Source organism: Mixophyes fleayi, chromosome 3 (genome assembly GCF_038048845.1).
Source record: "Mixophyes fleayi isolate aMixFle1 chromosome 3, aMixFle1.hap1, whole genome shotgun sequence".
Classification (NCBI taxonomy): Eukaryota; Metazoa; Chordata; class Amphibia; order Anura; family Limnodynastidae; genus Mixophyes; species Mixophyes fleayi.
Window position 1 is genome coordinate 40,389,557 of NC_134404.1, and position 72,089 is coordinate 40,461,645.

General features: G+C 40.6%; 1 long non-coding RNA gene across 4 annotated transcripts; it reads left to right on the forward strand.

Moving 5' to 3' along the window:
• Window positions 1–5,651: 5,651 nt before the first annotated feature.
• Window positions 5,652–50,399, forward strand: LOC142143511 (uncharacterized). 4 transcript variants are annotated; one of them, XR_012689543.1, is made up of 6 exons: window positions 5,652–5,799; window positions 6,648–6,681; window positions 7,230–7,287; window positions 12,413–12,529; window positions 48,789–49,108; window positions 49,375–50,399. It is a non-coding gene; the product is annotated as an uncharacterized LOC142143511 (long non-coding RNA). The 4 variants fall into 4 exon arrangements; XR_012689540.1 differs by having other exon boundaries at window positions 48,789–50,399; XR_012689542.1 differs by lacking the exon at window positions 12,413–12,529 and adding an exon at window positions 26,780–26,846 and having other exon boundaries at window positions 48,789–50,399.
• Window positions 50,400–72,089: the final 21,690 nt, after the last annotated feature.

Genomic DNA, 72,089 nt, shown 5'->3' on the forward strand with positions numbered 1-72,089 from the left:
GGGCATCGACAAGCTGGATTTTTCCTTTACTCCAAAGATACTTCCTTCTGGGCTGGCTTTTAAATCTGGAACTTTAGCTGCAAACATCCCTCAGAACAACAGTTCAACAACAGCATTCAATGGCTCCTTACAGCTAGATCTTGCACAAACCAAGGCAGCAGTCACAGCACACCTCACAGCAGCCTGCATCCTTCCACAAGCCCCTAGCAGTCTGTTTTTGTGTCTTCCCCCTTTTCCCCAAGAGTCTCTGGGAGCCTTCTAGTACATTCTGGCACCAAAATGTCCATTTTCACTGGATTTTTGTACCTTTGTGCGGTGTTTAACTGTCTCTGCATGCTTCTAGTGCAGTCTGTGGCTCTAGTGTGCAGCCTGGGGCTGTAGTTTGCAGTTTGTCCACCCCAAAATGGCCAATGCAATTTGCAATGAACCTCCCCAGAGGCACTCTGGGATATATAGTTTTCTGAATAAGTGCATGCAGTAATATTCCAGTGATTTGCACGGTATTACACATATTTAATCCCCTGATTGGTATGACTTCAGGTCCCTCATCTCTGGTTTAGAATCTGTACCACATGATCTCATAATCCTGACCACAACACTAGTTGTCAATGAATCTAAAATATATGAATTCAACTAAGGATCCTAGAGTACCATATAAATGGGCCTGTACCAATGTAAATACTATGCACAGGTGGAATTATAGATGGACCTTTGAGAAAGAGCTGCATCAAGCTTGAAACAAAGAGGAAATAATAAAAGTGATACAAGCGCTTCTGGGGACACCCTAATCCAAAGGTGATATATTCAAATATCAATAAATTCTTATTTCTTATTACTTGATGTGTCAAATTGTTTCTCATTTCATGAAGAAATCCAACAAAAACATGTAAAAAAAAAATAAAACATTCCAACACCTAAAGATACATCTATAACACACACATAGAGATGAAACATCGAATCAGTTCATCGATAAAGACATTCCAATCTGTGTTCCAATAAGTGAAAATGTGACCCTAGTGGAATCAAACTCACCAGAGTTAGAACTTATTTGAGCCTTAATAGTAGATCTTGAGTCCTTTTGATATAAAGACCTCTCCAAGGGGATACAATACTTTCTCCCAGTGGTCATCCATATTCATACATATTCATAGGAAGAAAATGAAACTAAAAGAGATCTTTCACTTTCCACCATTTGTAGGGACCACTATGTATGTTTTTACTGGATTACTGGAATACTATTCGGTTTTACTATAGTACTGAACAGTTTAACTTAAAAAAATATAAAAGTGAAATGATGGACTGGTTGACTATGAATTTTGGTTCAACTAACAAAGTAGCTTCCTCCCCATGGCCTCATTTCTGAAGCACACTGATGCACACTGCAAAGGGCATTGATATTGCAGCTGTGAGCACATCAAGGTGCAAAGCTTCACAACGCTCTCGGGAGACGCCTCCGTAGACTAGAATTGTGCCTTGATGTGCAGGGAGCCTGAAAATTCCACAGAGGCATCAGCCTCATCCCACTTTAGAGCCATACCTTTCATTAAATAAAATGAGAGCTGGGGGACATCAGGAATGTTTACTACATGTTACTTTGATGAAGCTTTTTATACACATTTCTCGGCGTGCACCTAAAAATGTGATCCTCCACTGGGCCAGCACGGTGGCTAAGTGGTTAGCACTTCTGCCTCACAGCGCTGGGGTCATGAGTTCAATTCCCGACCATGGCCTTATCTGTGTGGAGTTTGTATGTTCTCCCCATGTTTGCGTGGGTTTCCTCCGGGTGCTCCGGTTTCCGCTCACACTCCAAAAACATACTGGTAGGTTAATTGGCTGCTATCAAAATTGCCCCTAGTCTCACTCTGTCTGTCTGTGTGTGTGTGTTAGGGAATTTAGACTGTAAGCTCCAATGGGTCAGGGACTGATGTGAATGAGTTCTCTGTACAGCGCTGCGGAATCAGTGGCGCTATATAAATAAATGGTGATGATGATGAAGTGCAATATGCTCATGATGAAATCAAACTTGACTTTGTACCTAACATTGGGCAATTTAGATCTCAGAAATTACCTTAACACTGTGTAAACTTTAAGGGGTAGATTTATCAAATCTTTTAAAAAGTAAAACTGGATGTGTTGCCTACAGCAACCAATGAGATCCTAGATATCATGTTCTAGAATGTACAAAATATATGATAGCTAGAATCTAATTGGTTGCTATGAGCAACACCTCCACTTTTCCTGCTTAAAAGGTTTGATAAATCTACCCCTATGTGTTCCTAGGAAATAATTAAGCAAATAATTCCCAGAGAGTATGGATATGCTGAATATTGTGGTTATTCATGTCTTGTACTCACAATTGACTCAGTCAGTCCATGGTATTTTGAAACTCTAATAATTCAAAGCTGTAGAATATAAATATCATGACTTTATAAGAGGGGATTTCAGGATAAATGGATTTTGGACTAAAATTATAATATCATATTCGCGTCTACATAAAATAACCCAAAATGATAGGCCATTTTTCAATTTGTTGACTCAATTGATAAATAAAACAGCAAACACTGAATTAAGTCAGTGGTTAATTATCTCTGCTTAATCACCAAATAAATGCCAAGAAAAAACAATCTCGTTGCTATTTGTCTATCTGTTCCTATTGGCAGCCAGCTCTACAAATGATACAAATTTTGCAAACGACAATGAAATCTGATCTACGGTGACTCATGGACGGCTTTGTCCACTAGATGTTAATCTTGCCAATGCTGTGTTATTCCTGTGGATAATGTTGAGCATTGGTCCCTTGTGTTGCTATTTCATGCACCTTGTACAACCACAATGCTCAGTCAAATGTGAAAAGATAGCTATGGATGACTAATAGACCAACAGTATTAAAGGTAACGGAATTCCCACAGCACATATATATCCAAAACATAATTTACCCCATAAGAGTTACATTTGCAACTTATATTTTAATAGACTTGGGAATGCTCACCATTATGAAAGAATAATTTCCTTTTCGAAAGAACATTGCCTAATAAAGATAAATTGTTTTGAGCTGGGAAGTCAAATGATATTGGGTGGTGCTATGAGTAATACATTCTAAAAAACAAATTTGAGAATAATAGACATAAAAAATTATTTTTACCATTGTTTTTGGAGGTGGACAACTTATATTTTGTGATGCATTGGGTCCAAAGCCAAGTGAGTTGTCTGAGCATATAACCTGTACCAGAAAATCGCAAAGTAATTTCACGTATATACAGTTTTCACAGATGAACAGGACAAAGTTCCGGAGGTACAATCTTTAAGTATCACTTATGTTTCGCCGTTCTGTGGAATTGTATTCCGCACTGTCTTTCTAAATTTACATAATGTATTTCCAGCAATTTATGGTGTATACATTAAAGAAATTATTTCTCGGTGGAACACATTTTGTCCGGCTAATTGACACAAGCCGGTAACCCGAAAAGTACAGTGACAAGTTAGATTTTATCACAATAAACCCATATACTTTATCGTATTGTAATAATAACATGGCAAGACAGATTGTGATCAGTTTGAATGACATGCAATATGACAGGTGTTTGATAAAGCAGTTTGCCATAAAGACATGTGCTCCAACTGCATCTACAATTGCCAGAGATAAGTTGCAAAGAATTATTCCCACTGCCAGCTATGTAATATTTTGCAAAGATTTGCCCCATTGCCAACCAAATGTTGGACAGAAACCCGTAATTCCCAGCCATTTGCCTGAACTACTCCCAATTGTCAATTGTTGCAAAAACTCCACCCCAACATGCCATTGTTATGTTGCAGTTACTGGCTCCAGCCATTTATTTTTTGACAGTCTCCTGACTCCTCCCCATCATGGTGCCCATAAGTTCCCAATTACGCCACGACTATCAGGCCTGTGACGTGAAGGCACCAGATGTGCCGCTATTATAATAATTCAGTCGACTGAACAATTAATGCTCTGGTCTGGATGACATTGGTGCAGTGACAACGCAGGTGACTGTAAGTTGATCTGCCAAAGTCTGCTATCAGCAGACTTTTATTATTCATTGAAAATAAGCAGAACTACATCATGTGATCGGGTGCAGTGAGTCCTACCCTTTTAATGTTCTTTGAATCTACTGCATCAAATGTTTTACTTTAAAAAGAATCCTGTTTAATTCCATTATTCTAAGTAAGTTTTTATTAAGCCTATACTCTTAATTGACCAATACTTGCATATGTTTGCAATATATTTTGTATTACACTCAATTTTTTAATGTCTGCTTTCCGAATCTTAGATTTTTACACACTGTAGATATCTTTTGCTGTATCACACTAGTAGATTATTAAACATCTATATCTCTCACATTTCATTCTGTTAGTCTTAAGAGTGATTATATGGGGGCGGGGTCATGCAAGGTTAAAAACATAGCACTAGTTTCTAAATTCTCAAAGGGACATTTAAAGTAAGCTTTTATACATCATTTTCTATTAAATAACCCAGTTGAATTTTATGTCAGAAATTCACCCATGGTTAAAATATACAACGGTCTATTAAATTTAACAATATGAGCTATTGTGGCTGAAATAATGTACTTTTTCCCATTTGGTAGTTCCAAAATACCAAGATTTTTTTTCTGCAATCATGCTTATGTCTCTTATTTTACATGTGGTCTGGTGAATTCCCATACACACCTTTACGTTGCTCACTGCAGTCTATAAAGTTGTTTTTGATGCGTTGACTGTCAGTCATTCAAATAAATATTGCTAAATTGTTAATCTCTATACATTCCATGGTTGTAAACCTCATATAGAGCCTGACTCTTTAAGGAGCGTAAATGCCGATATGTGCTGTATCTTGCATAAAAACTCTGCGCATGCCCAGAACCATCATACGCCAGTGAACGAAGCAAAATCCAATTTATCTTCGAGTGCAGAGACCCTTACTACAGCCAATGATATCAGGTGCAGAATGGGGAAGGAAATGAGTGCATACATGTAGTCAATGTACAGCAAGGGGGTGCCAAGCTTAAGCACACGCAACTACATCCAATTCAAGCTCTGGGTATCTTAATGATACATCGCTCTCTGTTGTATCAATTGCACCAGATGCAGGTCGGGTGTAAGTGTCAATTACTAGTAATGATGGTGGCGTATGCATTGTATGTGCAATAGACATTCGTAACATCCTAAATAAATGTATTTTATGGGGCAAGGGGAATGAATTAAACAAACTTTTTTTTTTAGTATTTTATCATTAATGACTACGGGCCTGATTCATTAGCGATCGGCAGGGCCGCCATCATAAATCATGGGTCCAAGTATGGGCCAGGCGTCCCCGATGAGCCACCCTCCCCCGATGAGCGCCCCCCCAGACAGAAAAACCTGAAAATTAAAATGTTTAAAATATACTTACAGTTAGAGGTGTTGCAGCTGTTGCTCCGCTGCTCCTTCTGCTGCTGCTGCTTCTTCTTCTTCTGCTTCTTCTTCTTCATCTTCCTCTGCTGCTTCTTCTTCTTCTTTCTCTGCGGCGGCGGGAACAGTGGTGTGACGTCAGGTCACATCACACCATCAGCGACAAGGGAGGATCACATGATCGCAGGGGCGGAGCAATGATTCCCCTGCAATCATGATTGGCAGCTGCCTGGCTGTCACAGGCAGATCACATGATCGCAGGGAAATGATTCCTCCACCGCTGCGATCGCATTCTGGTGCCTGGCTGTCACGCTGACAGCCAGGCTGAAGACATCAGCGGAGAGCAGAGGAGACCAGCGGAGACCAGTGGACTGCAAGACAGCGGGCCCCCAGGTAAGTTTGTGTTGCACTGTTGTACCGGGCCCCCTGGTGAGCCCGGGCCCGGTACAACAGTACCCTCCGTACCCCCCTGATGGCAGCCCTGGCGATCGGATCTGCCAATATTTTCATTGATTCCATTGATTCTAGATCGTCATGAAGGATAAGAACACTATATCCACTACTGAAAATGGTTTTATATTGATCAATACTCCATGATTGAACTCTGTTCATCTGCTCCCGTGGTTTATTATCAAGTACACATAGAGCTGTGACAAACGTAAGCTCCACGATTGGAGTCCGCATTACTGTTGTACATCTGACAGTCCAGCTGATGCACACTAAGCTGGGCTCCTACTGTCTATTACTGTCATATTCATAGACACTGTAAACGGGAGCCCTTTGTTCTGTAGCTTATAGTACTGATACTCATCTGGGTTCTTGTTGATAGATATATGGATGCACAATAGCTGTGCTTATGAAGGAGCAAATTGAACATTCCATTCTACTCACTGCTAATTACGGCATTGGTACACGTGGATTGAATCTGCATTGTTGGACTCTGTCAGTATGCTACTAATTGCCAACGAGCCACATAATAGTTATAGATGAATTATTATTGGGGCACCTTATTATTGAAATCTGACAGCATTAGCCATTTATTGGGGTAATCACTGTGCACAGTAATCTACTTTTCTACCCCTCAGAATAACAACCCGGGTTGTATGATAGTTATTTTTGCATGTAGTAATCAACCTCTTGGTTCTTTAATTTATTAATAATTTTTAATATGTTTTATTAACTTTAATAAATCTGTATTCATACAAGCTTAGCTCTCTCCTTCTTCTTTATCTCTTTTCTAGTTATCTGCATATTCGGGTTCCAGTACCCGTACAGGTGAGCTGCAGCTTGCTATATTACTGTTCATACACTGTTTTTTAAGTCATTTAGCGCCTGTCTTGTTTTTTGTTTTTTGCAATCAAGCAATCCTGAATTGTAACTGGTCTGGGCTCCATATCTATTGATATAGAAAGTGATGTATTTTAGATGAAAAACACTGTTATTTGCCTTAAAAATGATTCATATTGGTATATTGTAGTCCTATTGTCACTATTAAACTAAGGTGTATGTTATGACTACCGTCGGTTAATTGACCACTAGAAATCACTATTCAACCAGTCACATGACCAGGTACTATACGGCAATCATGTGACCTTTAGCCAGCCAATTGCAGGATATAAAAGACACACTTGTATGAATGGAATTCCACCTCTGATGACACCGCCTACCTAAGGCGCGGAGAAATGCGTCAGGTAAAAATGTAGACGAGCTTGGATGCACCTCTTTCTTTATTATTCGTGTATACACTTTTTTTGTTGGTAATTGCAGAGATTGTGTTCTTTGAAACCTAGTCCCAGCGGCTAAACAGCTATTTATTCCCACAGTAGCCTTACTGGAGGACCTGCTAAAAGGAGATCTGAATTTGATGTCAGTCCCTGTAAGGTACACCAATCATTTGGCTGTTGACTAGGAGACTTTCTGTTTGCACTGAGGAGTGCTAGAGTTCCATATTTGAATTGGGATACTAACAACTGTGTTTTTGGATGCTATACATCTGGGACTAATTGCTGGATATTCCGCTTTTATGCCAATAGAATACGTGCACTTGCAGCTGACCATTTGTGCCTATAAGAATTTTCATGCAATATGTGGTCCTTCGTTTCCAGCTCGTTTAACGTGATTATTGACTGATTTATTTTAACTTTACCCTCATCACTAGATCACAGTTCTGCAAAAGAGTCGTACAAATACTCTTCAGGTCTCCCCTCCTGTTCCCTACCTGACTAGTAACAAAAATACTCAAAGTAGATTAATATAAAGGTAAACATGGGCTACTTAACCCTCTTGGTTTCCAGCATCTGTGTTCAAGATGACGTCTCTCTGCTCAGGTATCTGGCAAACGCTTCCACTCTCCCCTGTAAAATCTTCTCCACTCTCTCAGGTTCTCTCTCTCTCTTCAATTCCCTGCCTCCCAGGCCTCTTAGACTCCCGTTACTCTCTCTCTCGCTGACAGGCTGCAGGGGACTCTCTCAGGAAATCTGTCTCCCTGAACGCCTCCCAGAGTCTCTTGTAGCCCCGACTCATTTCATAAGCTATAAATTCAATGAAATGCAAATGTACAAATACTAATGTAGGCCAAAGACAGTAAGGACGTGGTTGCAGAACTGCGAACAGATGCAGATCCACACAGAGACATAAATACGCCTATCAGTAGCCGTATCAATTGCGGGCAGCTGAGAGTAGATACAAATACACACCCATGATTGTGACAGTCTCTAGGACTAGCTAACCCCTTCTAATTGGATGATTACTGATTCACCTCTGAAGCTGATAGATGCTTTCTTCATTATTCATGTATTTATTGTATGATTTTGTGACCGTATTTAAGCAAGTTTTTTTTTATACATACACAAGAAGAACAGTTATATCTGCTTTATTATAGTTTTTTTTATTGTATTACTACCTAATAGCGAATTCTCTATCAAAACAAAAGTTTTAAAAAAATGCATGTAAGTGTATCTAATGTACACCTGACATAAACCTGCCACAAATGCAACTGGCGCAGCGCTCCACGCATCTTGCGATTCATCCAACGTTGCATCCTCGCTCAATTTCTGTTTTTTTATGAACGCTTTTTGCCTCTGCAACTTTTTAGGCAATTGCGTTGAAACTCCATCAGCACCATAGTGCTCTCTGTGTGCGCGATGCCAATTGTTATTTTCTAGTGATGTTATCTGAGCCATGGCATTGTTTTATAAACATCACATGTTGTTCAATTTGTAAATATCTAAGTGAATATACTGTATGTGCAAACATAAGTATGCATTCACCACATATATGCAGTGCCGTAACTAGACATTTTAGTGCCCTGGACGAGACAGGGAACTGATGCCCTCCATCTAAGTGGGAGTGACATTTGCCGAGTGGGTGTGGCCAACCTAATGTGGGGGTGTGGCTAGCACTTTACTGAAAGAATTCTGTTACACATATTTGCAAATGCATGATATATATATATACACAGTGGTGGGATTCAAATAAATGAACAACCGGTTCTCTGCCCTAATGACCATTTAAAGTATGGAGAGAGTGGAGAGAGTGGAGAGAGTGAGAGAGAGAGAAATTCAATTTATCTGCCCATTGCTATATATTGGTACATCAATTTTAATGTTACACTCCCACAGATAGCTCTGTGTCCCATCTACAGCAACAGCATGAGTTGGTCACATTTCCTACTGCAGGAATTATTTTCCTAACACCATCTTGGCAAGTTAGACAGAACCATGCTGTGGGCATCATTTACTGGGCAAGAGAGGAGGGACTGTATTCGTAAATTAAATTTTTAATCATTTTAACTAGACAATTATCTAACTACTACTATTAATAAGTAAACTTACTTTTTAAGCCAATTCTCCTCAATCTTAAAAAGTGTCACTTGCAAATAAAATAAATCCAGCAAATCCCATGTCTGCTGACAACCGGCACTTATACTCAATTTTTTTTTTAAATGAAAAAGTTAATTTCTGGCGCGCATATATATAAAAAAAATATTCAGGGTCGGACTGGCCTAATGGGATACCAAGGTAATCCTGGGAGGGTCCCACGACCTGGCTTTTCTGCCCTTGCCAAAGGAGGGTAGGGCTCCTCCCAAGGCCCCCCCTCTGCTTCTCACCATGGACACAAGTAATTATTCCCCCAGCACTAAGAAACTACGTGAAGGTCTGAAGAGATTCTTCACCCCTTCAGTTCCGCAGTGGAACACATGTGCGTTCCACAGACAGAAAGTTCAGCATTTGGAAAGCAAGTTTGCGTTCCAAATGCCGAACTTCCTGTCAGTGGAACGCACATGCGTTTCACTGCAGAACTGAAGGGGTGAAGATACAGAGGCAGTTAGTGGGCGGCTGCTGCGCTTCCTTGGCCTTGCACCCTGGGCGACGGCACCGCCCGCACCTGCCTCGTTACGGCTATGCATATATGCGTTAAAGAACCCTTGAATAATTGTATTAGGTTGTGAAATCCACAGCCGGCCAATTATATTTAAAACATCTTGATTCTGAAAAAGAAAAACTACAGTATTGTCTAATACAATTAAAAATATTAACTAATAATTTTACAACTACATTATGACATTGGGTTCCGAGCTATCAAGTAGCAGAAACTACCAAGAAAAATTTGTTCCAATACAAAGTCAGGTTGTGAATTTCCCTTGGAATGGATGATTAAATCACTTCTACGCGTTTCACAGGTTTCCCACCAGCTTCATCACAAGAAAAGAATTTCAGGCACAGCAATATCACATTGTAATGGACAGCAACCAGCAGTAAGTAATTTTAAAGAGAAGGAGACCTGTGATAGGCTACCGACAACGCTGGTCTACCATGTTCTCCTGACATTAGGACATAACTATAGTCATAGCAGTCCATATGACTACTATGGGGCCCAGCGGCATAGGGGTCCCTGCCCCAGAGGAAAAGTGTGCTTTAAAGTACAAATTTAATATAGCTTCTCAATGAATTTATCCAGGGAGTCAAATGATTTGGAAAATAATGACGATACAACGTATAATATAAATCATACTTATGTGCCAGATTGCAACTAATGCAATTAGTGCTCTGCCCAATTGGATACCGACTGGGGACGGAGCAGACATTGTGGTAGGTATGACGTTATGACCCACACATTTTTAGTTACACCCCTGTCCTGATATGTCTCGTCTCCCATAGCCGATCACTGCCAAACACAGTGCTACAAAGAGTGGGAGGAGAAGCTCTTAAATTATCTTGGCTTAATTATTTGACATTTCTCCAGTGTTTGTAACTCTTTTTTTTTTATAGCCATTTAAAACCTCTCTTTAATTTATTTTGTGATAGACAGCTTTACCACTTAAGTAACCGTTCTTTTTTTTTTGCTGTTTTTTAATGTTTCCAATGGTCAATGCCAGTAAATTCACTTTAAAGACATTTCTTTCTGATTTTAATCACATTTTTGGAAGGTTTAAGGATATAAATTCTTGAGAATTGTCTACTACCAATGACATTAGTTCATATCTTCTTGCAGTTGCATTTCTTTTGAAAAGAAGATATTTATATGTTAATGTGACAGTGTGGTGGCTCAGTGGTTAGCACTTTTGCCTAACAGCACTGGGGTCATGAGTTCAATTCCCGAACATGGCCTTATCTGTATAGAGTTTGTATGTTCTGCCCGTGATTGCGTTTCCTCCCACACTCCATAAACATACTAGTAGGTTAATTGACTGCTATTAAGTTGACCTTAGTCTCTCTCGGGGTGAATATGTGCATTTTAGGGAATTTAGATTGTAAGCTCCAATGGGGCAGGGACTGATGTGAGTGAGTTCTCTGTACAGCGCTGTGGAATTAGTGGTGCTATATAAATAGCTGATGATGATGATTTGTGATATAAGACAACTTAAAAAAAAAATCTTAACATTGTGTGTGACTAGTTTAACAACAAATCGAACATCAGCATTTGTGGCCACTTCATCTCAAAGACAATTTCTAAAATGAATGGTACAATTATATGGTGTAGCAGTACCTGTGGGTAATCTGGGATCACATAGGGCGGCCCTCTACCCTTCAAAAAGGTCGAACATCCCCCTTAATCGCAGTCATAATATAAAACAATACATTTATTAAAAGAAAGAGACATCTATATCAGTTAGATAAACAAGTGTTGCAAGTTAGCAAAAACAAATCTGACCCCAAAGAAAGAAGAAGCTGGTGAAGGTCCAGAGGGACGAACGCAGACCATCATCATCAGCTACTGACGGGGAGAATATACAGATCATGGTTGGGAATTGAACTCATGAGCCCACCACTGTGAGGCAGAAGTGCTAACTGAGCCACCACGCAGTCCATCACTTATTGATAGTCTATGAATAGAGATTGGACAACAACAGGGAATTCACTGCTGTATGATGTGGTTGGAGTAGGACAAGGAATATCCTGCCAGCGAAATGTGCTAAATTTTGCAGCCAAATGGGGAATGGGGCAAATATTTAATGGAATTGTTTTGAAAAATTTTCACTTATTTTCCCCACCATTTAACATCCAAGATGTATGTAGCTGGGTGCCAAAGTTACTAATCTGAAATCTATTAATGAAATGCCAATATATATTATGTCTATTCTAAAAGCTGATTGCTAGCTTAAATGAATATTATCTAATATTGGATACTAGCAAATGGTTCATGAAGATACTACGGACGATATAACAAATATGTTCCTTGCTATGTATAAACATCGAAACAGACAAATTCACAAATTGATTATAGTAATGATGGGAATACAACCTTATTATTATCATAATATTTAGAAAAATATTTAGACCTCTAAAATTGCAGAGTTAAAATATTTTTTCTAAAGTAAAGTAAACATTCTAATCCAAACAAAACAACAATAGCAAATGATAGTTCTACTACTACAACCACTAATAATAATATTAGCAATGTTACTACTAATAATAAAGAAATAAGATGAAAAAAAGAAAAGAAATAAAAAATACAGAATTTGCTTCACCATTCCGCATTGTATTGTAAATTTCTATTTTGCTAGGAAGACGACAGTGAATTTTTTCTGCTGTGCTGGGTGGTTGTAGTGGGTCCAGGAAAACGTAAGGCAAATTTTCACCAGCAAAACGGGGCAACATTTCTAAGCTAAATACAGAACAAGGTGAAAATTTAGCGGAACAGTTTTGAAAACTTTTGCTCATGTTTAAATATATTTTGTTTTTAGCATGATGACAGATCACCTGAAACAAAAATGATTGAAAGCACATTTTTGAAAAAAATGTTGAAGAAATTGGTTGGGCATGCCAATTTAAGAATTGGCATCATGTACAGTTGACAAGACTGAGCTTAGTGCCCAGCAAGAGATGTTTACACACACAATTCCTTGCGTAGTTCGAGAAGCAGCTGCCTCCCACTGAAATGAAGATACTTGGCAGGTTTGTTGTGTAAGTGAGATGTTACAAAATGTTAACATAAATTCTGCTTGTAATCCTCAGTAATTTAGATGTCAATGTTCTGAGTTTACAAAGGGATTCATAGAATGTTGCAGTATACCTCTATTTAGAAATAAATGTAAGCAGAACAAATACTTATTCAGGGAAAAAAAAATTCAGACCCATATCTTACAAAAACATATGGCAACAGTAAATTAAGAAAATGCACCCTACTCTCCTTGCTTTTTACTCTGGAAGTGTAATATACGTATATATCAATTGGGTATTTTTAAGATTTAAACAACCTTCATATGTTGCTTTGTTTGTTAGTTTTGATATAATACTTCAGATATTGGACATCAGTATCATCATCATCATCACCATTTCTTTATATAGCGCCACTGATTCCGCAGCGCTGTACAGAGAACTCACTCACATCAGTCCCTGCCCCAATGGAGCTTACAGTCTAAATTCCCTAACACGCACACAGTATGTTGCCTCTTTAAAAGTGAATGGGGATAGCACAACATGCTGGCACTGCCAAAATTAAGGCACATAGATCAAGTACAGTCTTTTTATATTTAGTAAAATAAAATCAGTTGGACCTACACCAGCTAAGTAGCTCAAATGAGCAAAATAACTGACGTCACAGTCAGAATTAAGTGTGAGCCAAGTTAACCGGGGTCTGTGTTTAAGCTTTGTGTACCCCTAGCTTGTTGTCTCCCCTTTTATAGTGGAAATTGTCCCAGGCTGTACCAGGTTGGTGAAGGATTTGTGAGAGTACCCATATTTTTTTACATTAATTTATTTCCACGTATTTATTTAATGCACTTTAAACAGTGCTGGTACTGTGAAAAAATTATAAAATTTGAAATTTATTGGGTGAGAGGGGCTGGTCAATTAATCACTGCCAGAGCAGCCATAATAGAAAATAATTGCATACTTGCCAACTTTTCCTCTTTGGCTTCAGGGAGATCCTGGGGGAGGTGGGCGTGCGGGGGCTGGCCTTGACTAATCGCATAATTTTGGCCCCGCCCCCAAAACGTTTGTCACAATTTTGGCAAATTACAGCAGGGGACAGGGCTAAGATGACACAATATTTGCGTCACTAAGCCCTGTCCCCACCACTTATCTATTGCAGGGGCGAGAACCGGGAGGTTGACCTGCTCTGTCGGGAGGTCTCCCAAAAATGCGGGAGTCTCCCGGACACTCCGAGGAAACTAGGCAACTATGCATTAAAGAAAAGCAGCTAATGAATCTCTAGAGACTGAAGTGTCTTTTACATTTGTGTCTCCATTACTGAAGTCATGTTGTCTTACCTGTCAGTCTTTGATTAAATCTTGGTCTCCATGAAAATGGCCAACCACGTCTTGTACTGGCTCAGCATCAGGGAGAATGCCAGACTCTTCAGGGAGTGAGGGAGATCACCCCTATTTCAGGGAGTCCTCCTGACATTCAGGGAGAGCTGGCAAGTATGAATAATTGTAGAGCAGTGCTCCAGGAATAGATGATCATTCATCAATGCTGCTTTGTAAATGTGTTTTTTTTTATACTACAGGGATGCGTAAATTATTCTGCAACTCTTTGGCAAATCATGTCCAATTCATGAAATCAATTGCCGAAAGCAAATCTCTAAAGTTTTGACAGATTTCTGATTCGACCAAAGACAGAGGCAGTATTGTGATGTGAGGAAGAATGTGGGGTGAGCAGAAAGCTACAGTATGGGAGTTAGATATTGGAATAAGCATTGTCCTCCAACAGCACAGAGTAGTTATGTGTGGCTCCTGTCTATCTGAAGCTGGAGATTTGTTATGTAGCATATAGCTAGGTTCCTACAAATGGCATCTTTCCAATGTAGCCATATTCCCTAAAAACAAATCAGATTCCAAACAAGATCTCCCATCTTGTCTCGGTAGATGGGCATCAAAATCTGACCAATATGTACAATAGGTACCTCTTTTTTATTATAAATGTTATATTACAAAACAAAGTTGTACAGTTAATTATACTGTAGAAATGATTATCATTGTGCTTAGTATGTTATTAGTGCTTTAGATGTGTTCCTACACCTTGATTTGTAGCTTCCGATGTTGGTTCTCTCAGTATGATGTCATTCTGCTCCACATTACCCTAACTGTTCTCCACCATTCCCATAGCCTTTTCTCATTTTTCAGCACATCATCTCACTTAGATAGTGTAGGACAGGCCTGGACAACCTGTGACTCTCCAGGGGTTGTGAAACTACAAGCCCCAGCATGCCCTGCAAGCAGATAGCCAGATGATAGCTGGCAAGGTGTGCTGGGACTTGTAGTTTTGAAACACCTCTGAGAGTCACTGGTTGCCCAGGCTGATGTAGGGTGTCTGATTCCAAGCTTCTGGGAACCCTGGACCTTGATATAGTGTGACAGTAGACAAGAAAATGCCATCATTAAATCAACTGTACACTAAAACATCTCCGAATTCATGATTTGATTGTACTGTATATATTGTGTTCCCAGCTTTGAAACTGAGCTTGATATTTATTAGAGCTACATTGTCTACATAAAAAGGGGGCATCTGATATGTTTATATAAAATATTTTTATTAAAAAAAAAAATTAAGTGTAGCCAATAATTAAAACAGATTATAGAACAGAAGTATGCAAGACACATTCAACTAGTACAATACAGTACATGGAAATCATAGTTAAAGCATGATGTGGCTGCAGTGTATCACTTGCTACATTTCACTTATAATAATATAGATAGTTATTTTGTTCTGGATATGGAATTAGATATGGTGGGCATGGGTTCATGTGGGTAATCCATGGGAATGCAGGTACAAAATGTATGTTTTGTTATTTTTTACTTTTTTCACTGCATGTTGTGCCTTACTTTGTATGGTATACCAAGTATATCTTTTATTAAGTATGTTTTATACAAAGTATAAATGTATATGTTGACAGCAGGTATTGGACTTTATAAGTTGACACATTTCCAATATTGAAGACAACAGTAGAAATTGTTCATAGTTTTTCTCAAGTAGTCTTTCCCTTAAGCGTTTCCCATCTTTGTGAGGTTCCTACTTGGAATATATTCCTGGGAGGATATTTACACTGACGTATAATATTTCTTAATTCTTTTTGTTATTTTTTTTATCTCTAATACTAATTTAAACACGTTCAACAAAAGGTTTATTGATTGTGAGACGAGACAACCATCCAATCTAATATCATGTAAACAATCAAAACATTGGTTGTCAGTCTCTTTGCTATGTGTAATGAAACCAGGTGCTCATAGCCCCAAGCCAAATTTTACTGAGAACCAGCACGCATTTCAGTTCTCAGCTAGATACATTAGATGGTGGTAAGTATATCCAATGGGTCACGATAGTGCTTTTATTGTTTATTATTACAGAAAAAATCGTACTTACATTTTATAGATATACAATATTTGCATTTTAGTCCAAAACGAGAAGTCTACCAGCCATAGAAGACAGATGGGTTGTTATCTCCTGGCATTTTCCAATAATCACCACATATTTATAGCCATAACTACGTTACATAACATTAAAGTACACTCCTTATTTTACTTCTTCAAGTAGTCTTTGGTGATTTTAAATGACAGCATATTTCTGCTATTTAAATCATATTAGCAAAAAGTATTATTGCTCTCAGATTAGAACCCCAAGTAGCAAATTACATGTTGTAGCGAAGTGACATCTGACACAATTTGTTATAGTTTATTTATATAGCCGCGCTGCCCCTAATCTTTGGAACTCCCTACCCTGTCTGACTCGACTCTCCCCCAATCTTCAGTCCTTCAAACGCTCACTCAAAACTCACCTGTTCAAGCTCGCCTATCCTACCACCTCCTATCCATTCTATCCATCACCTCCTCTTCCTCGTCTGCCATCTCCATTTATCTCCCAGTTGGTCCTACTGTCTCTCACCACCCCTCCCTTTAGAATGTAAGCCCTCGTGGGCTGGGTCCTCTCTACCTATTGTCCCATGTCTGTCTATGTCCCACATACGTCCTGTCACGCCTTTTGCTGCGCTCTGTGTGAGTCCCCATAGTATTACTCACACTCATCTGTGCTACTTATGTGCATTACTTCATCTATTAGATACTTGCTTCTGCATCCAGAGCTACGGAATCTGTGGCTCCTTATAAATAAATAAATAATAATAATAATTATAATAATAGCGCCAATCATAGTACCCAGAAATGTACAGAGAACATTCAGTTATTCACATCATCCTGCCCTATTGGAGCTCACAATCTAAATTCGCTTACACACACACACACGCACTAGGGTCCAGTTAGTCAAAGGCCAATTAACCTACCAGCATGTTTTTGGACTGTGGAAGGGAATCATAGCACCCGGAGGAAACTTACAGCGCTGAGTAATCAGTGGAGAATGTCACAAGACATCCAATAAAAAATACATCCATGGACAAGAGATATGATTTGAAAGTAAAAACACCTTTAATAAAATCCGAAACTATGTCATCATACAAATTCACTCAACTCCAGACAGATGCAAAAATTTTTACTCTCACTAGTAATAATGGACATATTCTGGTCAAATGGCATTAGGCTCCTCAGACCTAACTAAATATTTAATTTCCAGAAGACAAAACAAATTAAATGTTGCAAATCCAAATGGGGTTCTAGTGTCCCTTCTAGTGTCACTGATAGAACAGAGAGGTAGGCACTTCAATGATGTTCACCCACTTTAGCAACAAACACTCGCCCTTTCTTTCTGTATCCTCCTTGTGACTGAGCAAGAGTAAACCTTACTCCCAATTCCCAGGGGAAACTTGGGGTACTTTTAGATGCTTTTAAGGACAAAGTCATTTCAAGGGAAGAATGGAAGTTTATGCTAAGAACTTATCCTGTCACTGCTATCTACTAACATTTTACAGAAATGCCCCAAATTTTCGCTATACCTCATGGGGTTCTATCATCTCTAGGTTGGAGTCCCTTATACACTTACTTTTGTTTAAAATTTGTACATTTTTACAACTTTGGGAGTGTACTCTGAGATCACCCATCCGTGGTTCCACCAATTTACTTAAATTTATTACAGAAGATTCAATGAAAGGATCATTATGCCTTCCTGATCTTTGACTTTGAATACAGTAGTATTAAAGCCATAGAAAAGTTGCTGGTCACCGATGGTGCTATCTCGGAAAGTCTCTGGAGAGTCATGGCTCACAGTTGGCCATTTGAATTTTGCAATGCGGCGAGCCAATCGCGGCTCGCCAAGTTGCTAAGTCCCACCACCTGCACTGGTCTAGTCAGACCGTTGCAGAAGGCTCAAGGGAGAACACAAGAAGAGAGATGCAGGAGCGCAAAGAAAGAAGAGAGATGCCAGCACAAGCAACAGGAGAAGACCATACAGCACCAAATAAGAGAAGAGGTGCTGCCGGCTAGAAGAATTGGAGAAGAGGGAAATGATGGGGAAGAGGTCTGTTTCCTGCACTGAGCAGGTAAGTATGCTTCACATACATGTTCTTATTTCAGCCACTGACCCCATGTCACGCTTCAATGCATAAAATCACAACTAAGGAGCCCGGAATATGGTGAAATACACAATATTTATTGCAGATATATTTCCAGAAAATACAGTATGGTACAAGCTGGATGGTGGAGATATAGAACAGGGATTGCAGGGAGATGAAGAAAGCAAATAACAGGAACACAGCTGATGCTGGTGAACAGGTAGTTTGTAGAACTTCCAGGGAACAGGTGAACCAGGAGCACAACAAGGAAGAGCACTGCAACACATAACAACAATGACCAGCACAGGAAAGAGAGAGAGGCAGGTATAAAAAGGGAACACCCAGGTGCAGGAGATAATTGGTGCAAAAATTAACTCCTAAAAGACAGAAGCAAAGCACAATAGTAGCACCTCTGGTGGATCAGAGGTACTGCCGGATAATACATTCAGTGAAACACAATAATAAAATCCAATCCAATCCCAGAGGCAGGAACTGCCGACATTAAGCAGCATCCTGACAAGATGCTGCAGAAGAAGCGAGGCAGATACTGACACCCCAATGTCGGACACAAGGCCCATGTACATAATTTTAGTCACTAGACGTGTGCCTCTGATAGATGGGCACAAGGCATGGGCATCCCATTATTTAAAGTGTAGGCTTTATTACATTTATTTTTGCCACTGTACTCTCAGGCTTGAAAGTCTGCCTTGCAATTCAATCAAAATTAGAAGCCTGTGGACATAGTAACTAGCCTCATAGCCTGCAAAAGTGGGCACTAATTCCGCTGTGTTAACAATTCCAGTGCTGAGCTTGCAAGGAGTAGGAGATCAGTCCCAGTTAGACAGACTGGTCCCCAAAATCCCCAGCGTCCATTTTTGTAAAATGGTCAATTGGTCCTGGTAAATTCTCCTGGTGCCATGTGTTTCTGCACCCTGTGGTCAGGACCCCATTAAAGGTAGACCAGTGTGGTTGAATTTTGTTAGTGTATCATGTGTATCAGTGGTGTATTGTTTTGTTATTGTTTGCATTGTCTTGTAATTACTGTGTACTGCTGTCCCCTATCCACTCAATGGTGCATTACAGTGAGTAAGGTATGTTCAGGGATAGCGCACGATACCTAGTTGGCTGCAATGTTACATATGGACCCAGTGCAGTCGTTAGCAGCCTGCTAGTTTGATGTACTATTCCATTTCTGATCTCCTGTGGCCTCTGGAATTCCATTTCTGCGGCCGCTCTCTACCTTTGGTTGTCTCTGCCTTGACCATTGCCTCTCTAGTTATTCTCATGTGTACTGTCAGCTTTACTGTTCCTCAGTCAGCCAATGCACTTCAAAGTCTCTACTCTTTTATTACCTGGCACTCAAAATAAATCCCTACTCTGAGCTCAAGTCCTGGGGGCACCTGAGTACCTGTGAGTATATAGCACTCTATGGGAAAGGTGGCTTGCTAAAGATGAAGACTTCTTACACACTTATTGGTTCTAGGGCTTCATCTACTGTCCAGCAGCTGCCCTTACATTATCACCTGTCTTTGGGAAAAGAAGTTCCCATGGAGACTGGACAACCTACTCTTGCTCACGTTGTGGTGAAGGAAATCCTGACGCTGTCACAAGTGTTCAAGAGGTTTCAGTTAACTTATCTGCCCAGGAAGAGGATTCCAGAACATCCCAGGCTACAAGAGAACCTGTGTTGGAACCCAAATTGAACCTCCCAGACTGCTTTGCAGTGTGAGACATTGCAAGCAGCGCTGTAGCCAAAGGCGGAACTAGCTAGCTGTTGGCCCCTGCGCAGGGAAGTGGGGAGGAGGGAACCGGGGCCAACAGCTCACTAGTTCCCCATTATCCTCATGGGCCCCGGTGCACCGCAGCTGCACCAATGGTAGTTCCGCCACTGGCTGCAGCTCATAACAGCTAGAGATGGAGGAAATCTGATATGATTTGATATTTGTGCTCAGACCACATGTGGTGTCCATAAGGAATTTTGTGCTTGAAAGACATACAACTCTACATGAGCCCCATTGTATTTTGGGGATCCAGCACGGAGTGTAGAAAGTGTCTGGTGTGTGGCAGGTTGCACATATTTAAGTATGCTGTGTGGGGTGTCCGGAAGACAATTAGCAGCTGGGGCAGATCATGGAGCTGGATACAGATAGAGTTTGGGACATTTAGTGGTGAGAGAAAACAGTTAATCAAAATTAAGTGATAAATGGTAAATGAAAATGAGAGTTAAGGCTATTTATATACAGAGTTTTATTTATGTAAAAAGATGAACAACAGAAGCCCCCAATTTGATTCCAACCAGGACACCTTCTGTGTGGAGCTGTATGTTCTTCCTGTGTTTGTGTTGATTTCCTCTGGGTGCTCCAGTTTCCTCCCACAGTCCAAAAACATACTGGTAGGTTAATTGGCTGCTAACTAAAATGGACCCTAGTGTGTGTTTCTGTGTAGACTGTAAGCTCCTGTGGGTCAGAGACTGTTGTGAATGATAAATATTTTCTGTACATTGCTGTGTAATATGGTGGCGCTATATAAAGAAACAGTAATAATAATATTAGATTGAGTCCACATTATAAAAACCACCCACACAGCTACTGGGGGCTATATTATATTTTGGGTGGGGGGGCTACAGAGCATGTTATTCGTCAGAGCAGTATTACATTTTGGAACATTATAATTTTATTATAACATGGTGGTCATTAATTTTAATGCAGTGCTGGCTGGAAGGGGCATACTTACAGTGTATTTGGAGTAAGTATTCACAGTCTAGTGACAATTTGAGCTGCAAGCACTTGCTGACTGTCGTGCCATTATTTACATTGCCACACCCACTATGTTACATAATCACACCCCCATTAGTTAAAGTTTTGGGGGTACAGGAATATTGTCAAGCATTGCCCTGGAATCTAGTTGAGCTAGAAAATGTCCAACCTGCAGATATCTTCTATCCTTATTAAAATGCTTAATATATCAGATTACCATGCCATGTCTGAAACATTTCCACACTACAATTTTAACCTAACTGACTGCAATCAAATCTGCTGCAGTAAATGAAATGGACATTTTTAGTTCTTGAATTTAAGCCATACATTTATATGAAATCGCTATCAAGAAAAGAATAGATTTTCATGTGGGAGATTACTTGTTGCTTGTAAAAGCAAGATATTCCTTTCCTGTGTAGCAGAGCTATGGCCGGACTCCAGCAGATCACAGCAATGCAGCTTTCGGTATGATCAGCAGCCAAGTACAGCAAAATAAAGGGGAGCATCTATGCTGATCAGCAAAATACAGTGTGTTATAGCCAGCAGGGATATGTCACAGCTTCAGGCAGATTCCACTATCTTTATTTTATTGCATTGACCACATTGTGAGATACTGTGGGTCATACCAAGGTCATTGAAAAAATCCCCACTAAAAATGTTTTACTGTGTGTGCTGTGATAATATTACTTTTCAAAGTGTATTTACCTATCTAAATAATTTACTGGTATATCATAAAGCCCCCCTCGTTTATGCTTACTGAGTATGATATTATTATTTATGGATATTTTAATACATGTACTTACAATTTTTAAATGATATAATTAAGGTGTACATGTAGCCTACAGGAGGCAGTCATTTGGTGGACTGAACCAATATTTAGCTTATCGATTCATTATGAGCTAGTAACATTAGGCGCCATATTGATGCATAGTTGCCAACATTGGCAACTTGTGTCCCAGGAGGTCCGGGAGGCAGGTGGGTGTGTGGAGGTGGGGCTCGAAGAATTGCGTTCTTAGCCCCACCCCCAAAGCAGTCAACACTTATTTTGGCCAATAAAAATAGGGGGTGGGGCCACAATGATGTTTACACTGCACCAGTAAGCCCCGACCCCTACGTTTAATTTGTAGAGCCGCCCGGGAATCGGGAGAATTAACTGCTCTCCCAGGAGTCCGGGAGACCGTCCCGGATTTCGGGAGTCTCCCGGACATTCCGGGAAAGTTGGCAAGTATGCATTGATGTCGTTAGGTCTCAGTTAAACTGGCCCGTGGCGGTGAAGAGTTAACTTGCTGCTTTGCCGGGCAAGTCAGATGGGATATGTGCATTTGTGTTCTAGCAAGATCACGCATGTACAGTTATACTGATGGCTCAGAATCAGGTTTTCAGTTCAACTTAGTAAATAAAATGTAATTGTAAAAAAAAAAAAAAATCTAAATGTTTTCAAAAAAAGTATTGCTCATTGAAAAACAAATATTTATTCACAGAATAAAGCATGTTTTCATTCATTTTCTTTTATTATTAGAACAAGGATTGCGACAGTGAAGCCGTCCCGGGCAATAGGGGTTTCACCCTATGATAAATATATTCCTATATCATCATCTTTATCACCATTTATTTATATAGGAGGTTATACACCAAAAATTAATGATGCACATAAATAACATACATTGTAGTGGTGCTAGATGCATGGTACATTGACAACCAGAGTACATTGTTAAAAGAAAAAATAGCTTTTACTATTGGTACAGTGGTTTTATCTGCAGCTTAATGAATGCTATAATCAACCCAACTACTTTATTGCTGATTGTTAGAAACACCAGTTGATTTTTAGAAAAGTTTAATCTTAAAAACTCAACAATATAACATAACTGTGAGTCTATTACGGCTGGAAAAAGTCACATTTGTTTAATACATTCCTACTCACAATAAGTGGTCAAGACATTTATTTGTTGACCTTTACAAAATCTAAACAATAAGCTTTCAGCGGGATCCTATGAAAGGAGAAGCTGGTATTGTGCACACAACACAAACTAGAAGCTATTTTTACGTTTGTTTCTCAGACTCGGATTTCACATCACATTCCAGGTTTTTACAGCAGTATTTTACTTCCAAATATTTGCTAATGAAGAATATTTGTGGGCTGCGCACAGGATGAAATAAAATTTTATCAGTACAGTTTTGAGTTAGTGTAAGGTCATGAAATTTGGCAAACCACCCCCCCCCCCAAAAAAAAAAAATCCCCTGAACTTGAAAACATTATATATAAAAACGGTGTTTGCTTGTGGCAGCTAAACATGACTACAGATTGTGAATGCAACTAGCCACTTGTAACCAAAACCAGTCCTATGAGGTCTTGCAAACTTTAACCTCATTACACAATGATCTGGGAATAAAAGGACCCCAATCTTTATTGAGAAAAATTTTATGCATCAGATTTTTATCAGTCAGATGTTTCCTACAGGGTTACAGCTTTGCTTAAGCTAAATACCACAGTTATTAGGGCTGAGTGGTCAACAAAGAGGTTAACGTCCCACCAGAAGAAGAGCTTATTATTATTATTATCGTTTATTTGTTAGGCGCCACAAGATTTCCACAGCGCCGTACACAGTACAAACAGTAGACTATACAGGGTGAAACAGTACAGAACAATAAACATAAAGTACCAATACTTTAGAAACTCCAGGCAGGCAAATGCAGTAAAGACGAAGTGGAAGAACAGGTATGAAGACAGGAGGGAAGAGCGCCCTGCTCATATGAGCTTAAATCCTAAGGGAGGGTAAACAAAATCAGGCACAAAGGGAGCCAGTGAAGCATAGGGGAGAGGAAAGAGGGGCCGGGGGGAAAGCCGCATTGAGAACAGAGCAGAGCGGGGCAAGATGGGAGAGGGGGCGGCCAGTAAGGAGGAGGTTGCAGTAGTCTAGGCGACAGATGATGAGCATGTGGATGATTGTTTTGGTGGCATCCTGAGAGAGTGTCACGATGTGAGAATACGGCTACCTGCGGATATTGGCGTGCAGGTCGCGGCCCTCCCAGGTGGCTATCCGAGAGGTGGCGATGAGAATCGTGGTCGTACAGGCTGTGGTCTGGCAACGTGCGGGCAAACGAGGTACAAAATCAAGATCCAAAGAGTAGTCAGCAAGCCAAGGGTCAATCCAGAGAGTGTGGTACAAGACAAGAGGGTAATCCAATACAAGGTCAATGGGAGCCGGGTCTGTACACAGGAAATTAGACTGAATGCAATAGAACATGGAAATGCTGAAAGTTAGATAAACTAGTTGCTCTGGCACCATAATTGTGTCAGAGCCATCTTTAAATAGAGGGAAGAAGCAGTTCATTGGTGGACAGTGGGCGGCGGTCAGACCGCTGACAGGAAGCCGTTGCTGCGGCAACGGGCGCGCATGCGCCTGGCGATCTCCGGAAGAAGCGTCTCCTTTGCCAAGCAACGTAGCGCTTTGCAAGGGGAAGACGTTTGTCCCCGGCAAGCGGGGACGCGCGGGGATGGTGTCTGACAGAGAGGAAGGGCCGGATGCAGGTGATGTTGCACAATTGGAAGCTACAGGCTTGGGCAAGGGATTGAATGTGGGGGGCAAAAGAGAGAAAGGAGTCGAGGGTGACACTGAGGCAGCGGAGTTGAGTGACAGAGGAAATGGTTGTGTTGTTAACAAAGATAGAGAGGTCATGGTGGGAGGAGAGTCTAGAGGGAGGAAAGACACTGAGCTCAGTTTTAGAGATGTTAATTTTGAGTAAGCGCAAGGACATCCATGAGGAGATGGCAGAGAGACAGTCAGATACACGAGAGAGGAGGGTGGAGAGAGATTAGGAGAAGAGATGTAGAGTTGCCTGTCGTCAGCATAAAGGTTATACTGAAGACCGAAGGAGGAAATGAGAGCACCAAGAGATGAAGTATAGAGCAAAAAGAGTAGGAGGCCAAGAACAGAGTGCTGAGGGACTCCTACAGGGAGAGAGGAGGGGGTGGAGGAAGAACCAGACGTGGAGACAGAGAAGGAGCAGTTGGCAAGGTATGAGGTGAACCAGGCGTGGACAGAACCAGAGAGGCCAAGAGAGAGAACAGTCCACATTGTGAGGTGCTGACATCATGTATGCAAGACACAACCATCAACCCCCCCAACCATAAGCGCAACACAGTACCTTATGTACAGTTGGATGCAACTTCATCTCCCGTCTTGACTACTGCAACCTCCTGCTATCTGACATTCCCCTTACCCATGTTTCTTAACTTCAATCCTTCCTAAATGTTGCTTTAAAGCTACACCATTTTGCAAATCCCTAAACTGGATCCCTGTGCCCTTCAGAATCCAATTCAAATTACTCATCCTTACCTACAAAGACCTCAACAACACTACTCTTTCATATATTTTAAATCTCGTCTCAAAATACTTTGATCTACGACTGACTCGTGACTCGATTAGTCTCTGTTAACCACATTTCACTCCCGCCTACGACTTCTCCACACTTATGAAATTTCTTACCATGCCCGATCAAGCTGTCCCACAGCCTTCCAATTTTTAGCCACCAGCCTTACCCACACTGATATTACACACACTAATGCACCCTCACAACAGTCCCAGTCTCCACTCTGAACCACATTCGTTCCTCGCTCCAGCTGTGCCCTCTTCAACTTGAAAGTAAGCTTAAAATCTACTATATTAATAATAATAATTTATTTAGAAAACATAAGCGTAAATTGCGTCCATTTAAAAGATGCAATTTACTTGGTATTAATCACCACTATCGCCAGTGGTAGCCATCTTAAAATGAGTGCTACTCTGCATAGTACGCAAAATGCATCCATAACAGTAAGTTACACTTAAAGCGTATTATACATTAAAAGCCATAAGCATCGTAAATAAATAAATTAAAACAGTGAGCAGTATGTATTCACCTAGCCCCTTTTCACTAAAACCAACTCCATGAGCACCATCACCCCCAAATAGAACTATATAACACAGTTATGTAAGAAGAATATTGCCCCAGCCATTATAGTGCAACATTTTAAGAAAAGGGGTATACAAGGTGTAATGCCCCTCTAGTGTTGTTATTTACACTACCTGGAAAATGAATGTGTGGATCGGCACTAAGACCCAGAGGAGACACACCAGAAATTGTTGCTTAGCAACAAATGGCTGGTATGAGCTGATGAGAACCATAGTTGCCAATTCCACTTATAACAAGCATAATTGGGCTTGTTTTTTTTCCAGAGTTGCAGGGTTTTTCTGGTGGTCGCGGGTTGCGGGTTTTTGGGCTTCACAACATTTTTATTTTTTTTCAAAAAACTTTATTGCCTTGTGTATAACAACGCTTTAGTCAGTGTAAGGACGCTGCTGGTCTCTTACGTGGGCGTGACCTCAGGTGTTGGTAGGTAGACTTCAGCTTTGGCTGATCTAGGGGGAGCCTCTCTGTGTTGTATGCAGTAGATATGGAGAGTATATATGTGACCAGACAGAACATGATGTGTGTAATTATAGTGTAAAGCTCGGGATATATTGTAGTGTACAGGGAAAACAAACCCCTAAAGTGCAGCTATAACTCCTGAATCTTCATCTTTAGTTACTGTAACTGCAGAAACTGCTGCAGATCCCATTACTATTAATATTATCTTGATAGTTGTATCATAAATAAAAACAATAATACATTTTTTGCTTTTTTTTGGCTCTTTTTATGATTATTTGGCTTGTTTTGGGCTTGTTCTTCACTTAGCGGTTGCTTGTTTTTCATTTCAGAGTTGGCAACCCTGATGAGAACCTCTGCAATAGGAGAGTGCCAGGGACCTAGGACAGAGGAGATGAGGTACTGGGATTCCCCTTGCATTTTGGGGAGTGGGTCCATGGCCTGCTTCCACAAGGGCATAAGTACGTCTCGACAGAGAGAATATGAGTTAAATGAGACAGACTTTACCTCAGAATACAGCTATATGAGCTCAGTCAGGGAGAATGTACAGCATTACTTCAGAAAATAAAGGTATGACTGAGAGATACAGCATCTGACTGAGTGCCCCAGAGATATCCTGTTGGGAGTAGAGATGCTGCGTTATGTACATTGAAGGCATTGAGAGAACAGTAGCAAGTAAATTTCAGAGCATATAACCACTTCTCTGTGTCACCCCCACAGAGCAGTGATGGAAAGGGCTGAGAGAACACTCATACACTCTTCTCCCCGTGTTTGCGTGGTTTTCCTCCGTGTAAACCGGTTTCCTCCCACACTCTAAAAACATACTGGTAGGTTAATTGGCTGCTAACAAATTGACCCTAGTCTGTGTCTGTCTGTCTGTGTGTGTTAGGGAATTTAGACTGTAAGCCCCAATGGTGCAGGAGCTGATGTGAGTTCTCTGTACAGCGCTGTGGAATTAGTGGCGTTATATAAATAAATGGTGATGATGATGATGATATTTCCTGGTGAGTTATAAAAAATGGTTAGTTCTGTACATTTAACCTAAGAGGCATCAATGAGGCATCTGCAAAACACTCAACCCATGGGTATAACTCACTCAGCAAGTCCCAAATACCTGAAACTGTTGTGGGTATCCTTAGTAACTGAAAACAAGGAAACATTCAATGCCCTCAAATCCAGTAGTTTCTGTTTTGTGTAGTGGAACACCCAGAGTGTTGTGTCAACCACAATGCCTAAAAAGGTTAAGAAGTTTTAGGGTTGTCTAGTTCACTTGATGTTAAGAGAAGCCCAAACTTGGAATCCAAGGGTAGAAAACAAGTAAGGGCATCCCTGGAGATATAACACTTTGCAGACAACCAATAAAAACCCATCCAATTAATTATTCCTTTCTAGACACCTACACAAAACAATTTAAATATAGCACTATGAAGTGAGGATTTTTCCTTTACAGAATCACATTTTAGCCATGAACCATGACTCTACTATCTGTCACAGAAAGTGTTTGATCGAATAGAATTGAGGCGATAAGAATATAGATTAACATTATTATTTTTAAAAGTTCCCAATGCAGTTTTATAGCACATGGAAGCTTGGTGGGAGATTTAAAAATGTGTTTTTTCCAAAATGCATGGTTTTTGGCGCTTTGATGTGCAGTTTGTAAACCATGCTATTATATTAACAATCAAGCTGCACATGAAAACCTATTATTTAATACTTTGAAGGTATACATTATATAAATGACATTGAAAAAGGACATATCATATATAGACTCATTACTCTTACTGTATTTCTAAAAAAATCTCTAATTAATCACCAAAAGTACCACTGGTCTTGTTTGGTACAAGTGTGTGTGCATCCCACCGCTATTGGCCAGTATTCCGTCGAAATGCATAGCAGGAGAAGGAGCAGGAAACGGAAGTGACTACATCCTGCCGGCAATTTGTACACCAAGCGGGTAAAGACACAGCTAAATCCGTCTGCTGCTGAAGATAAAGCGGGGACAGTGAAGCATGACAGAGCCCACCAGTAGCTCCGACTACAGCCCAGAGAGCAGTGGAGATGAGTATGCCCCTGACACTTCGGAGGAGAGCGGTTCAGACATCAGCTGTGATGCCCCGTTGCCCACCAGCGCAGCAGAGTGCAGGTATGCAGAGATTAGTTCTATCTACGACCATTCTCGAGCTTCTGCTAGCCCTGTTTTAAACACAGAAGGTCAGAGAGACGACGCAGTGTCTGTCCAAGTGCTATAAAGAAATAGTGATGGCATCAGGGCGTATAACAAAAAGAAGTACTGCCTTTACTGTGAGAAGCCCCTGCTACAAATTGCCCAGCACATGGAGCATGTTCACCGCAATGAGACTGAACTAGCCTGGGCCCTGAAATTCCCCAAGCACTCGAAAGAAAGGTGCATGCAGATGGCACATTTTCACAATAGGGGTTTTCAGGCACCGTCTCCGCACTGATATTTGGTGCAGGAGACGGACAGCTGCACCTTCTCGTCAGCCGCATCAAGTTGCCTAGCAGCGGGACACTATCTCCGCTCACTTGTCGGCAGTCAGCGTGCCAAATCTCCCTTACCCAATCAGGATGCACCTTATGGTATATAGAGCACCCTCTGACACATGTTGGCTGCCAAAGAGTTGGTTCACTCTTGCTCCAGCGCTTCCTGAACTTCTGATCCAGGGTTTTTAGGTTCTGACTCGGCTTCCTGTTACTATTCTACTGTGTTTCGTTTTGGTACCTCGCTGCCCGGCTGGTTTGACTATTTGGCTTGACCTGACTTCTCTTTTGAACCTCCCTGTGTACCGTACCGTTCGTTTAGCTTTGACCTGGACTGCCTGACTACGCCTGTCTACTACTGTCGCCACAATGGTGACTGTCTTGGAGAACCGCGACCTGCGTACCCTCTGCAGCTGAGCCTAAACTCCCTTGGTTGAATACCGGGGATACGTTATACTCCGCACCTCTCTGTTCAGTTGCGCTAATACCGGTTAGACAGCCATCTCTGAAATTCCATGACAAGGGGCAACTTTGCACACAATACTGAGGCAATGATGGCAGGCCATGGCGTTCTGGTCCCATGCAAACTTCCAGACAAAAAGATGGATGCTGAAGGCTTCATGCACTGTGTAGCCTGCCAGGGCTTGTTTGCAAGGAAATACCTGTGGCGACACATGAAGAGATGTAAGCTATACCGAATGGGCAACAAGCTCACACCTGGCAAGAACAAAGTCCAGTCACTGTGCGCCTTTGCTCAGCCTGTTCCACCTGACATCAGTGATGGCTTTTGGAAGCTCTTGAATGACATGACCCAGGATGAAGTCTTACTGGCAGTCAAAAATTATCGATGCATCATGCAGATGGGACAGCATCTATTCAACCGGGTCAGATCAGATGTTGGTAGGCACGAGTATATCCGTCAGAAGCTTAGAGAAATGGACAGGCTACTGCTACAGGCCGGAAGAGCTACCTCTTTGGAGAGGATGGATGAATTTACCACCCCTTCAACTTTCTGCACATAGTAGACGCTGTGAAGCTTGTAGCTGGCTATAACGAGGAGACAGGCACATTTAAGATGCCCTCGCTGGCACTCAATATCGGGCACTGGCTGCAAAAGATAGCGAGCATTGTGGAGTGCTGAGCCATGATGAAGGGCTGCACTGCTGTGGCTGAAAACACACAAAATTTCAGGAAGATATATGGGCGAGATGGAACGAGTTGATCTCATCGGCTGCCTTCAAAACTCTTAAGAAGTCCAAGTGGAACATGCCTCAGATCTCACCTTGCACGGAAGATGTGAAAAAGATGCACTTGTACCTCGATGAGAAGCAGCAAGTCTACCGAAGTGGGCCATTCACCAAGCCTATGGTTAACCACTGGGCACTACTTGCAAAACTCACCTTGGCACAGATAATCTTGTTCAATCGAATAAGCGAAGGGGTAGTTTCAAAAATGTTGCTGACTACCTTCTCCTCAATAGATACTTTGGATCTCCACTAAGATGTGTCCCTAGCGCTTTCAGAGGTTGAGATGTAGCTCTGCCGGCACTCCATTCGCATTGAAATCCGAGGAAAACGAGGGAGAAAAGTCCCCATCCTGCTGACACCAGCCATGCAAGATGCAATGGAACTTCTCGCAGAAAAGCGTGACAAATGGGGAGTGGATAGCTAAAATGTCTACATGTTCACCAGACCAGCTGCCTTGTCACACTTTATAGGCTCCCATTGCATACGACTGTTTGCCTCGAGAGTGTGAGGCCAAGCATTCCCACAAGCTGTCTTCCACGAAGCTTCGAAAGCACATTGCCACTCTCTCGAAGGTCCTCAAACTAAACAACACAGAACTGGATCAGTTGGCATACTTTCTTGGGCAAGACATCAGGGTACACCAGCAGTATTGTTGCCTACCAGAAGGTACCCTCCAACTTGCCAAGATCAGCAAACTGTTAATGGCTCTCGAGAATGGCAGACTGGCCGAATTCAAAGGCAAAAATTTGGACAATATGCACATTGATCCGGACGGTAAGTGGAAAATCTGGTGTCTGATGTATGCTTTTGACTTTTACCTCGGTCATTTACATATCTGTTACTTTTCAGAACCGGTCCAGGTGCAGAGCGACATGTCGGATGATGAGCAATCCCCCGTGACAGAGGGACAAGTGGCCAAGCATTTACTCGACACTTCCAGGTCAGAAGAGAGGCGGTGTATGGACCTGGCAACATGGGACCAGTGCCCAGCCATGGCTTCCACAGGTAGGTGTAGCACACAGTTTTGCTAGGCAGAAGAACTTTGCCTTCTCTGTATTTTGCGGAGCCATAATGAGCCACTCTACTTTGTTTCAGGTTGCAAAGAAGTGCAATGGAAATCCTGGGACAGAGAGGAGGTCCAGGCTGTGGAGTAACACCTGATGAGGTTTATACAGACATGCCGGGTGCCCGGAAAGCGAGATTATGTTGTGTGCCTCATGGCTGAACCATCCGTATTCAAAGATCGGAACTGGTCCGGAGTGAAATTTTACAAAAAGAACCGCATAACAGCTTTAAAAAAGGGATCAAACTTGTCAGCCGATCTTAGTGGTGGCAGAACTTTGAGGTTAACAGGAAGTGTGAGATATAATTATGGGGAATTTTAGTAATTTTTAGACCAACCAGGTGGTATTGTTTTGATTAACCCTTTCACATCCACACATCACACATGACCTTATTCTTATTCTTTAGAATGCATCTGGCTAAATGTGGAATCCTTGTTTTTGCATTTCCATACAACATTATATAATCAAGGCTAAACTATATGCTTGAGAAATGAATACAGCAGTGAATAGGTTAAACATTTTTTTGCAAACTTATTACATCTGCCATTATATCATATTAAGGGGAAAATATTTGTGGTTTACTTTAAAAATATCTTTTAACACAGTATCTCTATAACATTTATACATATATCTCCATAACATTTTTATCTGAAGACAAGCTTTATTAAATTTTGTAATATAAATATAATAATATATAATTATATGACTGTTCATTTTTCTTTCATTTTTATTAAATATGTTTCCATTTGCTCCCATTTATTTATATGGGCTCTTATAGTTTTACGTACAGTCTCTTTATTGTTTCTAGAATTAAAACTGCAATTGACTCAATAGGATTAAAATAACTGCAGCAACCAACAGGAGATGTAGAGTAATAATTATAGCTAGAGGGTCAAGCTGTTTTGAAATTCATTTAATATCAGTTCTAAAATTAAGCAAGCCTAAAATTTTGTAAAATAAAAAACAACCAGTCGCAATGCAGGCACTATTCACATGAGCTTTCAGAAACTCCTTCCCCTAGGTACAGGCCCGGCGCTCCCATTAGGCAAGGTTAGGCACTTGCCTAGGGCGCCGGGCTCTGGAGGGCGCCTGGAGGGCGCCACAAGAATGTAAATTGCTTTAAAACTGTGCGGCGACCTCTGACCATACCTGTCACGGCCGCCGCACAGTATTCAGATGTACAGGGGAGGGGGGAGAGGCTATTGCTCACCACCGCCGCCTCTCTGCTCCGTCTCCTCCCCTCCACTCACTAGTGTCAGTGAGTGGAGGGGAGGAGACGGAGCAGAGAGGCGGCGGTGGTGTGACAAGGTAAGGAAAGACCGGGTGAGGGGGGCACCGATTTTTGCGGGGGGGGGGGGGGCTCCGACTTTTCAAAATGCCTAGGGCGCCATTGACCCTAGCACCGGCCCTGCCTAGGTAGCACAAGTACACAAACTAAATGCATACTGGTGGCCAACCTGCCGATCTTGGGCCTCATGCGGCTCTTTGAACTTTAAAATGTAAAACAAAAAAAAATAGTGCTGAGATGTAACTAATTGAGCGTAAGGTTAATTAAATTTTAATATTAAATAGTATAATCTACATATGGCAGGATGCAAATAATGCCCTCAGGAACAGCTCAAATCAGCAATTCTATTTATTGGCTAAAACTGTCCATAAAAAATGCATTATTCGGCAACACTTGTATCAGTTACTAAAAAACAGAATAAGTAGCCGGTCTGACAACTATAATGCAGATACTTTTAACATCCCCGTTGAAAGCAAAATACTAAAATAATAGAGTAGTAGTGTGCACACAGTCCGATGGAGAGGAACAATCCTCCTAAGTAATTAAATATTGAAGGTAATACTAATGTCTCAGTGGTACATTACTGTATAAGCAGGTTCCACATTGAATGCTCTGCACAGGTGCTCGGTAAAAGCAGCTGACCGGAGTTACCAAATAGATCAATTCAGCATACCCCATCACCGTAAATGTCGGAATCCTTCACATCAGTAGTTCCACAGATATGTTTAGAGAAAATAATTCTGCCTCCTTCCTCTGTGTGGATGGTGTGACAGGTAAGTAAGGTTTCATGTGGGAAGGCTGATGGGCATCTGGGGAGATCTAATAGCATGTGAGAGGTCTGATGGCATTGAGGTTCATATAGGAAGGTCTGATAAGGCACGTGGAGAGGTCTTATGGCATATAAGGGGCATGTCGGGGGATTATGTGGCATGTGGGGATGCTGATGGGCTTGTAAAGGGCATTTGGTGACATCTAATGGCATGTGGAGAGGTCTGATGGGCATGCAAGGGGCATCTGGGGAGGCTGGTTGCATGTTTGAAGTTCTGATGGGCATGTAAGGGGCATGTTGGGAGACTTGATGACATTTGGGGAGATCTGATGGAATATGGGAACGCTAATGGGCATGTGGGGAGGTCTAGTGGCTTGTGGGGAGGTTTGATGGGCATGTGCAGTGGTCTGATGGCATGTGGGGATGTCGGAGATCATATAAGGGATAAGTGGGGTGATCTTCTGGCATGTGGGGATGCTTATGGACGTATTAGGGGCATGTGGGAAAATCTGATGGGCATGTAAGGGGCATGTTGGAATATTTGATAACATTTGGGGAGATCGGATGGAATATGGGAAGACTGCTGGGCATCTGGGGATGTCTGATGGAATATGGGGAGGTCTGATATCATATAAGGAGCATGTATCTTGTGGCATGTGGGAATGCTGATGGACATATGAGGGGCATGTGGTGAAATATGATGACATGTGTGGATGTGTGATGGACATGTAAGGGGCATCTGGGGATGCTGATGGCATGCTTGGAGGTCTGATGGGCATATAAAAAGATTGTGAAATGATCATGTGGCATGTGGGGAGCTGATGGGCTTATAAAGAGCATGTAGGGAGGTCTGATGGCATGTGGGGAAATCTGATGGGCATGTAAGGGGCATGTGGGGAGGTCTGATGGCATGTTGGGAGGTCTCATTGGCATGCAAGGGCCATTTGGTTGCATTATTTGGCTGTGTAATTAGTGGCTCTATATAAATAAATGGTGATGATGATTTGGTTAGGTTTAATGGCAGAAAGATGTGATTGCAACTGGGGAGATCTGGGTATGTAAAGGGCATGTGAAGAGGTCTGAAGGGCTTGTTGGCCATTTATGAGTTTTTATGTGCTACTTCAATAGTTCTCTCCACAGCGAATGTGGATGCAGTAGCAGCATGAGCTAATATGAATAGACTATAAGTCACCCATGGAATCTTCCCTCACTGGATACAGCAGAGAGGTAAGAGCTGCGCAGTGTATAGCTATGCAGATTTGGTAATTATTTTATATTTTCACTGTATGTGTGTACTTATACTATGTATATGTATATACACACATATACAAGTAAAGTTGGCTCTTTACGGTATCTATAGGTAGTTTTTGGCTCTTAGTCTCTGATTGGTTGGCCACCCCTGACATATATGAAAAACATCAAATGGTAATGAGAGTCCTGCTCATGTGAGAACTTTTAATAACAAATTAATAGAAAAAGTATACAAATGAGACAAAAGGAGGGAGTGGGTCAGAGTGGAGATTGTGATGGTGCATTAGTGTGAGCAGTATAGGTGGGAGTAGGGTAAGCTCTAATTAAGAAAGTGATTTCCAGGAGTGTTTAAAGATTTGAAGGCTGTGAGGCTGTGGGAGAGTGTGATCGGGAGAGGTAGGTAATTCCGTAAGTGGGTAGCAGAGCGGGAGTACTCTTGTAAGCATGAGTAATTGGTGTTTTGTTAGAGATGAGATGCAAATCAGAGATTGATTGAAGAGGGCCAGAGCATTTCAAAATAAGATTTGAGATATATGAATGGGTGTTGTTGAGGGCTTTGGAATGGATTTGAGGGCTTTGAAGGGATTTAGATTAAATCATTCTTTTATCATATGGGAACAAAGGGAGATGCTAAAGCTATTATTTACATGATTTTTTCTGGTGTGTAAGTAATAGTCTTTGGGCTAATGCTAATTTGTTTTATTGCCCTTTGTTAAAAAAACACTTTTAGTAAGGAGTTATATTTAATAGTATAACTTTTTTATAAAATATAGCAAAGATTGGACCCTGTATACAATAATTGGTGTATGATTTTCTGCACATATGTATAGGAAACATGATAATGTTATATAGATTCCTTGGGAAGATAATGTCATGGAAACAAAAGATTAGGTACCTGGTATTTGTTAGTTGGATCCCAATGGCTGGTAGCTGGTTCTGAGCGCTGTTTCTAAACTAAAACAGTCACAAGGGTCTGGATGTATCCTTGTGTTAAATCTAGGAAAATAGCACAGTATGTAATACAAGATTCAAGAGTAGTGCAGCCAAGCTGCTATCTGTAACTCAGAGAGGTTGGGCGTAAATCAGAGTGCCAGGGGGTAATCAGGAGGACATAGTCAAGAAAGGACAGGCAGAGTTAGTACATAGAGAGACTGGACGTAACAAACAGGGTGCCAGAGTGTTAATCCAATAGACATTGTTAAAAGTCACGTACGGTCAATGCACAAAATAGCTGGATGCAATAAGCAGGGTGCCAGAAGGTTAATCCAATAGACTTGATCACAAATCAGGCAGGGTCTATACACAGGATGACTGAAACAAAGTAGTATACCTGTAGGCAGGAAACTGAGAACACAATTACCTTGCAAAGGTTGTAGTGAAGAGGAGTCCCCTTAAAAGTACCGCTGTCCTGTCAGATGCTCTTTGATTATGTTAGTGAGCTGTCAATGAGAGCCTGGAAATGTTCGCTTGCGCAAAGTGCTAGGAAGTGATCCCCAGGAATCCGAACATATGTTAGTACAAGTTAACCCGTGCATGATACTCATGCATTCTAGTCAAATCAAGCTACTTAAGGTGTTAAAAAGGTTCTTGTCATGCATTTGGGCCATAGCCCAGGCCTCCTCAGGGGAAGAGCGTTACTTCCCGACGTAAGCGCCCTTTTTTAACGTGGTTTTGTCCACATGTCACCACCTCATCATTCTTCTCCCTCACCTCATCCTTCATTTTCATCGCCACATCTATCCAGATGTCTATCCAGACACAGGGATCTCTCTCAGCGGTCCTGAGTATCACACTCCTCTCACTCTGTCACCCCCGGCAACCACTAACCACTCCCCACTGTCACCCCCGGCAACCACCAACCACTCCCAACTGTCACTTCTCCTTCAAGAAATATATATATATATTTTTAAAATCTTTATAAACACTTTTAACAATTAACAAATTAAATTAACAAATTAAAAACATCTTAGTATACCAAATTTCAGCCCTTTCTGAATCTTGTTTTCCACACACACTAAGAATTTAGTAGGTCAGTGTATAACTCCGCCCAGCAGGTGGCGCTGCAGCTTGGTTTTATTTTTTCCACACACACACACACACAGACAGACTAACACACGCCACTAGGCATTTATATTATAACTTGTTTTTCTCTCAAGTGTTGGCCTATAGTGGCAAAATGTTGTGAACTGTACATGCAGGAAAACTGTAATAAAAAGCTTGCCTGAACAGTGTTAATGTAGCATGTCTGTGGAGAAGGAAGTCATGTCACTGCTGCTACCACTCATAACAGATATGCTATCTCTATAGCTTCCTTATGGGGCTAGTAACTATAGATAACACATTTTAAGTGGCCCATTCAACTGGTTACAAATTGGTACAGCAGTCTCCCCAATGATGGATTATGAAAAGTACTGTTTTGATGCTTTCTTTTCCTATTCAGTGTACCATAAATAGTGTGCACAAATCATAGCCCTATTTTAATTTTGTGTTTGACTAGGGTCTGAGCCAGAGGCATAACTATCAGTTGGATAGAGCAACATTTGGCCAATCAGATGGCTGGACTGTTCACAGGATATCTAATCAGATTGTCTCAGCAGACAGAGTATTGTCAGAGATTAATGATCTTCTCTTGTGGGAGTCATTAACCTTTTCAATCTTGTGCATTATTGTAAACAGAGTGATTATGTGAGGGATGGTGGAATCAGTGGGATCCATCAACAGTAATATAGAGGTGTGAGACCACAGATGCTGGAAGATTTTTTCTATTCGAAAAGAAGTTGACATATTCAACTTGTATATCTCATACAAACATACATAGATTATTACATTCTGGGTGCAATTTACAAGACCAGGGGGTAAATGTATCAAACTGCGAGTTTGCAACTCCAGCGATTTTCTCGGGAGAGTTGAAACTCGCCGATGTATGAAGCTGAGTTTTCATACAAAATCGTCAGAGTTCTGCTTCTGTCAAAATCGCTACTTGCAAAATCGCCAGAGATCAAACTCACCACTGTTTGCCACTGCAGCTATACAAGTCTCCAATGTATGAAGCTGCGAGTTAGCAAACTCAGGAGAGTTTGCTTCTAAACACGCCAGATACAACACGCTGCTTGATAGCAGCGTGTTGTATCAACACATCACTGTTACACTGCCCTGGGAGTGTTAAAAAGTTAAAGAATAGATAAAAGTTTTTTTTAAAAAAAAAGCGTGAGGTCCCCCCACTATTTATGCTTAACCCTAGTGCTGCCTGACTAGTGCGGGAAAATCACATAATACTGTACTTTGAACTTACGCAAACAACGTAAGCCCATTGCGATACGGACCTCCTACTAGGTAGGAGGTGTTTGCGGCGTCTCAAGACTTTTTTTATTTTTCTGCAAGCAAGTACACAGAGTCGGGATCTTACAAATATGGGCCCCTTCTGGGCGAAGTGTTCCTGCTTTTCAACAATCGTTTATGGAGGTATAAAATGGCTGGGACTGGGGCAAGCCGTCAAGATGGAAGTATAAATATTAAGGGACTGGGGCAAGCCAGGACCTTGGTAAGAAGAAAGAAGACAGCATTGGTAAGTATTTGGTTTTTTTTATTTTTATTAAATAGATGTGGTAAAAAAGAGGGTGGGTAGTGTATTTATTGTGGGGTTTTATTTTTAATAAATATATGTGGTGTTTATGAGGGACTTGTGGTTTTGTAAACTTTTTTCTTTGTGGAACTACAGGGCCCAGCAAGCCAAGGATGTCAGGGCATGTTGGCACTTGTGGTTCTTCAAGTGCCAACATGCCCTGGCTGCCGTGGGTATGCTGGTGCTTGTAGTTATACAAGCAACAGCATGGTCACACTGTTTTTGGCAACCTGGCTGGCTGGGACTTGTAGTTCCACAAAAAAAATTGGTGTCAGTTTGTTTTTTTTATACTTTCTCGCCGTATTACCCTACTACCCACAGCCCAGGGGTAGTAGTAAGAGCCCTAGTGCTATCAGCACTGGGCTGGTTCTTTCTAGGGGGGGGCCCCGCTCATTTTTTTCGGCGGACCCCACTCCCTAGGGAATCCAGCCCAGCGCTGAACAGCCTAGGGTTGGTTAGTCATTATGGCAGGGGGACCCCTGCCGCGCGTCCCACTGCTATAGTGCCGCCAACCCTGGCTAGTTTGCCTAGTGCTGGTAAAGTGAAAATCGGGGGGACCCCACGCAAAATTTTTCCCCAATTTTCACGGGACCAGCACTAGTCAGGCAGCACTAGGGTTAAGCATAAATAGCAGGGGGACCCCACGCTTTTTTTTAAAAAAACTTTTATCTATTCTTTAACTTTTTAACACTGCCAGGGCAGTGTAACAGTGATGTGTTGACAACTCACTGTTACAACACAGGCGAGTTTGCCAAACACAGGAGAGTTAGCTAAACTCATGAGTGTTTACATCGCTCAAAATCGCCAGAGATGACCAGCGATTTTGAACATGACTCTCAAAATCGCAGCTTGATACATTTCCATTTTTTTTTCCAAAAATCACGGGTAAACACCCGCGACTTGCCGCGATTTAAACACGCTGGCAAACTCGCACTTTGATACATTTACCCCCAGGTGGTGATACCTACATCTATAGGTATCCAGGCAGTGATGCTTACAATATGGGATATACAGAGCGCGGGCTTATTGCCAAGCGGCTGGTACCATATATAATCTGGGATATACCGAGCGCGGGCTTGTTTTTCTCTGGTTTTGATTCAAAATATTGCCTTTTTGTCATAGCAGCTGTCCATTAAGCCTATATAAGGCACATTTGGGTGTGGCTCACAAGCCAGCCTTTGCTAGATGTAAACCCCTATATCTGGGAGGTGAGTGCATCTGATTTTATCTGCATTTTAATGGTGTTTAAAGCATATAGGTCAGTGTAGGACCTGCATATAATGAGGTGCCCTTGACGTTTGGATGCAGGCTTAAATCTTTTGGTCAAAATATGAACTAATACCTCATGTTTTCATTTTGCTAGACACAGACAGGTATGCAGTGTAAAGGATAAGCGCAGACAACTGTCTTTTTGGTGATACTTACATCTATAGAGAACTCTTTCATCTTTATCTGGACTCCTCAGTGTAGGATACAATCTTCTGATTGAGAAGTGCTATTGAAATAGCTTCACTTAAATAATTAAAAGAGTGACACTCTTTAGAGACAATATTCCAATAAACTACTACTAAAGGAGAACTGACTTATGGGTAATCCAGAAGAAGAAGAAGAAGAAGAAAACTAAAAAGAAGAAATTACTGCATCACATCATACAACATTTGACAAGTTCAATATTGTCCACTTAAAATAAGACTTAATATACCATCAAAGCTGCTTCTCACAGACCATTTTCCACACTGGCTACCGTAAAAACTCTACCGCAAGGAATGTTCACTAAACCAGATGTCTTCATTTTAATCCATCAAAAAGGTATTGCAGTAAGTTGCATCACTTGCCAATCTTCAGTGCCACCCACATTGCGGAGTTGTCAGTAATTTTTTTATTTCTATCAATACAATACATACAATATATTGCATTATTACAGATACAGCACATTTTCCACTCTAGAATATAGATGCAGGTGCTCTTGGAGAGGATCCAGCAACTCCTGAAAGGCGCCTCGGCTTTTGAATTACTGTCTTTTACGCTATAATAATAAGCTCTGGAACTTTACAGACTCTGTATTATTTTTAGGTAAGAAAACATTGTTAAGTTCATGTTTTATTGTCCCTTGCAGTTGTATAAATTGCGTTTGGCTCAAAAGAAGTGATTCCCACTGTGTGAACCACGATTGGAGAATGTTGATTTTCTTTCAGTTATAAACAATGGGAAGATATGTTATACAGGGTCATAGTTTTCCACTGCAGATCAGAATATATAACTCAAGTTTAATAACACCACTGTATAGATCATGAAAGCTCCTTACTGCATGAAGCACAGATTAAGTTACACCACACAGCAAGAGATATCCTTTAATATACCACAAGCACTAATATAGAGTTTATTCAAAGGTATAATTGTAGGTGCTTATTAGTAATGGAGCTGCTACTGTACAATGTCATCGACATGATGCTATTTCCAACTGGTGTAAAAAAGCATTCATCTTGACTAAGGAAAATGTGCTTTTGCTGCAACGAAGGTATAAAACACAAGACAGCGTAAAACCACTGTAAAACGAAACCATGTTAATGTAATAAATTTTTGGTAAGATCAATCAGTTTAGAACACACAAAAGTTGCTGGGAAATGGTGGTTGAAACCCAAATTAGAGAACAATGAATGTCACACGTGGTTCAGCTATATAAAATCTAAAATACATTTTTAATGAATGCTAGCCAATGACCTTTGTTCATGGCGGTAAAGTAAGCAAAAACAAATCTGGCCAGTGACTACGCAATGCATGCAAACTACACGTGTTACTAGGAAAAAAAATCATAAACTCATGTGCTTGAAAAGCAATACAGTGTTTAACTGGAATTATATATATGGTGTGTAGGCCACCTTTGACAAGATTAATGACCAGGGCCGGATTAAGGGAAGGGAGGCCCCCGGGCTAAGGGTACTGTGAGGGCCCCCCCCCATAAGGCCTCCCCAGTCATGAGGTCCCCCTTCCCCGTGAGCTCACCTCCTTCCGTTGTTCCACTCCCTGTAGGACTTAAGCGGCACAGTCGCGTAAGTCCTACAGTGACAGCAGGCAGCTAACAGCATAACATTTGCTGTAAGCTGCCTGCCATATCCCTTGAACAGGTGACAGTCGGAGCCGGGGGCGGGGACGCCCCCGACCCAATGAGTGCCGGCGGGCCCCCCAGCTGCCCGAGGCCCCTGGACTGTAGCCCCTTTAGCCCTATTGTTAATCCGACTCTGTTAATGACATGACCATCTCAAAACAATCTTATATCTTTGATTATTTAGACTTATTTAGACATACCCAACAAACTGTTGCCTAGAGACCTTTGGCATTTGCACAAATCCATATAGAAACACTAACATGATTGAATTATCAAAAATTAACATGACTCAAGAAGGTGAAAAGCAGTCCCATCGGAAGCTGATATACAAATAATAGATGTAAAACATGAGAGTGTTATAAGAACCATAAATTATATATATTATCATGGCTTGATTTAGTTGCAACTAAACAGCTAGGGTACTTTAGTTTAAGGGGTATATTTACTAAGCTGCGGGTTTGAAAAAGTGGAGCTGTTGCCTATAGCAACCAATCAGATTCTAGCTATCATTTTGTAGAATGCACCAAATATATGATAACTAGAATCTGATTGGTTGCTATAGGCAACATCTCCACTTTTTCAAACAGGCAGTTTAGCAAATCTAGCCCTAAGTGTCTATACCATAAGAGAGTTTAATTAACTGTGGCAAAGATGGGCAGCACTCCTTTCGGTGGCTGATTATTACAAGACCTGTGCGTACGTGCTGTTTTGCTGTTTATTGGCTGGCAAAGCATGCTAGGGCATGTAGTTTCACAAAACCTGGAGAGCAACAGGTTGTCCAGGCATGGCTTATTGCATATAGCTTCTTGAAGGGCTGTAAAGGGGTCATTTGTTGGATGGAGATTTCTCCTTACCTGCTTGGTGGTTATACATGCAAATTGGAACTCTTTTATAAATATATGCTAATGGAAGCTGTCATATTGCTTGCTTAATAAGAATATAAACAGTCACAGAAGGCTCTCAGAGGGAGTTCAGTATATAAATGTGCAGAAATACTTCAATAATATTTTGAATTGAGTGATCTCTAAGATGTCTCTTTTAGTGGCTAATGATACTAAGTCTACTATACATCGCACTCTCCTTCTTTCTTCCTTCAACAGAAGAAAGTTAGACTTTTGGAGTAACCCAGTCAGAGTCGTGACCTCAACCTTTTTGAGATGTTGTGGCATGAGCTTAAGAAAGAGCTTCACACCAGACATCCCAAGAATATTGCTAAACTGAAATAGTTTTGTAATGAGGAATGATCCGAAATTCCTCCAGCTGCAGGAAATGCTTAGGTGATGTTATTGATGCCAAATATGGGTCAACCAGTTTTCAAATCCAAGGGTTCATATACTTGCGCTGGGAAAGTTTACACGGTGCGCTCAATAATGACATCAAAATGTATAATTGATGGTGTGTTATTAGTTTAAGCAGATTGTGTTTGTCTATTCCTGATCAGATCACATTTTATGATCAATTTATGATCAATTTATGAACAAGTAATTCCAAAGGGTTCACATACTTTTTCTTGCCACGGTATAATAAATAATAATATATATAAATATATATATATATATATATATATATATATATATATATATATATATATATAAATATGAATAACAAACACATTCCAAAGAGTCTGTGCAGCATAAGTACTTTAATTTAATCAGATTGTGGCATACAAGTATACCTTTTTTAACCTACCAGTATGCCTTTCAAGTGTGGGAGGTAACCGGAGCACCCAGAGGAAACCCAAGCAAACATTGGAAGAGCATAAAAACTCACACAGAGAGGGCTCTGGTTGGAATCAAACCCATGGCCCCAGGGCTGTGTGCTTCTGTGAACTAGGTGTGACCTGTTTATTGTCAATATGTACATTGACTTATATGTACAGACAGTATTGGTAAAAGCGGAACTTGATGCATCATCATACAAGATACATACATCTTAACAAACAGAAAAATGAACATAAAAAATGACTGTCACGCAAATCGAGTCTGGTGGCAGAACAGTCCGTTTTGAGTTCTGTGAAGTTATGGCGATACAATCTTCACAATTTCAGGTTTTATTAGGCAGACTACGACTGAAGATGTTGGGCCTGAGTCATTAAGGAGAGCAAAGCAAAAAAAAGAAGTAACTTTGCACCTCAGCAAAACTATGTTGCATTGGAGGGGGATTAATATTTGGGGTAGGGCATGTGCTAGATCAACTTTACATTTCATTGTAAAAATAAAGTTATCACGTATTTGTGTGCTATATGACAAACAAGGCAGCATTTTCTTTATCTGCAAAATAATAAACTAATTTGCACCCCTTGCATCGTAACATGGTTTTGTCTAGAATCAGACTTACTCCTTTTTTGCCTTGCTCTCCTTAGTGACTAAGGCCCATTGTGTGTAACACTCCCCAAAATTGTAGAACTATTAATATTCTAAAAACAAGGGATTATGAGAGATAAGATATATCAAACCATACCGTAAGCTGCCCCTCCGAAAGAAAAAGGTTCCTATGATCTTAGTATTAAATACAACAATATAAATAGATATGACCAGGCTTATCGTGTTTTCTTACATCAATTATTTGAACCCATCGCCCAACTGTTTTTATATTCTTCAAATCATAAATTGATTTATATATGCTGGCTTGAGTATTTGAACTAATAAGGTTGGGAACTTTGAGTTTCCAATGTCCCTTCTTTTTGGTATGAATAGGCCAAAGGCTGCTGGGACACTTCAATTCAGTAACAATTTAGTAACATCAGTAGTATGTTTCCTGATTCTTTAAGGATCGTAAATGGCAAATGCCGTGTTTTGCTCAAAATTGGTCTGTGGTTGCCCAGTGAACGCAGCAACATCCAATTCATCTTAGAGCGCAAAGGACACTTACTACAGCCTACGATTTCATGGGTGAAGCAGGGAGTGGACTGGGCGTATGCACGTAGTCAATGTGCAATAAGGGCGTGCCAAGCTCGAATGCACGCATGAATGTCCGATTCAAGACTTGGGGATCTCCAAGGTATATGTTTTAATGTTGTATCATTTGCACCAGCTAAAGATCAGGGGGTATATGTATTAACCTTCGGTTTCTTCAACTCCCATGAGTTCGGCGTCTTCGGCGCTTAAATTTAAAGCGGTGCTGCCTTGTAAAGGGAAGTTTCCCTTTACAAGGCAGTGCCGCTGTCACAATACCAATGAAGGATAATTGGATCCTAGTAGTTCAACAGGGATTAGCGTGACTTCAGCTAGGGGCGCAGAGTCTAACAAGCGAAAGGTGTTCACCAGTGATTCCCGCAAGGGAATATGGACTTTGCGGCTTCCACTTGTAGGTCGCGGCCCCCAAGGGAAGTTCTCAGTGAACCACGAGAGAAAGAGCGTAGATAGAGCTCATGGGAGGTACAAACGAGGTGGGGCCTCTGGAGAGCTGACCGTTGCTACGGACAACCGGAGAAGAGATGAGCAGGAAAATGTCACTAGGAGAGGATATTCAGAATGGTCTGCCGCATTGCCACTGATAGTGGTTAATAGGTACAATGTCACTCGGAAGTGGTAGTGGTAATAATGCAGCGTAGCCACTTAGAGGAGGTTTTCCCGGAGAGATCGCAGCTTGGAAGCTTGGAGAAGCCGGTATACAAAACTCAGGGTAAGAACTTCCCAGGAGAATAGCAAAAATCACAGGAGCTGTTTCCAGTACTAAGGTCAGGGACTGACTGAAAGAACCAGCCCTGAAACTAGGGTAGAAGGACAAGATATAGGGCTGTACTAACCAGGACAGCCAATAAAGGGCAGCAGAAGGCATGAAAAGGACATGGAGCCTCTGCGCATGCGCAGATCTGCCGACCGCCGGAAGACAGCGCTGGAGGAGATAGGACTGCCGCCACTGATCAGGTAATGAAGTTTGTCAGGGAACGGGGCAGGAGAACACTGGAAGCGCACACGCCAGGTCCCGGGGGGGACACAGCGGGAACCCGGCATGTGACAGCTGCTTTAAATTTAAGCGCCGAAGACGCCGAACTCGCGGGAGTTGAAGAAACCGGAGGTTAATACATTTACCCCCAGGTGTAAGTGCCAATTACTAGTGATGATGGTCACGTATGTATGCATGTGTTTGTCAGGAGCAACTGTAAAAATGCATTTTATGTACAGTATACATTCAGAACATCCTGATAAATTAATTTTATGGGGGGGGGGGGGAACTTTTTTTCTTTCTGGCAATGAGAAGATCTCAGGAGCAGGTTTAAATAGGGTGTTCTTAATACCTGTTGGTTGCACAGATCATATGATCATAGATGTTGAAATTTGGTTGGGCTGGAAAGATCACCTGACTGAATCCAAGAGGACCGCACCCATGCAGCATAACAAAAAGTAGGTGTTTGTCTACAAATGGAGAAGTGGTGCTCAAGACTGCTGCTGGCGACCCGGAGAGACCTGGATAGCTACGATATACCTGTGGCTGACATGGTAAGTGTGTCTAAGACCCCGATGTGTGACAGCATGTGTGTGTATAAAGCCGGAAAGGCTTGGGATTTAGAATGGACACAGAGTGGTACCATTCCATCATCTATAAGGTTTTGCCAACTGAGGTCTCAGCGTTAAATAAACAAACCAAGATTTATAAGACACAAGATGGAAAATATCATCGCTCATTCATCTAGATAAACGGGACTGTCTTGTATTTAAAGCTCTGTCAGACAGGAAGATATCTTCATGATGTATTGTAAATTCACTTTGACCTAACTTAAGTAAAATTGATTTACATCACTTGAGATAGTTATGATAGAAAATGTTTATGATGTTCAGTGAACGTCTGGACTCTGGCTACTGCCATAACCATCCTGTGGGGATGAATTCAGCTTCCTGTCCTATTTCATACAACTCCTGTTTAAACAAATTATAATCTGCAGCGGTCTAAATGTGATGTTTATATGAGAATCTGTTTCCTGGATCAGAAACTGTCCACATTGCAGTAGTAGTCTAGAGCTGCATCTTATCTGAGGACACATAATCCCGGGTTACCATCCAAGATAGATATAATGGTTTACAAATATTAATCCACACTTTTGAGATCTTTTTGTTATTTTTTTTTTCTTTACTGCAAAGTCTGAAATAAATCTGTCTTGACATTGTTTGCTTCATTTACAAAACTTTTGAAGCATGGACATAAAAAATGTATTTTTCTGTTTTTGCACTACTGTTTTGATAAGAAAGAACATGTGGTTAATTATATCTCTGCATTCAGAACTCTGCTGGACATGTCAAATGAACCACTTCAGCTTAAAAGCTTTTGGTGCCTACCGTGCACGATTGTTGACATTATAAGATTTAACACAGACGCTTTAAATCAGCATAACTGCTTGTTCTTTGTTAATAAAAATTTTGCCAGGTTTTTTTTTTGTACATGATCATATTTCTATGTCTTATCTATGAAAGAAAACTTCTTGTTAGGAGGAATTTGTTACATCATTTAAGCACTATACACAACATTGTACAAGCAGTGTCTATACTTGTTTAATTGAATAATAATTGTGCTAATTATCTTTGGGATCTGAGAAACATTAATGGCCTAAGGCAGTGGTGGCAACAGGTGGCCCTGGGGCCACATGTGGCCCTCCGAGCAGTCACCTACGGCCTCAACCCCTTCCTGCTTTATTGTCAGATATGTTTGTTATAGCTTGTAGGATGCCTGCTGATTGTGAGGTGCTGTTCATAGCAACCAATCAGATTCTAGCTATCATTTTATAGAATGTACTAGATCAGTGGTCTGCATGGTTATCATTATCTAGTACATTCTAGAACATGATAGCTAGAATATGATTGGTTGCTATGAACAACACCACTATTTTTCAATTTTAGTAAATCTACCCCTAAAGTCTATTACTCTCCTCTTCCCCTTTCCATCCCCCACATTGTTCACTCCTTTGAGATCATGGGGTATATTAACTAAACTGTGGGTTTGAAAAAGTGGAGATGTTGCCTATAGCAACCAATCAGATTCTAGCTGTCATTGTGTGGAGTGTACTAAATAAATGATGATTAGAATTTGATTGGTTGCTATAGACAACATCTCCACTGTTTCAAACCCACAGTTTAGTAAATATACCCCTATATCTCATCATGTATTCAAAAGGTTAATTATACCTTTATGTATCACTACTTGTATCAGCATAACTTACTTTTTGTCATTATAACCTCTGTATGCTTAAAATGTAGTACATTTGAAATAAAAAAAGGTCTCTGTACAACAAGACATTGCTGTAGCCATTTTTAATATGTTTAACAAATGAATCCAATTTCTCCTCTAGATCCTCCATCATGACCCCTTCCACCTGATACAAAATGCTCTGCTACCAAATAGTGCAGAATGAATTCATTAATGTGAAGGGTGTTTTGAAACATCATTTGATGTATTCATCCCCTGTGACTGCAATAGGAAAATAAGTGGGAAGATTAGGAGCAGAGCCTTTTGTACCTGTTGGAAGAGGTCATCTAGGAGGGTGAGCCCTATTTACGTATCACAACGACTGAAAGCAATATTGTACTTTGTAAACTTTATTAGAACGTTCAGTGTATTTTTAGCAGGAGAAGACAAACAGGAATCGTTTTTGAAAGCGGAGAACTTTCCTCTGCTGAAGATAAATTTGCAGCACAGTTTGCCTAAATGTTTAGATTATTTTACAAACAGAAACTGTTAACACTGTAGTTGCAAATTGCCAGCCTGAGTTTGTAATTCGTTGGCCAACAGTGAAAGTGATATACACAAACTATTGGTGCTAAGGACTTTAATCTATCCTAAGCTCACATTTTAGCTTCAGCTTCTATAAACACGGTTTAATACATGGAACATTTAAATGCTATATATTCTCTTAAAATTAGTTCATTTGTCTTAGTCTGAGATTCTGTTTAGAAAGCTTCCATAAAGAATAATAACTATTTTATTGTGGTTTTCGCCATGACATATAAGAAGCTCTATATTTATAAATCAGATGTTTCTTCTCAGACAGTCGGTCGTACATTCTTCCAGTGTGACATTGCCATTTAAACATTAATGTTTAAATGTGTATTTGTAGTTTTAATTGCATTTTCTAAACGTATTTCTGGACAAAGAAGGATTGTGTACACAAGGACGTGAGTTAATGCAGATGCTTCTTTTCAAAATTATTTTTGGATAGGAGACATTCATGGAAGCAGTGGAAGAAGGTGATTGAATTGTTCTGCAAAACTGTAGTTATTTGCACCAACTTTGTCACCAAACTATAGAAAATAATTTGAAAATGTGCATGCATTAACTCTTTCTGAGTCATAGTTACCGCAACTTTTACATAATTCAGCTTGTCACTCAAAATAGAGGATATATATATATTTTATCTTTTTCCTGTATTTTTAATTTTATTTTATATTATTTTTTATATTTTTTTATATATATTTTTATATATTTTTATATATTTATTTACTTACAAATTTGTATCCCATACAGAAAAAAAAATATTGACTTATTTATTTCTTTGTTCATTTAGGTATTTTCATCAGGGAACTGACCAGGTACAAGGTACAATCCCCAATATAACAGGCAGATGCCATAGACTGTAGAGTGAATTTGCAAATGGGATTACAATAAAGCTGCTGTCACAAGACTCAGGACCGAAACCTTGTTCAGGCAACGCCCACAGCAACAATGAGGCCTTATAAAGAAATTTACCAGCCAAAACGATGGTCATGATGAGCAATAGCAAATTACCATATGGATCGAGAAATATGGCCACCAGAGTTTAGACATTGCAGTATTCTTGCAAAAAGCTATACAAGTAAATTATGCCCTAAAACAGTCCCATTTTTGGTAAGACAGTCACAATATTTGGAGGTCAAAGGGGGCATAGGGTACAATAAATCGGAATATGATTGGGTGGATCAGAGGGACGGCTTTAGTGGTAGAGTGGAGTCAGTTTTATTCATATCTTTTATTATATAATGGATAGACGATCTACAGTAAGCTTAATGGCTGATATCTTTACTTCCTTTAACCTCTTAACCTTATTTGAACTATTCCTGAAAAAAATGACACAACACCTTAGTGTGGCAGAATTAACAGAGTTTATTTTGAAGGTCTGGTGGCGGAGAAAAGAGCGGTCACATCCACATCCGCCAGGCAAACCAGGGTGTCCCAGCATTAACCATGGGACACCCGCAGATGGGGGGACAACCAACACACCCCGGGCGCACATATCTACCTTAATGGGGCATTGGGCAGCTGGAAGAAAACAAAACAAAAAACATACTCACGCGATCGCGGCGCCGGCGTCTCTCCTCTCTTCTCCATTCACACTGACTGTCGGGCGTGACGTCATCAAGCCACGCCCGACAGTCAGTGAGGAGCGCCGCAGACAGGACCAAGCATGAAGACAGAAGAGAAGACAGAAGAGAAGAAAAGAAAAGAAAGACGCTAACAATAGGTAAGTAAAGAAGCGGAGAGGCAAGGGTAGGAAAGGGACAGTGCTATAAAGAAGCGGGATAGAGGCACAGAGTAACAAAGAAGAGGAAGAGAAGCACAGAGTGAAAAAGGGGGAGAGAGGCACAGAGGGAAAAATAGGGGGAAAGACTGCATTGCATTTTCCGGCAACTTCAGCATCTTTAACAACCACCAACAACCAGGCGCGGGCTTACGTCCGTCAGCCCGGGGGGCACACGCCGCACAGGCGGCCGCATCACATTTATATTACTTCCGGGGGGGGCGGCCGGCCCTAACAGACGTGATTGTGAGCGGCTTGGGGGGCCGATGCCCCCCTGCCCCCCGGCCCAGCCCGCCCCTGCCAACAACACCCTTTTATCATCCAACCAGGAAGGGCGGGTGAGCAACGTCCATAAGCCAAGAGACTGCTTATCTCTCCGCCCATCTAATTTATGTGCTATGCCTGGTCCTCCCATATGACATCAGATGGGCGGACTCCCTTCAGTTAAACTATTAACCCCAGAGTACTAAGTACAGTTTAATGATTCAGCCTTAGCTTTTAAATTCATTCGAGCTTAAATACAGCCCTCATTTCTCATAATACCAAAAGGGGAGATATCGCATTGGAAGGTTGCACATCCACCTGATCTCTATGTAGGCACTTTCACAAGTTGGTGTTTTTTTTGTTGGCGGATTAACACTGTGGACATTGTTTTGGGTCACTTTTCCTTGTGTAATGCAGTGTTCCACTATTATTTGTGTATTTTTTATATCTTTTACATGTGACGGACCTTTTGGTGGAATTTGGAAACAGCATCTTATACATCTTCAAAATTGAAGTATTATTTTATTTATCAATTTTCTATTGGTCTGTGTGAATATGGGAAGCGCCTGAGTATTGCTTGTGATTCATTTTTCTTCTCTGTATATTGTATGATTTGTGTGTGGTCACAACAAGAATAAATATTGCAGCGATCCTAGTGAAGCACTCTAAATATCCCATATACTATCTATGATACACAGACACACAGTCAACTTAAGGACATAAAACACACAGAACATTTTTACCTGTGTGAAAGAGCCACAGAATTAGACTGACAATTATGTTTTTCAAGGTGTTGTCATAGAGAACATTGGTAATCTCATGCAGAGTGTACAGGGCTAGGTAGGGCACATTGCTCTATTTTTTTTCTAAAGTTTTTTCCCAAATGCTATTTTTGGTGATGTCACAAAAGACGACACATAAGGGCACACCAAACTTTCTTCCACTTTGATGGTTAGCATGAGGTAAAAGAAGTAGAGAAAGGCAAATCAATGATGCCAATTCTGAAATTCATTCAAATTTGGAGAATTAGCGATTTAGAGCCTGATTCATCTTGGAACACAATGTGAGCGCAATTTTCGTTTAAAGAAATCAGACGTTAATTGCAAGCGCGTACGCCTGTATTCAAGTACAAGTGGATCTCTATTTCTATATAGCTATAAGTACACTCTGGCTATATTAAACTTTCCATTATCAGACAGACAGAACATACTGCAGGATACGCCCATGTACATGTGCAATGTCAAGTCCCCCTTGCAAAAATAAATAAATAAATAAATGAACAACTAATACTATAACCATTTATAAAAATACATTTTATTTTTTTTAAATAAATGTTTTTATTTCAACATGAAATCCATAAATCGAGAACTTCGTAGTACTGTACATAAAATGCATTTTTATAGTTTTAATGCATACATGTAGACATCACAATCAGCTGGCACTTATCCCTGCACTGTAGCTAGTGCAAGTGATAAGGCTAAAAAGCCTAAGAAATGCCCAGAGCTTTAATCGGACATCAGTGCATGACCTTGACCTCGGCTCGCTGTTACTGTACATTGCTTGTGTGTGTCCGTCCCTTTTCCCCTCTTCAGGTATTAGAAAGCCTGAAATGTCGTTTGTTTTTGTAAATGAATTGCATGAATTTTGCATTCACTGCAGTAAGGTTTGGGAGCATGCGCAAAGCAATTTAACGCAAGATACAGCACCCAATGGGACTTACGTCTGAATATGAATCAAACCTTCACTGTCTGGGATTTGTACATTTTCACCAAATCTGCAAAATTTTGCTGATTAAATAGTGCCCACTGGAGAATCAGGTCAGTCAGTACATGAAACGTAAATAAGCTAATCAGCAGACAGGAATAATGTCACATGTCTATAGATTTATCTAAGCAGTTTATAACCCCAAAAATTCCCAAATAGGGAAGGAGAAATGGTTTTGCAATCCAAATAAATTAAATGATGCAGATGGTTTTTGAATGTTAGGATGAGGATCCACCATATTCTGCCACATTAAACAGAAAATTGTGAGAACATACATTAATTTCCCTATAGTACTTCCAGCTGATAATGATCCGCTGGAATATTGGCAGAAGAAGCTTGAGCCTTGGTCAGAATGATCAAATACTGCCAAGGAAACAATTTCCTGCCCATGTGCTAGTCTATTGTGAAGGTGTTCTCAGTGCGGTCAGTACACCAGTAACCAGAAATCTCAGTCACATAATCCCCCCAAAAAAAGAAAGGAATCAGCAACGAATGACTCCTAATTTTACCCCCGTGGAAGATTTACAAGTACAAAAAAGAAAAAGGATTTCATAAGATATTAAGCGGCAAATGACAATTCTTTGTCATAATTGTTTATTTTTTCAGCAGAACCCACTTGAGATATATTTAGTTAGCATGACCCACTTTGGTGACATCACACACCTCAATTTGAACTGTGCGGGACTTGTAACAGGCCCTTGGGATAAGTAAGCATTGTGCCTAGTTTCTTGGACCCATACAAAAACAAGAGTTCCTTGCAAATCGTTATTTCCTTCCAAATCGTTATTCCGCTGTTGAATCACTCTGTATGTCTCTACACTGGTTGCCTGTTTTCTACCGAATCCAATATAAAATACTTTTACTAACCTACAAGGCCATCAACAAAGCTGCACCAGCATACATCTCCTCTCTTGTCTCAAAATATCTCCCAACTCGGCACAAAATCTGCGTTTCTCATTCACCCTCATTACATCCTCCCATTCCCGGCTACAGGACTTTTTTCGGGCTGCACCCACTCTCTGAAATTCTCTCCCTCGCACAATAAGACTCTCCTCTGGTCATACAAACTTTCAAGCGTTCTCTGAAAACCCACCTCTTCAGACAAGCTTATAATATTCTTCAACCACCCTGTTAACCTCAATACATTACCCTATTATCACCCGTTACACAATTTCACACAAGACAACTACCCCCTGACCAACATTGTTGTGTGACAGGATCATTTAGCTTATGAGTCACTTTTACATTTGCAGTCTGACTGGGCCGAAATGCAAAATGTAGACTTAACCTCATGTATCAAACTCTCATTGTCCCATAGATTGTAAGCCTGCAAGCAGGGCCTTCTCACCTCTTTGTCCGTTTTACCCAGTTTGTTTATTAGTTTACTATGTTTGTCCCCAATTGTGAAGCGCTACGGAATATGTTGACGCTGTATAAATAAATGAAGATGATGATGATGATGATGAAGAGTTCACTGTTAAATGAAGTTAAAGGGGGAAATGGACATTTTAGGGGCGTTCCTTGATTTCCGGAATAGCAAATGACCAATTCCGCTCCCCGAAAATCACTTAAACTTTGAAAACTGGCAAAAGTGAATCACGGTTCAACAATTCAAACTGGTCAAATTTGGACATATTGGCCCATATATAACTCCTGGGGATTTCCTCCCACACTCCAAAAACATACTAGAAGGTTAATTGGCTGCTATCAAAATTAACCCTAGTCTCTCTCTGTCTGTCTGTGTATATGTTAGGGAATTTAGATTGTAAGCTCCAATGGGGCAGGGACTGATGTGAATGAGTTCTCTGTACAGCGGAATCAGTGGCGCTATATAAATAAATGGTGATGATGATGATGATGATGATAGGGTTAAATGTATGAAGCTCCGATTTCTGCAAGTCTCTGGATTTGGCGGCTTTGCAGGGGAAATTTAAAGCAGCGATGTCTTGAAAAGGCAAGTTTGTCTTTACAAGCCATTGCCGTTTTAAATTTCCCCTGTAGAGATCAGAGCTTCATACACATTTACCAGGTGATCACCCATTTCCGTCCTATAACCCTACGCCCTTCTTAGTGACATCTGTGTCAGACATGCTAAAATCCTGACAGTCTCACACTAGAGGATTTGACATCTTTGCTTACTTGCACTTTATACTATTTAATACATTAATACAACATACATAGTATACATATATTACTCCAAATATTTAATTTTCCTTTTCGTCACTACTTGGTTCAATATTAAACCCGTTGATGTTATTGTTTTAATACTTGGTATTTGGCACAACATTGCAGTTGTTATGATTAAAGTATTTACAAAACAACCCTCTTTAAAGCACAGTTTATGTGCTAATTGTTTTGTGTTATTTGGCATGCTTTTGAAGTACACAACACGATTTTCAAGAAAACTTCCCTTATAAGGTTCTCAGAGATATTTGTTTTCAGTGAAGGCATTTTGAAGTTATTGGTTACTTTTGTCTTTGTGATGTGAAGCTGAATGAGTAAAACAAGACACATCTAGAGAATTGGCTGTAGATCAACCGGAACATTCTGTTTTGCTTATAAAAAAATGTTAGATTATAAGAAAACTTTCTTTTCTTTTTTTTTTTTTCAAACCCTACGCTTTTCATGTGGGATGTGTCCTATTTATGTTTTGCTTTTTGGATACCAGAAGCGGAATGCTTCTCGCGAAGACTCCTTCGTTTTTGGCATGAAGATGGATGTTCTACGGAGGACAATTCATGTACTGAAAAACTGGATGGAGAATAGAGGAATTCTACAATGAACATGTTTCTCAAATACATTTCAAATGAAGCATCCTTTTAGACATGTTAAAAACAGAAGTTAAAAATGATTAAAAAAAAATGGGTGCTGTCGTGTTTTTTTTTTTTTTTTTTTTGAGGATGGAGAACAACTGGAGTCAGACTATCGCCAAAGGTCGAGGTCAACAGTAATAGAAATCTGGCACTAAATTCTAGTTTATCTTCCGCATGATGAAACGCTGCCAAACCATATATACACATTGTAGTTCTGAGTAGAAAGTGTCTGAAGCCTCTCCAGAGTATTCATGAGGGCTTCTGTTTAGAAGATAGTTTCTTAGGTAACCGAATAATAACATATTAGGAGTATTTCTCATTTAGCACAAGTTTTGGCTGCTTTTGGTGTGAAATCTCACTCGTAACATTTTTAAGAAATAGAACAACAGTCCCAAAGGCATTTGCTGTGTTTTTTTCCCACTTGTTAAAAGCATGATAAATTAAAGATAGTTTTTTTTTAGATGATTGTAAGTTTAACCCCCCCCTCCCCTTAGATAGCTTCAGTGTTTTGAGGTTGTACCCTCCTTCAACTTTTACAAACGATATTTTCTTTTAACTCATGGCTCCCTTGTGTGTTTTGATCAAAGCTTTTCTTTCATCTAAACAGAGTTAGTGGATACAATATTAAACTCATCTGTGGCTATAGTTGCATGCAATGCAGAACAGCATGCCCCCTCATACACTTATCACATGACCTTCCCTTCGGGAGGTTTTAAAAGTGGGTAAGTATGCAGGACTGTCTTAATGCATGGGCATGCTGAGCAGTTGCCTGTGGGCCCCACAAGGATTGGGGCCCCACAGGATTGCCAACTTTTCAGTATATTATTTTGGAAATTGCACTTAAAGGGCTTGATTCATTACCGATCTTAACTGCCGTTTTTTTGCGGATCTTACGAAAATCTTCTCTGAGCATGCCCAAAAAGGGGGTTAAGAAGGAAAATCCATTGCGTAAGCTAAGAATTTCTTAAGTTAAGATAAAAATTATTCTTAACTGCACTTAAGAAGTTCTCCCAACACTTAAGAAAAAAAGGGTTGGGAAAGGGAGGGGAATGGGCGGACAGTGGGTGGAGATCGTACTGACTTAAGAAGAATAGGCGTTATTAGTTCTGACTTAAGAAGAGTAGTTGTTTACCTCTGGATCTGTCAGATAGTTAAGAAGAAATTGTCATGGTTCAGAAGAATTGGATCCTAGATCTGCCTAGTTTAGCACTACTTCCAGCAAGGCGTGGAGTCTAACGGGCGGGCGGTATTCACCAGGGACCACCGCAAGGTGGTTTGGTCTTAGCTGCATCCGCACCGCTGGTGACGGCCCTTACTGGAAGTGTCGGGCGAGACCTATAGGGGAATGTAGATAGGAGAAACTCTACAGATGAAAGGTTACAGCAGGAGAGATGAAGTGTCAGCTCTGCGGACAACTGGTTACCACAGGGATAGTGGCGAAGTATACAATGAAGTGTCAGCTCTGCAGACAACAGGTTACAGCAGGAGAGATGAAGCGTCAGCTCTGCGGACAACTGGTTACCACAGGGGTAGTGGCGAAGCACCCGATGAAGTGTCAGCTCTGCAGACAACAGGTTGCAGCAGGAGAGATGAAGCGTCAGCTCTGCGGACAACTGGTTACCACAGGGATAGTGGCGAAGTACACAATGAAGTGTCAGCTCTGCAGAAAACAGGTTACAGCAGATTAAGAGTCAGCTCTGCGGACAACTGGTTTACAGCAGGAGAGATGAAGCGTCAGCTCTGCAGACAACTGGTATACAGCAGGAGAAATGGAGCCACGTCTAGTACCTAGCAGGTAACTTGATAAACAGGCACTGAGCTGCAGGAGGAAGTGCTTTTTAAACTTTGGAGCCAAAATTGAATAGCCAATGGGAGAGAGGCAGAAAGATTGGGTCTGTGCATGTGCAGACCCGAGAAGAAGATGCCGGGTGGCCGGACGGAGCACGGCGGTCAGCGAGGAGCAGGTAAGTGTGCCGGGCCTCGGTTATAGAAACCAAGGACTGGCGTGTGACAGAAATGCTCAAAGTTTTATCTTAACTTCTTGTTTAAACTTAAGGAAGCTCAGGGTCATGTTTAAGTCCAAAGCAGCTATAGCAGCAGCGCTCAATAACAATACTAAATTGTTAAGAAAGCATTGTTCGTTTAAAACACTCACAACTAATTATGCACAACATTCATCTTAATACACTTCATTTTTTTATTTTATTTTATATTAATATCAAACATTAAACAATGTACTGTTTTTTAAAAACAATCATGATGGATGCACAGTTGTAATAAAGTGTAATGTAAAGTGGTCGATGTGTAATATCTAATTGTTAGTCTATATCTTTTATTATATTGTAAAAAAATGGCTAATAATACGCTAATAATAATATGAAAGACATAACAGGTGAATTTGTTAAAATTAAACGGATAAATTGTGCGAACTTAAACAAAGCCTACTATTGTATAAGGGACACATAGAATATCAACACAAACATGGGAAGGATATATAAACTCCACACAGATAAGGCCATGATTGAGGATTCAAACTCAGGTCCACACTGTTGAGAGGTGGATTGTCTAACCACTAAGCCAACATGGAAGTGGAAACAATATGTGCATGATATAGACTACAGTGAAAAGTTGAGCATGAACTTTCATAACAAGCTTTTTTACTTTTATAATTATTAATGTCAATAATTATAAATTGAAATATTCTAGCACTAAATCCTTGGTACATGCACAGTTTAAATAATTTGCTATGGAAATTCATTCATGTATAAAATAATAATAATAATTTGACTTAAAATTGATTGTAATTTTTTTCCTTTTGTTTTTTTTTGGCACAGGTTTTTTTGCTTTTATCTGCAGATATTTTCTATTTGTTTGGATTCAATTTATTTGGAACAGCTGCTTGTCTGTGTTGAAGCTCAACACAAATTTTACCATGCATTATAGGCCTATTCCACAAAAATGGTCAGGAATCGACCCCATGAAGAAAAATGGACTGTCTAACACTAAGGCAACGTGATTGAGCATTACATACATTATATAGACTTGAATGACAAGCGCCATGTTTGAAAGTGCTATAGGCAAAAATAAATGTGAGTACATAAACCATAAACCATGCTTAGAGTGATCCTAAAAATCAGACAACACAACACATGCACTACTGCCAACATGAAAGTTTAAGGATAAACAATAAAGATTTACACACACACACACATTCTCGTGTTGTCCAACATGAAAAATATGTTGTGTAATTTAGAATTGTAAATAACTGTGGATGCGAATTTAACAGCTAATAATTCTCAAACATAAATATCCATGCACAAAACAATACTATAGACAAAGCAAATGCCAAAACATATACTAGCGTACTCTTCTATAAATTACACATTGGAGTAAACCCACAGAAACATGGGGATATACAAAGTCCACACAGATACAGGCATGATTGTGGATTCGAACTCATGACCCTACTGTTGGCAGCTCATTGGTCTAACCACTAAGGAATACTTCAGATTGAAACAAACATACAACACAGGCATTAGTGGCAAACTAAAGTGTTAATGAGCATAATTAAATGAACAATTGCACACACCTTCTTGGCAACATAAAGAATCATGTTTTATTTAAGAAAAAATAAAATATGAAAGTCTATGCTAATGCATCTCAGAATAATTCGCAATCAGAAATAAATGCAAACATTTTTTAATCAGTATAAAATTATACAACAGATTTCCGTAACCAGCGTTGCATAGACCCAGCATCAGATCTCGTCATCTGATACCACAGAGGGCCATACACCTGCATATACACTTGAAGTTGGTTAGGTGTCTATATTGGAGTTTACTGGTGTGGATTTGTATAGTGGACTTTTCTTTTTATTGAGAGTTATATTTTAGCTTACTCTTTTATAGACACTTTAAAAGATTATGTTTGTAAGATATTATATGTTCCACAATAACAGTGTATCTCTATTTTCATATGTAATGTGCATTTTAATGTGTGTGTTGTTTGTATTATAAATTTTAACCTAATTTTTTTGGGTGGGGTGGGTGGTGTTGTGAAGCTTTTCAATCTAATATCTATTAAAATGATTCTTATATGTTTTGGCGCTTTTTCTAATATGGTTTATATCACTCTTTTAAAATTCTCTAACATCCTAAAAATCCAAATGTTTGGTGGTGAAAGTAAAGGCCTTTTTCATTTTTCAAAACAAATACAAATGCATGCACCAGATAGATTGAATTTAAACAAATGTTTACCTTTGAAATCTGCAATTTTCAAATCATGCTGTAAGTGTTATGACTCACCAGGCTCTCTGTCAGAGTTAGCTAGATAGATAGATAGGTGGATGATAGTTATTTAGGGATAGGTAGGTAGTTAGGTAGGTAGTTAGGTAGCCACATTGGGTGTTTAGATAGGTAGTTAGTTTAGTTCTTAGATAGATTAGTGTAGGTAGATTAGATAGGCTGATAGATTAGCTAGATAGATTATATAGGTCTTAGATAGGGTCAGTTAGGTCTGTTCTCTGTCAGAATCTGCCCTCATTCAGGCTGTCATTTCTTATGTAGTGCCTCACCTGACTAGCCTGTTTCTCTTACTCCACTCACCTGGCTTCCTCATTATCACTTGCAGCCTATTGGTTCTTCTCTCCTTAAATAGCCGGTAAATCCTCTGCAGGATTGCCGGTAATACATTTACCATAGTGTTCTGCTCCCTTGTGTTTTCCCTGTTACCTGTTCCTGTTGTTTCCTGCCGGCTTGTTGTATCCCTGTGTACCAGACCGTTTCCGTTCCTATCTACTCTTCATTGGATTTCCCTGTGTACCGATTCGTCTCTGCTTTGACTCTTCTCCTGTGTTGATATCCCGTGTGCCAGACCTGATTCGGTTCCTGACTATTCTACTATCTACTCACCAGTTCCAGTCAGCTATCACCTGGACCCCGGCAAAGTCGTGCTCCCAGGCATGGCTCCTCTGCTCATCCTAACCTTATACAGAGACGCAGCCCCTGCAGCATCTCTGCACTCATATTTAAACAATCTCCCTCTGGCTCCGGACTCAACCTTTCCACAGGTACTTTTGACTGTTTACAAATATCACTGTGTGCCTGTAATTCTAGTTACCCCTGGCAACTGCCTAAGAACTGTTTCCCTCCAAACTCCGGACTCTCACCGATACTGTGGGTTGCAGTTACCCCTGGCAACCGCCTAAGGACTGTTTCCCTCAAATCTCCGGACCCTCACTGGTACTGTGAGCTGTAGTTACCCCTGGCGACCGCCTAAGAACGGTTTCCCCTAAATCTCTGGACTCTCACCGGTACTGTGGGTTGCAGTTACCCCTGGCAACTGCCCAAGTTCAGTTTTATCATCTTTACCTATCACTGCAAGCTCCATTCCTTTTCGGACAAGCACCGGTACAGAAGTTGCTGTGTGTATCAGGGGACTTTTCTGTCAGCTGTTCCTTTATTTATTCCAGTGGCCACGAGTGATATATCAGTCTTGACACCATCCGCTCGGTGTCTCACCTGACTCCTTCCTGACTCCCTCCTGCATTTCCTACTCTACGGCCTCGGTAACTCTATTCCTGGGTTCTCCCCAGCCAGTGCACATCTCATAACCCTCTATTTGTCTGCAGCCAAGCCTCTCCCCACCACTAGAGGCAACAGTGAACATCAGACTTTCGGAGCAGACTCCTGGTTTTGCTGTACTGGCTAGAGGGGTTCCTAACAGTAAGGGTTGCCTCTGCCCCTGCTGAGATTATCAGATGTGACTTTTATAGTTATAGCACTTGGATCAAACTAAAGGCTTTCATTGATGAATTACCAAGCCTTATCTGGGTCATGGCTGCCTCACCTGAAAAATATTCAGTAATTAAGCATAGTCTGTGTTGATCATATATCTGACTCACTATGTGAATGTGGTAAAGTACATAAAATAAGTGTTGTGTGTTTATTGATTTTAAGGCACTGATTTGTTAATGTTTTCTAATGGAGATACCTTGCATTTGCTTTCATTTTGAGGATAAGTGAGAAACAGACACCATTTTAGTAAATAGCTAAATGTTTGCAATTTATTCCAACAGACCTTATGACCCAGCTGTCAGCTGGAGCACAAAGGATGTGTGGCAAGGATCATTTCATGGAGGAAGATCAACACATGAAGGAGTTGCCTTTTGCAGCATGTAAGTATCTATAGTTAACAATGTTATTCCTTTTAGGTTATTGGAGGACCTATGTTACAGTTAAGGCATCAGAAATTGTAGTTTTTACAGCTTGAATGTACAGGTGTATACAAACAATATTTTGTTTCAAAATGGCCTAAGTTTGATCCCTTTTTCTCTAATATTTTAAACAGATAAAAAAGACAGCCATTATGGGTTCCAGCATGACCTGCCTTGCAACACCTCTAGCCAATGGGATAAAACCAACATGCATGTGTTTGTATTTGAAATTTGTAATTTATTTTTTTACAAAGAAGTTGTATTTTCAGTTTGATTTTATCTTGTGTTTCATTTGATTACTGAAATTGTGTTTATAAATAAATGTTAATATTTTTTTCCCAATACTCATTCTCCTGTAAATCTCTGCTGCTTTTCACACTGTTTAACACCCTGTTCGCGTACAAATCCTTCACTCCATTGTCCATCTAGACACAGATCTCTCCTGGGTCACTTCCTACCTCTCTAACCGCGCCTGTAGTGTACCCACCTCTGGCACATTCTTCCTTCCACTCTCACTCTCTATTGGGGTCTCACAAGGCTCCTTTTTTTCTAAATGTTGTACTATAATATATATATCTTGTCTTGGGGTACTAATTTGGTCATTTGGCCTCCAATACCACCTCTACGACAAGGACACAACGATAGCTAAAGCAAATCAAGTTCTATACAGAGCTCATTATTGTCCTTCATGCCAGAGACAACAACTGACCTCCAATCTCACTCACTGTCAATAACACCACACTACCCTCTGTGTTGCCTAAAATGTAAGTTTTCAGTAAGTGTGTGAGGATAGGAGGAACAGATTCATGATGCAAATTAATGCCCAAGAAATGTGTTACTTTGAACCTTATCAAAATCATGTCCTAAAATTATGTTTTAGATTAGACACATATTTAAAACCATAAGTTAATTACTGTCTGCTTTTTCTGGTAGTTACATCGCAATTTTACACTTTATTTATACGCTTACATTTACAACTCAGCTAGGATAAAAATTACCAAACATAAATCTAGGGCCTGTTATCAGGTGCCTGCAAATACAGGTTCCTGTTATAAAGTGCCAGTAATTGCGAATAGCCTATCACATTTCCCATCGATCCGCCGCCTCTTTGCTAGGATACAATGAGTGAATGACAGGCAGACATTTTGCGCACAAGTGTAGAAAAGATCCGCAAATGACGTGATCTCGCCCACATGTGATCTGAGAACCAATCATAGAGCAGATTATTGGAAAATACATCATATCATTTCCAAAATGAGAGCCAGCACATTCGCAGGAGCAGAACTACGGGTTTTGGCCGGGACAATGGACAGCATGCCAGCAGGAAACTACATCTCACACGAAACGAAACTGCGGGCCTATCAAAGGGTTGGCAGATTTCTGTGGCGGCGGTTCCAACGGCACCGACTTGTGGTACAACTCCAGTTGTGCTGGAACAACCTGCGCGACGTCAGCCAAAATTGTTGAAAGAGCTAAGGCAGGAGATTATTAGTCATGAGTTCTCTATTAATTGGATGAAATGCTGTCATACCAACACTTGCTTTATTTTGAAAAATATTTCCAAACCTTGGGGATGTTGCCTATAGCAACCAATCAGATTCTACCTGTCATTTTGTATAAAGTACTAAATAATTGAAAGCTAGAATCTGATTGGTTGCTATAGGCAACATCCCCACTTTTTCAAACCCGCAGCTTAGTAAATCTAGCCCTTAAAGTGGGCATGTCTGTGAACTTTCCACTCCTTGTTGAATTGCGAATGTCTTATCTCCCTGTTTCTTCTTAAAATACTCATCGCAACTTCCGCACAAGATAAGATCAGTAATGAATCAGGCCTAGAGTGTTCATTTGCATGACGGTGATCAACTGTGCAGGAGAACGTTCATTTTCAAGACTGAATCTGATACAAAAGCAGCTTTGTAGCAATGGGGGAGAAGCATTTGAACTGGCTTTCACTCAAGTGTATGGAAAATGACATCCTGAAAACCACTGACTTCAAGTCAATTATAAAGCAATTCTCTGCAAAGAAATTTTGCAAATGTTTGTGTTGAACGCTTGATTAATAATAAATAATTTATAGTAATTTCATACTGTGCCATCTCCGTCTGTATGATTTATAAACTAAACACCATTTTTCTGCTGAATTTATTGTTTTTCAACTACAAGGCTCATGTTATATTGTTCCAATGTGTTTGTGGATTAATCTCTGTTTTTTTTTTTTGTACAATATCTTTTTATTGAATACAACTGCAGAGTTACAATTGTAAAGAACAAAGGCAATAACACGTGATAACAATCATCAGAGAACATAGAGAACATAACCACGATAGGTACTTTTTCATTTTAGCTTTAACCCGCGTGTGATAATCATAGTTTTGTTTGGCCTTTTCATAGGTGACTGCCTCTGAATGGTAAACCTTAGTATTGCTTAAATGTTGTGAAGAAAGAGAAAAGAGAGCAAGAGGGAATAGAAAGGGGGGATGAGAGAGGGAAATTATAAAACAGAGTGGAAAGAAAAATGGGAGGAGGGAATGAGGGGAAGGGATCTAGGAGCACAGTTCCATTCCAAAATGAGCACTAGATACAATTCTATGGAATAGCAGAAAGAGGGTTTATTTAACTAAGGCAGCGTATCTTGCGGACCCCTGGAATTCTAACCATCTAAACCAAATGGAGCAATATTCTGTAAACTTATCGGATGAGCTAAGAATCAAGTCATCCATATATCTATAGGACTCGATGCGGGTAAGCCACTCCTTCAGGGTTGGAGGAGAGGAGGATCTCCAGTGAACTGGAATTACCGCCTTTGCGGCGCTAGTTAAGTTTTTTAGCAAGGATTTTTTGTATATTGATATTGAAGACTTTGTCTGTTTTAGTAACCAAAAACCTGGGTCAACTGGAACTTCCGTTTTTAGGATTTATTTTGAAGTCGTTATGACACCGTCCCAGAAAGGTCTCAAAAGTGAGCATTCCCACCAGATGTGTAGCGGCGTCCCGACACCCGAGCCACATCTCCAACATAGGTTAGAGTTCCCAGGGTACATTTTAGCAAGGACATTAGGATACCGATACCATCTGGAGAGGACCTTATATTGTGTCTCAAACACTGTTACACTAAGAGAACTAGCCTTGGTGGCTTGAAAGATATTATTCCAATGTCTTTCTTGTATCCGACTCCCCAAATCTATTTCCCAATCTTTGGTAAATTTTGGCAAAGAGGAGAAGCGGTTCTCAATCAGGATTGTGTAGATCCCAGAAAGGGTATGTTCAGGACTCAAAGGGGAGATACACATAGTTTCAAATGATGTCAATTCCCTTTTAACCCCTAGCCGCAATTTTTCAGTACTTAAAAAGTGTTTGAGTTGCTGATAATGCCAAAGTTCCGCATTGGGCAGGCTCCATTTTGCCTGCAGATACTCAAAGGTATGTACACCCGACGGACCAGCTGACCTGCACGAAGAATTCCTGCCCTAGACCAAGCTTTAAATTCTTTTTCTCTGATCCCAGGAGGAAAAGACTGATTGTCAAACAATGGGGTCAAAGGCGAAATGACCGAGGAGATATATTTAAATTTTCGGAGTTTATTCCAGCACCTCAGAGTAGGTTTTATTACCGGGTGTTGTAAATTCGGAAGGTTCGTGAGCCAGGGACAGGTCCTCGAACAATGCCCGAGAGACCACTCCTCTATTGCAACCCATTGTTTGTCAACTTTAGCTCTTGTCCAATCAAGTATTCTACCGAGCATAACAGCATCATAATAGGACTCAAAATGAGGGAGTTGGAGCCCACCCAGATGTTTCCGTCTAAATAGAGTATCGTGTTTAAAGCGAGGTTTCCTTCCCCCCCACACAAAGTTCTTGATTACGCAGTTCAGGTTTGAGAACCACTTGTATGGTATGTGTATCGGAAGGGTCTGCAAAAGGTACAAGACATGGGGCAACACGTTCATCTTGACAATATTAATTCTACCAACCCATGAAAATTTCTTCCCCTGCCACTCTCTCAGATCTTTTCGAAGACCATTGAATATGGGTTGAAAATTAATTTTGAATAATTGAGAAGGGTCTTGGGTGATGTTTATTCCCAAATACCTAATGTGATTCGAATGCCACGTGAATGCAAACGCACTTTGGAGTCCTTCAACTACCTCTGGGGGAGTGGTAAGATTAAGTGCAATAGATTTAGAGTAATTGATCTTAAAGTTCGATAAGGTACCAAATCTCTGGAACTCTAAAACCAGATTAGGGACTGAGATAACAGGGTTAGTAATAATTGCTAACAAATCATCAGCAAAAAGAGCCAGTTTATATGTCGAGTTACCCAGTCTGATTCCAGATATATCAGGGTTTAACCTGATTGCTCTCGCCAATGTCCTCATACATAGGACAAAAACAAGTGGAGATAGGGGGCAACCTTGTCTCGTGCCGTTAGATAATATGACAGGGTCCGAAAAATCTCCATTTATCTTTATTCTAGCCGTGGGTCTGTGATAAAGCGCAAGTATTCTATGGAGGCATGTTTGACCTAATCCCATATGGGTAAGTACACCTCTTAAAAAAGTCCAGTCTATTCTGTCAAAAGCTTTTTCAGCATCAGTTGACAACAATATGGACTGGGTGGGAGAATTAGAATTAATCTCTGTTTTTGAATGTTTAAACACCGATTTTTTTGGAGGTACCATTAAATATAAGCTCAATTTTATCGATAATTTACATTTTTATTCCTGTGAGTGATTGTGTAGGTAGGTCCCCAGTACACTGCTTTGCCCGGGGGTCTATAATGCTGTTAAGATGGTCCTACAAGTTTGCCCCCCCCTGCCAAACATCATTATCCACACACAGCCCAGGGGTGCCAGGAAAAGACCAGCACTGTTCAGCACAGGGTTAGTAGTGTTTGGTGGGGGGGGAAGGGCTGTTTTGTGTGGACCCCGTACTATAAGCAACATCTCCATTTTTTTAAGACCCGCAATTTAGTAATTATTCCCCTTGGTCTTTCCGATAAACCTGCTTTTCACTGGAAAGCTCTACTTTGTAATGGGAAAGTCCTGCTTTACTATGGGAAAGCCCTGCTTTATTATGGGAAAGTCTTGCGTTATTATGAGAAAGCCCTGCTTTACTATGGGAAAGCCCTGCTTTATTATGAGAAAATTGGTGTGCCCTACCAAAGGCAGGTTGTGGGCATGTCTCAGTGGAGGGGATGGAACCTAACATGTCCTAATTATCATTATGCTAACCATTTTACAAATTCTACCATTTCTTACCAGTCAATAAACTGGGTGCCTCTGTGCCTAGTTTGCAGGATAGAGATTAAAAATTCTGGGCAGGCCCAAATTTCAGGAAGGGCCACATAAAGCAACAAAATTCCAGGGATAGCGGGCTATCTCTTGCTTCACCATCTTTCAACATTTTTTCTTTTATGTAAATAAATTTATATAATTTCTAATCACTGGTAAAATACATTTACTTTTTTATACATATCAAATGTGGAGAAGATTGAGGCTCTTCAGCTTTTAAGGAGAGAACATCAGAGCTGCCTTTATTTAAGGTGTAATATGTATAGACTTTAAATACATTAATACACACATTTTACTAATTCACTAATATACATTTGCAACGTTAGTGAAATATGTATATATATATATATATATATATATATATATATATATATATATATATATATCTACTATATAAATGCCTAGTGGCGTGTGTGAAAAAAAAAACCAAGCTGCAGCGCCACCTGCTGGGCAGAGTTATACACTGACCTATTGTCACGGGCACTAGGAGTCTTTACCCAGGGATCACCAGGTGATAGGCTTACCAGAGCAGTATAGGTGGTAATATGGTACTCTGGTAGCAGGGTGATCACGGAACAGGAAATAGCAGATGATGAGATGCTCAGGAAAGTCTATGACTAGCAGCACTGGCAATATGGAAGTAGTAATACACGAGGAACTGTATGGACAAAGGACACGTGAAGGTAGTCAGTGGTCTGCGGTAGCAAGTTGTACCACTGCTATAGTGAGGAGGAATGTCCAACAGAAACGAGGAGGTGATGAGAGTCAGCGGTCTGCGGATAGCAAGTTGTACCGCTGTCTGAGTGAAGGAATGGAATCCAAGTGGAGGTATCCGGGGAGTCAGTGGTCTGCGTTAGCAAGTTGTACCACTGCTATGTGAGAGGATACTGGAACGGGTGAAACTGTAAACAGGAGTCAGTGGTCTGTCACTAGCAAGTTGTACCACTGAATATATATGTGAGGAGGTGCACGGGGAGAAACTGCAACACAATATATACACGGGCACCTTGACTTTGATCCACAGTAATATGCACAATATAAATGTATAAATGACTGAACAACACTGCCAATGTAGAAAGTCTCTTGAAGTAATCCAGCATGAGATAACACAGTCAATGATGGCAATAGAGTCAGCGGATAGTACACTCCAGAGGAGAACCAACACAGTCCAGCAAGGTATGCAATACACAGCACAGTCAATGGGAAGTATGCATACCGTGGTTCAGGAGAAGGCAGTCAGACAGGAGTGCAGAGATACCTGAAGGGCAGGAGGCCGGCAGGATCCAAAGTCCCTGGATGGGTGAAGCGGTGGTCTGGCAGGTGCGGAGCACAGGTAGGTAGACCAGCAGGGAACACAGGAAGGCGTGGAGAGCGGATCAGCAGTAGATGGATGAGTAGCGCTGAGATGTAACAGCAGCGGGTCTCTGCGGGAACACGGAGGTAGCCAATAGCAACCAGCAGGTGCAGTAACAACGGGACACCGGAGCAGAGTTGAACTGGAACAGTTGGTCACGGAGAGTAGCAGGTAGCAATAGTGGCAGCAGACTCAAGGAAACACGGGAGAGTTGACAAGGGCTGAAGACTGAAGCGCACAGGGGCAGCGGATAGGAATCAGCCAAACAGTCGCGATGAAACACAGACGGGTTGCAGGTTGAAGACTGTAGTGCACGGAGGCCGCGGATAGGAATCAGCTAGCAGTCACGATGATGAAACACAGACGAGTTGCAGGTTGAAGACTGGAGTGCACGGAGGCAGCGGATAGGAATCAGCCAAACAGTCACGATGATGAAACACAGACGAGTTGCAGGTTGAAGCCTGTAGTGCACGGAGGCAGCGGATAGGAATCAGCTGGCAGTCACAATCATGAACAGGTGAGTGGATGTGAATGAAAGACTGTAGTGCACGGAGGCAGCGGATAGGCATCAGCTAACAGTCCCAATGATGCATGGTAGAGTTGAAGTGATTAGAAGACTGTAGTGCACGGAGGCAGCGGATAGGGATCAGCTCACAGTCACGATGAAACAGTAGATGGTAGAAGTGGTATGGGAACCACAGTAGTAGAAGTGGTTTGGAAACCACAGAGGTAGAAGTGGTTTGGAAACCACAGGAATCAGCTGGGCTGAATAAACGAGGAAACACAGGAACACCTTCAGAGACTCATGGGGAATGAGACTCCAAGATCAGGCAACGTGGTGTTGACCACAGGTGCTTAATATAGGGAGGTTGCCTGATCTGCCAATTTAGTTAAAGGAACATACACTGGAGGTATGGAAAGGGCTGCGCATGCGCAGTCCCTCAGGATGGAGGACGGCCACGGTTCCTAAATGTCCGGGAAGAAGCACTCACAGTCCGGTGAGTGACACCTATATATTTCTTGAAGGAGAAGTGACAGTTGGGAGTGGTTGGTGGTTGCCGGGGGTGACAGTGGGGAGTTTTTAACACCTTAAGTAGCTTGATGAAGGATGCGGCGATGAAGATGAAGGATGAGGTGATGGAGAAAAATGATGAGGTGGTGACATGTGGACAAAACCACGTTAAAAAAGGGCGCTTGCGTCGGGAAGTAACGCTCTTCCCCTGAGGAAGCCTGGGCTAGGACCAAATGCATAACAAAAACCTTTTTAACACCTTAAGTAGCTTGATTTGACTAGAATGCATGAGTATCATGCACGGGTTAACTTGTATATATATATATATATATACATATATATATATATATATATATATATATGTATATATATATATATATATATATACACATACACACATACTGTATATATATATATATATATATATATATATATATATATATATATATATATATTTACACATATATATATACATATATATTTATAAATATGTATGTATATATAAAATATTTATAGGCCATAGTTACAGCTTTGGTTGCTGTACTGTACTCATAATTGCCCTGGAGTAATTTCCCCCTGGAAAAGTCAACCAAAGTCTTAAATCATTTAATACAGTTCTTAAACTATTTGTGAGCTTTCGGCTTAGCGAGCGTCTCAATATTGCAATAATGGATTTTAAGCACTTTATAAGTAAATAATGTAATACTGTGAAGTAAGCAGCCTGAATGTTGAAAATTGTAGTGTTTTGTTAAATAACAAGCTCATAAGCCAATACTTTTACTAAAACATAAATTCTTCCCCTGGGGTCTTGACCAATAACCCGTATGGCTTATACTTATTACATAAATTGTGACTTGACCGAGCTATTTTGTACAATTCTGATACATCCCAAAATAAAACAAAATATATATTGTCCATGAAACAAGCAATGTGGCATTAACAATGCCCTCTACAGACAATTGACAATTACATTATCAACAATAATTAAACAGAAATATCATCAGAGTTTAGCATTAAAAATGCCTACCAGAAATGTAAATAGTAGGTATTCAGTACAATTTACTTTACTGCTATTATATCCGGTATTTATGTATTAACCGTAAGGGCCTGATTAAGAGTTCAGTCTGCCCTAGGCTAATACATTTGTAGCACCCCTTCTGCTTCCTCACCAGACTAATGCCCAGTAGGTAAAAACAAACTTATCCTTAATTTAAAATCCAATTTCCTTCACCCCCCATCAATGTTTATATTTCTGGGGGAGGGGGGAGGGGGTCAAAGCTAGCTCCACTTGGCTTTTTAAAAGGGTGACGGCAATCTTAGTCACTCCTTTTGCTTTCATCAAAATCAGAACTGTATAGCAGGATGGAGGCACTACTGAGGGTGAAGATTTGAAGATGGAGGGGGAGAGGGCTGTCTCACCTGAACCCATTTCCATTTTTGTCTCTCCTACTTCTTTATCTTTGTGTGCAACCCTAGCGTGGCTCATTGTCATCAGCCTTTAACATGGGAATGTGCCAAGGTTATAACCTTACCATTTCTCTTTCATGTTTTCTTTTTATTTTGGAGAACAACTATTCTCTTATATTTTAAAATGAATACAATCTTGTAGCTCTGTCACAATTTTGCACCCCTTCAAAAGCCTTAAGACCTAGGCTGTAGTCTACTTAGCTTATTGGTTTACCAGGCCCTGTCAACCGTTTTATGCAGGCTATATTCAATTATAAATCTAATAAAAAGATTATTTTTTTTCAGAAAGATGCAAAATCAAAAATACAAGTTCTCTCATTAACAGGTTTACTGCACATAGAAAACAATATTCACAGGCGATCAAAACTTTATCTCAAATATCTTCAATTCTGATGAGCTCCTGAATCTTTTATGTTTATTTTTTATTGCATGTTACTGGTAGCTCTTACCTATAATGAAACCTGTGTTTTAGGACTAGTTGCCTTCTAATTAATAGTAATTATTAATTAATAGTACAACAAAAATCTATGCACTGTATCTTGCTCACCAACTAATTATTTTCCCCTTTCTTTAATATTACTTTCCCTCTAATGCCTGTGGCATTCATAGGGGGATAGGAAACGTTAAATTTACAGATGGGAAAAACAGTAATTTAGGTTGAGCTCTTTCCTGATTTACGCATGAGGTACAAACTGATTGGATAAATGAACCAGCGACAATCCTATATAGGGCAATGTGGTTATAAATTACACCTTTCCTTACTTTTGGTATTGGCAGTATTTGTAAGAGACTACTGGTAAGTGTCAATCAGAGATTTTATGCATTGTTTTCTGCAGCTAGATGTATCAAACCTCCCAACTGTCCCGATTTAGGCTGGGTAGTCCCTACTTGTGGGCTCTGTCCCACTGTCCTGATTGGGACAGCTTTGTCCTGCTTGGGCCAGAATGTTGAGAGGTATACCCATTCACCGGTGTGTGCGGTATTTTGTGGGTGGGGGGGGGAGATTAAGAGGTAGCCTAGTGTTACCAGAGTGCTACGGAGGTGTAGTTACTCCCCATTGTGATACAGACATGCCTCAAGATGAAGCAGACACACCCTCTTTCATTGACTGTCCCACTTTGAAATCCTCCAGTGTTGGGAGATATGAGGTAGGCATGGTCTCATTCCATGGCAGAGTATATATTTTGGCTTACTGGTTGTTAAAAGTGTTCTCCAATCACATGAATAGAACCCCCAACACCTCCTTGGTAATGCTCATTATTATTTTATTAGTACTTACATTAGGTAATTTCAAGCAGGCAGGCAAGTAGTAAACGTTTTCTACACACCGCTTCACTAACGCTGCAATCACCAGACTAAGGGCTAGATTTACTAAGCTGCGGGTTTGAAAAAGTGGGGATGTTGCCTATAGCAACCAATCAGATTCTAGCTTTCATTTATTTAGTACCTTCTACAAAATGACATCTAGAATCTGATTGGTCGCTATAGGCAACATCCCCACTTTTTCAAACCCGCAGCTTAGTAAATGTAGCCCTTAGGGAGGGTTATAAACAAATGTGGAGGATATTATGTGACTGGAGAACCCCATGAATTATGATAAAATGGTAGGAAAGGGACATCCCTGTTTCACTGTTCCATCCGCAGAAAATATGGGCTCTAAACTAGGTGTCAAACTCATATTAACTCAGTTTTATCGCTACCATATTACAAGGAAAGCCTGAAACTCCAAGTAGGCAATAATTCAAATTTGCAATCTGAATCCTAAGATCGGGATACTTTTCATTGCTTTTGAAATCAATTCAGCCAAAATTACAGAACGATTCAGCACGAATCAGCTTTTGCAAAACGGATGTTTATTTAATCATGAACATACCAATATAACTTCACTCATAACATGAACAACTTCGCAGATACCAGAAATAACATAATTAAGTACAGTTATAAGATATGTCCACCTTTGACAATTGTTTTCGCAAAATTAAGTCAATACCTGTAGTGTTTGTTGGTTAGATACACTCTCTGGTAGAGTGTATGTAACATGTATCTGAACTGAGCAACTGTACAACTCAAATCTCCTCTTGTCACCTCCGAGGTCTATGACCTTTATAAAAGTCACCTTGAAACCTCATGCTT